The 64,303-nt window shown below is 39.5% G+C and overlaps 1 long non-coding RNA gene across 1 annotated transcript; it reads left to right on the top strand.

Moving 5' to 3' along the window:
- The first annotated feature begins 17,950 nt into the window (after window positions 1-17,950).
- LOC122071637 lies at window positions 17,951-39,056 on the top strand. The gene is made up of 3 exons (XR_006138232.1): window positions 17,951-18,459; window positions 21,238-21,362; window positions 39,007-39,056. It is a non-coding gene; the product is annotated as an uncharacterized LOC122071637 (long non-coding RNA).
- Window positions 39,057-64,303: the final 25,247 nt, after the last annotated feature.

The following is a 64,303-nucleotide window of genomic DNA, read 5'->3' as shown; positions in this document are numbered from 1 at the left end:
CCAAATTCATCCTTGATGATCGACCCCTCAATTTGCTGCCAAGAAGCATCAGCTTCTGACGCCTGTCTTGTTCAAGGAAATAGTCGGCTGTCACGCCGGAGCATCTATTTCTTCAAGCAAATGGCTGCCGATCGTTATCCACTGGAATGTAAATACAACACTGTAATCATCCAATCAAACGGAAACAAGGTTTATCAAACACCCAAAATTCTGTTTCTGTTGCCAGAAACGAAAATTTCTGTTTCTATCGTTTCTTGAAACAGAAACAGCAGAAACGTTATCAAATGGGCCCTAAGTCCTACCAATTTAGTGGGACTTTGTGAAGGAGAGGGGTGGGAGAAACAACTTGCCATGTGGGTTGACAGTAAAGTTGGGCTGCCTGCTCACTTTCCAACCCAAGCAACCAAACAACTTTGGAATGTTTATTTTTCAGAAAAGTGGATCAACACTCCCACCCCAACCATCCCACCCCGTAAAACCCCGCTATTCAAATGGGGCCTTAGGGTTTCTTGGGGATTCAAATCGTAGATCCCAAGGCGAGGTTCACTAATCCGGCGTCAAAATCGAAAGATTCAACCTCAACGACGCACAATGAGTATTTTCTTCTGTTTTTCTTCTTCTTTCTTCCCTTCTCCTCCTTTCTTTTTCTCTCTCTTCTTTACTTTCTCACCCACCATGTAAAATAATAAATAAGGGAAAAGAAAGGTAATAAATGTTATTTATACTTGAGTCAAAATATCTAGTGACCAGAGTGGTAGGTCACACTAGTGGGTCCGACCCACCTATGACCACCCACCAGTCAGCTAAAACTTAGCCGAATCATTGGAATTTTAGATCGGGCTCGACGCCGACACGTATTTCACTCTCGGTAATTGATTAACACGCGTACTTGGTATAAAATATGGCTACGTACTTTTATTGTGCATATATGGCCTTATGGTGCATGCATGTGCACGGCTTGGGCAGGCGGACTTCATTAGGCACTGACTCCAACTCTTCGGGTCAACCTGAGTTCAGAGTCACCCTTGCCTTCATGTTCCATAAGGTACTCGACTCAGCTCGCTCTGATTCAGGTCCTGCAAGACCAAACCGAACCAACCTGGTAATTATATTGGGTTTAGAAAGTAGGGTATCACAAAAATAGTCTTAAGTAAGGAAAGCAATTAACGCCAGGTGTTTACCAAAATGAGCCAGATTCCCAGAGTCAGAAGAAGTCGTTCCATTGGCTTACAAAATTCGCTAGAGTTCCATAGCAACTTTCCTTAAAGAAGCTTGAAGATATGGAGTCACAGTTTTTGCATCAATGGCGACATTTCCATCAACACCTTTAGTCTCTTTGTTGGGTTGCAGACGTGGAAATAAAATCCAGCAATGACTTTTAGAATGGCCGTCTTTATCACAGTGATCACAGTGGTATTTGTTTCCTTGGCTTTTTCCTTTACCTTTCCTAGTGAAAGACCGATCATAGTGTGGGCAGAATTTTGAGAAGCCACTATGTTGATAGTGTGGGAAGATTTTTCAACTGAGTCTCCCCCTATTTTAGAATCAAGTTTCTCACATGGCGATAGGTTTCTTCCAGTTGGATAGTTGCACACACATTGCTAAATGATGGAATGGTCAAACTCAATCAAAATTTGACATTTAAGGTCCTTGTACTCTGGTTTTATGCTTGCAAGCAACTGAAAAATCCGTTCCTGCTCTTCCCATTTAACATAGTCGTCTATGATTGGAGCAGAAGGTCGGTACTGGTGAAGCTCATCCCATTTTTCTTTAAATTTCCAAGGTGTTCGGTAAAGTGTTGATTGAATTGCTGCTCGGCGTGAGCAATTTCCCATTGTAACTCAAATACCCATGATGCATTATCAACATGACCATACATATCACGCAGGGATTTCCAAAGATCTTTTGAGGTTATAGAAGAGGCAAATATTTCATAAATCCTTGGTTCCATTGAATTAAATAAAAAAAAATTGTAACAAGATTGTCATTAGTAAGCCACTCAACATACTAGGGATCAGCAAGGCCAAGGGCCTTGGTTGTCCCATTGATATAACCCAATTTAAAACAGCCTCCTAAATGAACAAATATTGCCCTAGACCAGGAAAGATAGTTTCTCTCATTTAAGAGAATAGAGGTGAGCCGATTATGCACTTTATGAGAGTGTGAAACAACTTTAATGCTATCAAATTTAGACATGATGAAGGGAAGACCGAAAAGAAAAACATAGTCAGTCATAAGGCACTTATCTGATATTAGGTCAGGCTGCCAAAAAGCGTTAGCAACCATAGATCAACTCAGATCCAAAAAGAAACCGTAGATTAACAATTAGATCTTCCCACCGAATGCAAAACCATAACTTCTAATAACAAAACACAAAATCAAACGATGCCTCCGATCATTCAACCGGCTCTAATACCATGTTTCGATATCACCCACACAAGAAATAATGGAAGAATAACAGAAGAAAAGAAGAGAAGAAGGCGAAGGAACACCAAGAAGGCAACAATTAATGTGGTTCAGTTCCATATGGAACCTAGTCCACGGAGCTCCCCCATTCGACTTGTCTTCTTGGGAGAGGATTCATTCACTTTAAATAGAGTAAAAGTAGAGTTGTTGCAATCACTATTTTGATAATTGCAATCACCTCTCAATTATATTCGATTCCCTACCAAATCGGAATTGGAGTTCCCTTAATCTAGCCAACACATTAGAGCTCTAAAAGAATCAAAATTTAATAGAATATAGTTATTTAGATATTAGTTCAGGTGTGGACTTGTAAAAGCATTGCAATGAGAAGAAAGTATTCCAATTTTATGGAATGGAATGGAATGTTAGGTATAGTCAATTAAATATTCTATATTCTTCAAACTTAAGCAATTATAGGTACTGAACTTTCTACCATGTTCGTTATGATTTAAATCAATACTATTTATTGGCTCATCAAAAGACGCACAAGACAATTTATTTGAGCTACTGCCATCTAACTATCCAAAATATTTAAAACCAGAGCTTTCAAGAATTTCACTACTTTTCAGGATCAATGAAAACATAACACATATATTTACAACACGTAAATGTATTTAGATCTTGATATCGGCGAGAAGATATTGCTTTCTAAGGCTATGTTTGGTAGCCAAGAGAAGAAAAGAAAAGAAAAAAGAATCTAGAAATGAAATGAAATGGTGAGAAAATAAAGAGTATGTATGTTTGGTAACCAAGAGAAGAAAAGAAATGAAAAATAAATTCAAAAAATTTTGAATTTTAAGGGAGATATAGACACATAGGAAATCATTGTGTAATCATTCATTTTTTGTCTTATTATGTTTTTCATATTTTCTCATGTTTTCTTGTGTTTTTTGCAAGATATTTTTTTGGGGAGCAAAAGAAACTTCACCATTCCTAAGAGGAATTTTGAATTTCAAAAGCTGAATCTTCTCTTGGGTGAAGACATACTAAGTGCAAAAAGAAATTCTTAACCCAAGAATTCTTTTCTTCTCTTGGCTACCAAACACAGCCTAAACAAGAACACTATGAAAGCATCTAAGAAATATCTAAAGTCAGTGAATCCACTAGATCCAGTTGCCATCCATCTCATACCAATTCTCAAACAACAATTAATTTAGTAAAATCCCGAATCGGCACCAAATCCAAGCAGAAATTTCAAACATTTACCAACTACAAACTTTAGATCGAACCGCATAGGCCCCACAACTGCAAATCACTGCCCAGACTCACAGAACAACAACATAAAACCAAATTGAACCCCATATCACAATGATAGCCTCGACCCACTTTAGGAAATAAAAATCCTCACTGAGATTTCAACAAAGAATTGGGACCCAAAGAAGAATAGAAGCTCCATACAAGTGATTTAAAATGAAAGAACTGTGAAGAAGAAGTGAAAGATGGAAAAGACGTAGGGGATCCCAATAATGGGCAGTGCGATTGGGTTTTCTCTACTTTTATTTAGGCAACACAGATTACCGCCACGGATTGAAACAATGGCTGAGATAGTGGGAAAGAGATGGATTTGCACTTGGAAGGGTTACAATCATGGGAAAAGAGAGAAGAGGAATGTGTTTCGTCCGCCACAGATAAGGCAAGATATGAACAAGGGAGAGGGATGACTTGCAGGCTAGAGCTGTCATGGAAATGGAGTTAGACGATGGAGAGAAGAGATGGAAAAAAAGTGAAAAATGGGTTTCCCAACCCTAGACTCCGGCACCATTTGATAACTTTGATAACGTTTTTAGAAACATGTTTTTTGTTTTTCTGTGCTCAGAAATGGAAAAACACCCCAAAAACTTTTTGATAAATATATTATGTTTCACCTATTATTTTGAAAAACAAATAAAAATTTATGCATATTTTTGTGTCTAGAAACAGATTTGACCAAACAAGTCAGACTTGATTTTCTGTTTATTGGAATAACTTGTAGGCCAAAAAATCGATAAACCGCCGATGAAAAGTTCCATCTTCAAGTAATTGTTTTAAAAGTCTAGACAAGCATAAAGAATAACAAAATGAGATAAAATGACCAATAATTACAAATTTACAGCCTAACCTAGCATGAAAGGGAAAAGGGGGGGGGGGGGGGGATCAAGAACAAATGGGAGGAACTAACCTTGTCATACCCTGTTTGCACTCTTGGACAAAGACCAATTGACATTCTTTGCTTCTTTTTTTTCCTCTTCAAGTAATCCAACCTCTAGTGGGGTGGGGTGGTGTGGTGTGGGGTGCAAGTGTCGGGTATTTTGGGGTAATAGCAAAAAAGGGATTTTCCATTGCCAAACCGACCCTAGTGGTAGATTTGACTAGTTCGATTGGCGGGGGGGGGGGGGGGCTGTCAAATTCTATTTGATGGTCGAAATTGTGAGTGCGATATATTTTCGAAAAGCTAGTTCTGAGGACTTTTAAGTAATGTGATATGCGAGCACGCTCTCAAAAAGGTCTCAAAAGGGAACTGTATCAGAAATTCTCGACAAGTCAAGGGTCAATCCAAGCTGTTCTCGCACCAATGTAAAATATATAGACCAGAATAATAGACAACACTATTCCATAGGCTTGAAGTCAAAAATTGAAAAATACCTTCCATTAAAGTGTACAAAGGCAAAATGGTCATTTTCTACCCTAAATTCAGAATTTGTCCAAGAGTGATCGATCAAGTGTGTAATCATCATTATTGTGGGGGTGACAAAATTATGGTGTCTACACATGTCTAAATTATAGTGAATATATGTCTATATCTTTACTCCAGAATTATTACAGAGAAACCCATACTAAAAATGTACAAGCATGTATCATATCATTGTTGTGTGCCCTTAATTATTGTGTTCCAGATATTTAAATATCATGTCATTGTTGTGTGCACTTTATTATTGTGTTCCAATTATTTAAAAAATATTATTACCTTTTAGTCTATTTAATAGTCGTACATATTCATCCTTGTTTGTTTTGCCCAATCCCATCTTAATAACTACGGTAGGAATCAATATCTTGAGAATTTGTCATGTTTATTAGATGATAATAGCTACATATTGTCTAGATCATAGTTGGTAAGTTTGCATAGTATACTCATATTATTTGCATATCTGAATGTTTTATTGAACAAAAAAAAAAGTTTTACGTATACATATATATATATATATATATATGCCAATACTATTGGTTGAATTATTATATGTGAATAATACGCTATAATCTAGATTTATACTTTTTTCTTAATGAACTTAAAATATTTGTACTTTTTTCTTAGGTTAAGAATTTCTCTTTGCACTTGATATGTTTTCACTCAAGAGAAGATCCAGCTTTTGAAATTCAAAATTCCTCTTGGGAATTGTGAAGTTTTCTTTTGCACCTAAAAAAAATCTTGCAAAAAACACAAGAAAACATGAAAACATAATAAGACAAAAAATGAATAATTATACAATGATTTCCTATGTGTCTATCTCTCTCCTAAAATTGAAAATGTTTTGAATTTTTTTCTTTTCTTTTCTTCTCTTGGTTACCAACATACATACTATTTTTATTTTCTCACCATTTCATTTCTTTTCCTTTCTTCTCTTTTATTTTATTTTCTTTTCTTCTCTTGGCTACCAAACATAGCCTAAAGGGAAAAATTGTTTGGAATTGAGCTGGTTACGACATAAGTTGTAACCTCTCTTTTATTATGTCCATTGATTCATAATCATTGCTCTTGCCACATTAAGGATTAAATTGCCATTCATTGTTAAGATATGACTGAAAAAGATTAAAATTTTCAATTGTATAGGTATTGAGGTAATTTCATCGTTATACATAGAAGGAAAAGAGGGGTGGTAACTTGCCGGAATCATCGGTAATGGCTGAAACTTGCATTTCTGCAACTTACATTATAGAATCTTTAGTTCCTCCAAATTCTTCGAGGATTTTCCTTTATTATCGTTCTCCCCTTCTTCTTCATTTGTTTTCTTGGTAAGCTTTTCCTTCTTCGTTAGTGTCTTTATTACAATCACCTGTTAGCGTCTTTATTACTATTGCTTTTTGTTTTGTTCTTCCTAGTACCTTTGTTATCCATGGATGGTGATTTGGGGGCCGGTTTTGCATATCCACTACAATATATGGGTGTCATTCTTAAGCAGACGATGCATGCCATCTTTTTTAGAGGAGGTGTACTCACAGATTGCGATTTCAAGGATGCACCTACTATCTTAAACATATATGTTTAATCCATTAAGCAAACAACACACCAGTCGGAACCTGAAACAATCTCGACATCTGGAATTTTCGCTGAACTCTTAACGATCGAATCCCGTAACTGCAAATTAGCACAGTAATGGAGCATTCATCAAACACCAAAAAATATGGATGCTAAAACACCTCCAAGGGAGCCAGTATCCTTATTAAAGTCCTAGTTCCCTAACCCATCCTGAACTTATCTTTGTGGAGTTTCTTGATTTTCTTCTTGTTCCATGTAAATGGTGAAATAAATACATAATTAGGAGGAAAAAAAGTTTAGTTTTGTCAATGCTAACTTCCGATAATCAAACGAGACTAATCAAAATTCATCCTTGTTCGTCTCAATCTATTTGTATTGGGGAACAGAAGAGAAAAATTATAGGTGCCAAAAATAAAATAAAATAAGTCAAATATTCAGATTTGATTTGGTGGTTAAAGAAAGAGTACAAAGGCCGAAGGGTGGAGAAGGAGACGCGATTAGAGGGGATACAAAAATAAGGCTATGTTTGGTAGCCAAGAGAAGAGAAGAAAAGAAAAAGAAAAGAAAAATGAAAGTCGAATTAATCGGACCATTAATTCGGTTTGAGTATGTGAGTATGGACCTCGGTTGGGCTTGATTTTGGTTTAGGGTGTAAAAACCATTGGTTCGATTCGAAATCAAATCGAATTACTCTTAAAACAAAAAAAAAAATGAAAAAACCCTAGAATCGTTAAGAGAGATTTTTTAGGTGGTAAGTGTTTTTTGCAATTTATCATCACATATTTATATGCTAAGACAATTTTGGAGATAGCAATGGTCATAATGCCCATAACTTGAGCCCATTATGGCTTTTGCTCTATCACAGTCATGGTCCAAAAGTGAACTGTTTTCATAACCGAATTAAAACCGAAGTACAAAACCAAATTAAAACTGCATATCAGGACCGAATTGGAATCGAAACCGAATCAAGCCGAATTGAATTAGCTTGAGTATCTAAATATGGAATCGAATCAGTTCTCTATTCGTTTCTGGTCTACCATATCATCATTTGAAACCGAACTAAAACCGAATCAATTAACCAGAATTAAGATGATTGACACCCTTATACAAAACCATGGATTCCTTCCAAGTTGGTTTTTCCCGAAGCATAGAGTAGCAGATGGGCCAAAACTAGAGAGTAGAGACTAGATGGGGTGCTTTTTTTATGGTTGATGGGTTTAGTGTCTTTTGCTTTTACAATTTCCTCTTCATCTAACAAAACAATGGGAAATGCTCTCGTTGATAATTAAGTTAGAGACAAAGCTCCCTCTCTCTATAGTCCAAACACCATCTCCTCTTCCAGCGGTGGAAGTAGCGGTTGAGATCAGTATTTACTCATACTCCTCTCCAATATGTTTTCTCCCTCTCAAGTCTCAAGTATGAAATTGATGAGGGTATTTCTTCCCAACCACGGCACGGGCAAGGATCGGTCCTGACCATGTTGCACCTCAGCCTACCATTAAGATGTGCTTCCACCTCGGCCCTCCATCAGGTCGTGCTACCACCTCGGCCCTCCATCAGGCCGTGCTACTACCTCAACCCTCCATCAAGCCGTGCTGCCACCTCGGCCCTTCATTAGACCGTGCTGCCACCTCGGCCCTCCATTAGGCCGTGCTGCCACCTCGGCCCTCCATCAGGTTGTGTTGCCACCGCGACCAACCATCAAGCCATGCTGCCACCTCGGCCGGACATCAACAATAAGATTTTCAAAAATGTGCTTTCGTCCACCCCTACATTCAAGGAACGTAATCCCTATTCAAAAAGATAGGACTCTATCCATTACACGTCACCATAGACGTCTATCCCTCACATGGTTGGCCTTTCCGAGATAAGAGGGGAATATTCCCCTGGAATGCCCTAAGACCCTAAATATTCTCAGAATCACAGAGCCACTCCCCTCAAGGACTCCATGCCTAAACAGGACTCTTCACAATCGTCTCCCACTCTCCCTCCATCAACAGCCTATAAATACCATGGTAAGCCTCCATCAAAGGGGATCGATCACTTACTTCTTCTTCTACTAAAAAAGCTCTCTTGAGCATCTACTGTAGAAAGATCTGACTTAGACATCAGAGAGTCCCTTGTCGGTTCAGCCTGGCTCTCCCCTGTCATTTCTTTTGTGTAGGTTGGCTAAAGCACCAGAAGCTGCAGGGAAGATCATCCGGTCAATTTTTACCGCATCAGATTGGTGCCGTCTGTGGAAAATATGTGATACCCTACTTTTTAAACCCGGTCTAATTACACGGTTGACCCGGTTTAACCATGCAGGACCCGAATCGGAGAGGGTTAAGGCGGGTTCCTTGTGGACCATGATGGCAAGGGTGACTTTGAACACCGGTTGGCCAGACAAGTTCGAGTCAATGCCAGAGGAGACAGGTGTACCCAAGCCGTGTACATACACATATCATAAGGCCATGTACGGATAAAGCTGGTATGTAGCCGTATCCTAAAGAGCCCGAGAGTGAGATTCATGCCTAGAGTCGAATTCCACCAAAATCCCACTTATTGGCCAATTTTTGACCCTCAGGTGGGCGGTCACAGGTGGGCGCATCCGCCCACCTGAGTGACCCACCCATGTGGTTACTTAATTGTTTTAGAAAGTATAAATAGCATTTATGAGTTTTCCATTTTCTCATTTATGACATTTGGGTGTTTGGTGAAAAGAGTAAAGAGGAGAGAGAAAAGGAGGGAGAAAAGAGAATGGAGAAGAAGAAAGGGGAGGAAGAGGAAGAAGGAATGGATTTAAGCGGCGCCAATGCTTGATCTTCCCATTCCGATGCCGGAAGAGTGATCCCCAACACTAGATCTATATTTAGAGGTGAGCGAAGGCTATATTCCCTAAACTTTCACCATACCCAAGTAAAATCCTTGATTTGGGTAGTGTTTCTTGAGGTCTTGTAAATCCCCCTCGAGATGATGAATCTAAGGTTTAATAGATGGTCTATGTGCTGATTTTGAAGGATTTGAAGAAGTATTTACAAGGTTGGAGAAACATTGGTGATTTGAAGTGATTTTTGGGTTTTTGAACGAGTTCTTGAGCAAAGAAGGTAAGATGGCTTTCCATTCCTTAAATCTAACCTAGATCTAGGTTAGAATCATCTTATGAGACTTTGAAGGTGTGGAAAATGGGTTTGAAAAAGCCCCATTTGATTCCCCAAAGGTTGGGGAAGGGTTCAGGAAAAATGGCATTTTCCCGCCAAGACCGGTGGGCCAGATGGCCCACTTGAGGGCACCCACCTGAGAGGATAGGCCCTCGGGGCCAACCGGTGGGCCCCTACCAGCGGGCCGACCGACGAGCTAACCTGTCCGTCGGTCCTAGCTGACCCTCAGCCTCCACCGACGGGCTGACCTGCCCGTCGGTCATGACCGGTGGGTCGACCTGCCCACCTGTGAAGACCGGTGGGCTATGACAGGTGGGCTGTCTAACCCACCCGAGAGGCTCCCAACGTGATTTTTACGTCCGAATGGACCAAAAACGGACGTGCGACCTTCTTTTAGGCTTCTAAACATGATTTTGTCATCAAATATTGTTAGTTTTGACCCCAAAGTGGTGAAATGCTAACCCCATTCACTTATGATAGGTTCACCAATACTTACGCTTCTCGCACCGGATCTCACCCGTACCGGGCGTGAGTCTTTGTACACTGTAAGTAAGTGGGGAGAGAACGTTTGGCCTTATTTTAAGGCTTGTTTGGCATTCATTTAATTGTATCTAGACTAGCCATATCATCATGCAAATTATGTGTAGCTTAGCGATCCTCATATTATTATGACATGTGTGTTGTGTTTATTTTCTCAATGTCAAATGATGATGTGATTATGTGATGAATGATGACATCATTGTGCATAATGCATTAATAGACTAGATGCTGTAGTCGGCTTGGAAACTAGTGCATTGGTGGCCCGTGGAATGAGACGCGGTGGCACTATGCAATCGTACTATGTCATATAGGAGCATGCGGTGTAGGATTATCATCTTCCCGTGCATGACCCTTCCCAACAGGGGTTGAGGTGTTGGGTTACCATCTGGGGGAAGCAGTGATCGCGGTTGTCGGATCACTGTGGCGGTTAGACATACGCCCGACTAGTCATTAGGACAGTCAGCAACCCCGGTTGTATATTCAAGAGGGCCAATCGTACTGCTTTTAAATTACTGGAGTCAGTACCTTTATTTTCTGTCATTTACTTTTATGTTGAGAGCCGGTGGTCGGCATGCTTTACTTTTTCGAGTACTCACGGTGGGCCTTCTCTGACAGCCCTATGGGCGTATCGCGGGATGGAGTTCGCGGCTCGTACCCGGAGTATATGCGCACTGTGGTTGTAGTAGAACTAAACCAAAGACTTAGTAATGTTGTTTAGGTGGATGTGATGAAAACTGAATTGCATAGCATATAGTGCATATGGTTGTGATTGTTGTGTGGACTATTGTGTGGTCCTCCTTTTCACTTACTGAGCTAGTGAGATCATCCCACGTGTGCACCTCTTTTAGATGATTTTGCAGGTTATCAGCTTGAGGATCAAGGGTCGGGCCCCACAGTGGAATTCCCTGAGGAGGATTGGTGGGTCCCCGAGGACTATGAGCACGACACAGATTGCATGTACGAGGGTTGTGCTGTGGGACCACAGCAGTGACACAGCAGTGACTCCATACAGGGTTACTTTTTTATTCTTTTGATGATCCGTTTCGTGTACTTGATACGTGAATTGTTATTCTTTTTGTGTAAATATCATGCCTGTGGGCCCATATGTATTTATCTATGTACTGCAATTTGGGTATCAAGTATATATATTGGGGATATTTACAGGTAAATTAAGTCTTCCGCTGAACTGTTGAACATTATCTTAGTTGTGGGTATGCTATGGTTGGATACTGTATCAGATGATCCTGGCAGGTTTGGGTTAACCGGAGTTAACCCTGTCACCGGTCCGATTCTGTGTGAACGGGGTGTGACCCTTAACACCTAAGGCATGAAGAACTAGCTTTGGTTCGGCACCTTTAATCCCAAATCTGGATTAGGCATACTTATACGGTGGTCCAGGTCCAGGCATGATGCTTCTCCATACAAAGACACACAGGACCGAATCAAGTTCAATTGAAAAATATAACTACCTTATAGAAACTGAAGAAGCACAATGAGGGAAGAAAAAAAAATTCATTAATGGAGGGAAGAAACCCTCAAAATTTACATCAACTCCCAAATGGGATTTTTACAAAAGAAGAGAAGCAAGAAGATTACATCACTCCCACGATGGGAAAAAGGAAAAAAAGAAAGAAACAAGACAAAAAGGAGAAGCACAACATCAGTACTACAGAAGCTGGGGGGCTGGATCAGGAAGGAGCGAGTTGGATCACTTGGTAGCTTTAGGGTCAGCTTGGGTCACCTCCTCACCGACCTCAGCCTGAACAATGAGCTGTACAGAGGGAGCTGGGGCAGGAGCGCACTGGTCATACTCAGAGAAACCATAATTAGGCGTCTTGCCAAGGACGAACTGAATGATGTCTTCTGAGCCAACCTGAAATGAGGAGACGTTGACGTCAACTAGCCATTTCTGACCTCATCGTTAAAAGCCAACTCAGATTGATGTTTCTTCTCCAGCTCAGAAATCCGAGCTGAGTGTTCAACTTCTTTCTTTTTGATGGCCTCCTGAGCTTCGGCCAGCTCGCTTTGGAGTGTGTCTTTCTCTTTGACAAGGCCGCTATTGATCTTGAGCTGCTTAGCCACCTCGCGGTCCAGCTCGCCAGCCCTCTCCTCGGGCCTTTCTCTTCCCATTCTCCAACTGGCTCATGGCCATATGAAGATCCCCCTGCAGGTGCTTTACCTCATCATCCAACTTCTCGCAGGCAACGGCCATGTTCTCGAACTGACTGGTGGCCTCCACCGCATAAGTGAAAACCTGCATTTATCCAACAGAGCTATGAATACTAGAAAATCAAATAAATACAAAGGGTAAGAAGTGAGAAATACTTACCTCCCCCATCCGGGCGTAGACTTGTTCCGCGAAGTCAATGTTAGGCAGCTTCCTCAGGCGGATAACATCCTTCTTAGGATGGCTACGATAGCACCATGTTTGAGCTGCTGAGGGGTCCAGAACGGTGTTGTTCTCCGGTAGGTCCACCCAGGGGTCTGCAGGCTACTTCCCCATTCGAGCCACCTTTGAAGGGTTTTCGTGCTGCCCCTCGTCAACTGGCGAACGCCTCCTTTTTTGGCCATCGGACGCTGCCCCAGCTCGGTCAGGTGTGCTAGTCTGCCCTGGCGCCTTCTCTACCACGCTAGCTGGTTACTTCGCCTTCACAGAGCCCGGAGCCTAGTGTCGAGCTGAATATTGTACTGGAGGGGGCATCTCCTTCCCTTGCTTGCCCCCAATAATAAGGGGTGAGGACTTGTTGCCCGCACCAGCGGGAGGGGTGACCTTCACACAGGGGTTGGGGCTTGCCACGACCTTAGCCTTGTCACCGACCTTCTTGGTAGCCTGCTCGGCCGCATCTTTCTTCCTCACCTCTGTTGTCGCCATAGCACGGGGCCTTATTGTCTACCTTCACATTAACCACTACAAGACGAGAAAGAACCGAGCTTTGTCAATACTGGGAACAGGCTAAAACATCAAAAAACTGAGCTGAACCACAATAAACAGACTCGATTGGACCCTCACCAGGGACTTCACTCACCTCAAACTCCCGGAGGAAGTCTTCATCCTGCAACATGCGAACATCCACAGCCTCCCCACCCAAACACATTTGATATGTTTGGAGGTCAGCTGGGGAGAGCTTGGGTGCTGGGATCAGCACAGAGAGGGTGGGCTTGACCAAGCTGCTCTTGAAGGGGTTCCCTTCCATCGCCACGTAGAAGTACCTCTCCTTCCACTTCTTCACCGAGGAGGGTATGTAGAAGAACATCTTCAGGTCACTATAAGGACCGTCCCTCTCCCTCATGGTGAAGTATTACCACCCTGAGGTGTGCCTCTTCACTAAGAACATCTTCTTGAATAGATCCAGCATTGCGGTCCAACCCAGCTTCGAGACAAACACCTTAAAGCCAAGAACAGTCCGCCATGAGTTAGGAGTCAGCTAGTTGGGAGCGAGGCACCAGTGTTCCAGGGTCGAGCTGACCAGCTCAGGCACAGGAATCCTCAGGCCGCTCTAGAAGGCCACATAGTAAAGGGCAACCTCATCCCCAGAGGCGTCCACTCGTTCCTTCTCGTTTGGGACGCGCATCACCACATAATCTGGGATGCTGTATCGACTCCGGATCAGGTTGAGCACCTTGGGGGTCAAGATGCTTGGGGTATTCACCGTGGTCTTCTTCTCTCCAGAGGAGGAGGCAGAGCCTTCCCCCTCAGACTCTGCCTAGTCGGCCTCAGGGACTTCGACATCTGAGGGGCCCGCACCCAGAGTACCTACTACCACAGCACTGGGGGGCTGAGCTGAGGTAGTCGAGCCAACCCCAGCCCTGCTCGGGACGGTCTCTGGTGAGACCACCTCCACAGACTCAAAGGCTGAGCTACTGCCCGAGCCAGAGCTGCCGTTAGAGCCAGAGCTGTCGTCATAGCCCTGACTGCTGGAAGTGTCATCACTAAAGGACGAAGGATTGGAATGAAATGAGGCACTCAGGGTGATTTTCCCTAGGCCTCACGGTAGTCAAGGGGGTCTGGTTGGGCGAGTTCGGATCACGCACGGACGCCATGTTGGGATCTCCGGGGCTAGTGCTAGGGTATGTGGAAGGCTGAGCAGAGGACCGATGAGTCACAACCATAATCGTACTTACTTGTTGCAGGACGAACTTGGAAGGACGAGCGAGAAGGAGCGTTGTTCACGACACCGTGCTGCTCTGAAACTCTTTGATAGTCTGCGCTGAGGATGAGAGTGAGCTGAGCTGACTTTATCACAAGATCGAACGACAAGATTTCTGGGAAAGATGTACACTATTTATAGGAGAAGGCAGTGGAGAATGAACAGCTGGATCTTGTCAAAATCAATAGCGGATAAGAGGGGTCTCTTCGTCTGCCCGAGGTGAGGTAACGGCTCCGAGACACATGGCATAATAGCGCATTTCGTGCTGAGTGGACGGTGCATAATCAGAAATGTCAACGAGATTTAATGCTCTAGCTGTCTGAGTCGAACCGCTAGAGCGGGGGGCTGGTGATGAGGGTATTTCTTCCCAACCACGTCACGGGCAAGGATCGATCATGACCATGCTGCACCTCGGCCCTCCATCAGGCCGTGCTGCCACCTCAGCCCTCCATCAGGCCGTGCTGCCACCTCGGCCCTCCATTAGGTCGTGCTGCTACCTCGGGTTGATGTCAACAACAAGGTTTTAAAAAACGTGCTTTCGTCCACCCCTACATTCAAGGAATGTAATCCCTATTCAGAAGGACAGGATTCCATCCACTACACGTCACTATAGACGTCTATCCCTCACACGGTTGGCCTTTCCGAGATAAGAGGGGAATATTCCCCTGGAATACCCTAAGACCCGGAATATTCTCAGAATCATAGAGCCACTCCCCTCAAGGACTCCATGCCTAAACAGGACTCTTCACAATCGTCTCCCACTCTCCCTCCATCAGCAGCTTATAAATACCATGATAAGCCTCCATCAAAGGGGATCGATCACTCACTTCTTCTTTTATTGAAAAAGTTCTCTTGAGCATCTGTTGTGGAAAGATTTGACTTAGGCATCGGAGAGTCCCCTGTCAGGTCAGTCCGACTCTCCCCTGTCATCTCTTCTGTGCAGGTCGACTAAAGCACCAAGAGCTGCAGGGATGATCATCTGATCAATTTTTGCCGCATCAAAAATCATCTCTAATTTTCGATATCTCCCATATTTGGAATAAAATGTTGTTTATGGAATGTTCTCTCAAATCTGACTTATTGCAATCTTGCGAAATTGAGATTTTTTCCTACTTTTATGGGGTTCATCGCCCATGCTTAAGATCATAGAACAATGCCGACCAACGGGCATGGTTGATCATGATGCCTCTTGTCCACGACAGTGGGAATGACTCTCATTCACAATTTTCATTGGACGAGGTTATTCCATCAAACAAATAAGGCCCCGTTTGTTTTGAGGGGATGTTGGGGTGGGAGAGTTGCTGAGGTGGGACCCATGTGTTAGTGGGGTGACCAACCGGAGTGGTAAAGTAGTGGACAAGTGAAAGAATACCTCACATTCCCAATTCATCTCACCGTTTGATTACCCGGGGTGGGAACATTCTAGATAAGAGAAGGTGGAGAAAGAGAGGGAGGATCCTCATCTTTCCCATCTGCTACGCTTGCATGCGACAAAGCAAGGGAGGGAGGGAAGACATGGAAGATCAATGGCAGCCAACCCTGTTTAAGGAGCTCTATGTTGATCTTTTCCTCTGAGGAGAAGGTGATTCATGCTTCCGCTTTGTGGTGATTGGCCATGGAATTGAGGATCGATTGTAGGCGACTTAGTATTGTTTTCTCCTTGTAGCCCTCATCGTGTTTAGTTATGTGAGGAAGAATTCTCACATGGAGGAGCCTGTGAGAGGGAAACAAATCTTGAGCAAGCCCTGCGGTGAAAATCATTGGAGAAAGCGAGACCCTTCACATAATGCCATGCACTTGCATTTTGCGGCATCTAATTTATAGTTTTTTTTTTTTTTTTTTTTATTTCAAGCTTATTATGAAAAATTAGACTTTTGCAGAGGCGGATTTCAAGAATCAAGTTGCGGCATGTTAATTTCTCATAGCCATTGGACTTTTGCAGAGCGTATGGATCTGCAGAAATAGTTGCAAATGGGTGGAGAGGCTTCTGAAGGGTGAGTTGCAGGCGTTGATTATTCATGGGGTTTCAGTTGGATGAGTTACAGGTGGACAAAGGGATTTTTAGGCGTCGCTCGCTGGTGGCAGTTCAGGGATTGCGAAGAAGGTTGCAACGGATCTGATTAGGCGGAGGTTTGTCCATTTTCATAGATGTAGGGGGTGATCCCGAGATTTCTCCCCTGGATTTTGGTCGAAGTTCACAAATTCGGTGCGATGGTTGTCTAGGGATCTCTAGTTAAGTAATCCAACAGATAAATTAGTCCTTTAGAGAGGGTCCGAACGTGAGTTAATGAGTTAGTTTTAGTGTCGGTTTGGGTCAGTTTGGGATTCAGCTCAAATTATCGGTTTTATTGGTGGCCCAACGGTCTAACCCGAATCGAACAGAAACCGGATTGCTTTTAAAGTACAAATCGAAACCGGCCCAATAAGGCACCAGTTCGGTTTGGTCCGGGCATAATTGGTTTGGTCTGGGTCGGTTTTATCAGTGCGATTTAGGTATTGACACCCCTAATGTGGCTAAAACTTTCAATGGCATATCATTTTATAGACACAGAGAAGAAAAAAAAAAGAAGTTGAAGATCCTCGAAAGTAACTAGTCATTGTTAGTTGATGTCTTCAACTTCAATGTTCCCAAAAGAATGAGAATTGTTTCTAAATTGGAAAGTTAGATTGGATTTAATTGTTCATAAAAGCATGGGAGATTTGAATTTAATTGTAAACAATCAGTTTTAGTTCATTATTAATATCATGATAAACCCATATTTTTGCTCTCGGATTTTTATAGAGCAATCATATTAAACACGTAGCATATCATGTGATACGCATTTTATTGTCTTGGGTTTTTAAGAAGTATTATTACTAGATGATTCGTTTAATTACCGTAAATATCCGTTCTTGTATTATTGTCGTTCCTGAATTTATTAACTATGCTATATATGGTAAAGCACCAAAAACTAAGTGCATCAAAAACAAATCGAAACCGAATCAACCCATTTACATTAAAATTGTGAAAACGTTTAATAAATGGTTTGGTTTTGATTTAAAAAATTGAGACTGTTTAATCAAATCATTTAAATCAAATCAAACTATTTAAACTAATGATAAACCGTTTAATATAACCCAAAGCTGACCCATGTGGGCCCTTAGTGATCCCCTTTGGCTCTTCTCCTTGCCTCAATGGGGTCCTGTGACCCACTAGTGGGGACGTTGCACCCCGAACGAAGAAAAAATGGGCTCTATAGAGCCCAAAACTAGTTAGCACGTTGAGAGCAGAGATTAGTAATTGGATATTGATTTGAATTGGCTTGAATCAATCTGATTGAACATATTTACCTCTATTTTCTTTTAGAATATCAGATTTTTTTTTTTTTTAATTTTTTCCCCTTTATCTCTATGTATTAATCCACCGATATGGCATTGGCTAGAAATCAATATGGAGCTCTTCTCAATATCAATACAAATCGGTCAATTTGCCGATCCCATACCGATTCCTCAAATCATCGTCATGGCCAGGGGCACGCTCCCGGCGAAAAAAAGAAAAGAAAAAACGCATTACCATTCCAGATATATCATAAAACAAGAAAAACCCCCATCGCTTAAGGTTTTTCACTTTCAGTTAACCATCGAGGCAGTGAGGAGCGAGACCGACCTGCGACACCCCACTCCGAATCCCAACTCCCAACTCCCCCGCCCCTCCCTCTACACCTCTACACCTCTCGCCTCTCGCCTCTCACCTCCCGCCTTCTTTGCTCATTCTTACAAAAACCCACTTCGCTGCTTCTCCTCACATCGTATTTTCATTCACAGAAACACCTTCTCCTGTTACCCATCTCGAAGAAGACGGAAAAGCCGTAGACGAAATCAGCGCAGAAAACCCAATTGAGAGAGAGAGAGAGATTCTAACAATGCAACATTCATGAAAGAATAATACACTGCTGTAAGTCACTCTTACCTGTTTCCTTTGCTTTGTCTTCTTTTGCGCTGATTGTTATCTCAGTGTTTCATTCTGTTTTTGCTCTGAGGATTAGGTCTGTGGGTATCTGACCGAGTAACTGAACGTTATTGCAGCAGTTTGCCTTTATTGTTTTAGATTCAAATTGCCTATTGTTCACTTATATTTCTATGTTTCTCGCTTTGTCAAACTGTTTCACTTGCTGTGGCATTCTGCATACTAACTGCTTCTCTCATGATATTATTATCCGGGTCAGTAATCCAAATTTGCCTTCTTGCAACCAGAGTTTATTTTTGGGCTTTGATCAAAATGACCAGCTGGTTTTAAGGACTTGATTTATGCTTTTGTCTTCTAACAGTGAACGAGAAACTACTTTATTCTACTGTTTGAATGGTTTACATTATTCTATTGCTATAATTCTTCGAGGTTCCTGCCTGGTCATTTCGTGATTTATCTGTTGGATTACTTAACTAGAGATCCAATGTTTGGTTGTCTATCAAATTAATTTAGTTCCATTCGTCAATAAACCAGTGTGGAGACCCGCCAACTAGTTATGTGCTCTGTTATTTGATGTGAAAAATATTCTCAGGTGGAAGTGCTTTTGGTGTTTGAAAATGATTCTCCTATGATTTTGACTGATATATATTTTTCAGCAAAACGCAAGAAGCAATTCTATATGAAGGAATTGCAATAGTGGGGGTCATTGTGACATTCCTCGTTTTCTTTTGAAATGCCTATGGTTTGTATATTATGCATACAATAATTGAATAACGATTGATAATGCTTCACATGTATACTACAAATACTGAAAATAACATCCTATTTTTTTGGGGGGTTGGGGTAAACGAATAGTTCCCAAATCTGAATCTGAATCTGAATTTTATTTTGCCCTTTTTTGACTGATTTATTAAATTGAAAATGAATCGTTCCGAATAATTCTTCATACGAATAATTCCTGAATCCGAATTAAATAACAATGAGCACAACTCGCTCATGCGCTCTCTCTCTATTGCTTCAATATAAAAGTAACTGAAAAAGAGTGCCATCTGTAACACTGCAAGATGAGTAGTGACATTATTGACATAGGTCCTATCTGTAACATTGCTAGATGAGTAATGCAACAATTACTTATAAGCAAGCTTTTCGTCACAGCTTTTGTAACAGTCAGAAACAGAAAGGTGAGATTTCCAGCGTTGCATACCTTCCGAACAGCCAAAGGAGAACCATTAACAAGCATGTAGACCATTACTGAGCGCTGAAGGTAATTGCTGAAAGAAGGGGCTCTCCAATCAAGGCAAAAATTAACCAGATGAGAGACTGACAAAGAGTGGCGGCGAGTCACTCAGATTGTCCAAGAGAGATGTTCGAGAGATGTAGAAAATTCTATAGTTAACACTGTTATATTTAAATTCGAGGACGTCCTTTTTCATCTCTATGTTCAGGATGAAGAAGAGAGAGTGGAGGAAAACTAGAAAAGAAATCGCCAAAGTCTTGGGAAATTTACAGTGTTAGATGGCTCTTGTTGCTTACATTGCTAATTTTAAAATTTAAAACCCAAATGACATATTTACCTTAATTTTGGGTTACAATTCTATTATAATTATGGGAAAAAGATTGCCATGCTGCCAGAGTGCAATTTCCTTCTCACTTGTTTTTTTCTCTCTCTCTCTTTCTCATGCTCTGAATATGGGTCCCATATGAATGATAACTTTTTGAAGACAACAAGTGATGTGGCGTGCAGATTCCTTCCTACATGGGAAGTGTGGGAAACCCTCTCCTTATAAGCATAGAAATATTTAAGAGATCATAAATTAAGTTAGAGATTTAATTGTGGGAGAGGGTGATGTAGATATAGTTGCACTTACCTGGTTGGACCAGCAGGATCGACTGTGGAAGCGAAGGGCCAAGAAGAACCGGTTTAGCCCAAGTTTTTGGTCCAACAAGGGCTGGTAGTAGTTAGTCTTATATTATGTCTTTTATTTCTCACGTTTGTCTTTGGGTAGGATACGTAGGATTTTCTCATGTTTGTCTTTAGGTAGGATAAGTAGGAGTTTATTTCAGTTTTAGAGTCTAAGTAGGAGTAGTCTTATTATTTCCCTTTAAATACTTGCACAAATTCAATGTTTAATTTTTAGAGTGATTTTAATTTTAGAATTAGTGAATTTGTACGTGGTGTGTGATCCCTTCCCCCTCTTGTACGATTTTCCCTCTTCTCTCTAAGGCTACTCCATCAGAGTGTTTCCCATGCGATGAGTGTAAGAAGGAATCTGCACTCATGCTACCAATGTAAGAAAAGATCTTGCACGCCAAACCAATGAGAGGATCTGGAGAATGGTATCACCCATTGGGAGTCTAGTTTGTTACTTTTAGATGGACCCATTTAATGCCGTAGAAATTCCTAAGTATTTGCCGACTTTACCTCAGCCGACCTTGAATCAATTCCCGCAGGGTATGCCATCTCTGCTTCTACTTGATGAGTTTCACTTCTTACACTCGTATCGCACTGTCAACTCAAAAAACTAATTACTAGCTAACAACAAGAATAGAGGAATAACAAAAGAGCAGAGGACCAGTTTCAGAGACTTCACTTTCATTGCATTGCCGCTGTTGGAGTTAAAGCGGTTGCAGCTGGTTTTCATTTCTTATCTCTCTCTCCCTCTATATATATATATATATATAACTATGCATTAAATATGAACGTTTATTTTTGAATATGTTTTTTTGGTTGATTGTTTCTTAAATTCGATCGACTTGAATGAGTAGGATTTGAAGGTGGGCTAGGAATGACAACTCGAATCGCTCCGGGCGTTGGAGCGAACCTCCTAGGTCAACACTCGGCTGAGAGGAATCAAGATGCCACTGCTTATGTTGGCAACCTCGACCCCCAGGTTTTGCTTCTTGCAATCCTAACCCTTGTTCATTATTCCCCCCCCCCCCCCCCCCCTTTCCATTCTTTTATAAGTCCAATTCACTCAGTGACTATCTGTTTAATATCTATGTGTTTTACTATCTTTTCGATGTTATTGGGTATATCTGAATGCTGAATCTTCATTTATTATGTGGAGGTAATCCCAAGTTTGGTCTTGAAGATTGTGGCTCTGATGCCAAAACTAGGGTTTTTGTACTACAGTGGGGGGGGGCACGGGATTTGAGTCGGTACTTGGAGATTTGTACTTGAGTTCTTTTATGTCTTCAGGAGAACTAGCTATTGGTCTAATTCAAGCTTTGCATTGTGCTTCTATAATTACCTTCTTTACCATTTATTCTGAACTTCTTGGAGGATTCATATTTAAGCAAGAATTGAAGGAAATGGAGCAGAAAATGTTCTAAAATCATTTGATCAGAATTCATGCTTGTCAAATACATGTCTAGCTGGCCAGAAGTCCACACTGTTGTACTGTAGAAGGTTTTTAGGGGCTTTTATTGTTTGCCCATTTTAGGCATATATGCTGGACAACAATCCATTTATCTGCATTGTTTTCCTTGTTCATCAGAAGAGGGTTTGATGTCTACTTGTTTTGATTCAATCTGCTGTGAACTCCTCCATGATCAAACCTCCATATCTTTTTTCTCTTTGTTTTTCTAAATTTGTTACAAATGAGCTTGTTAAGAAATGAGGAAAGAGGTCTACAATGGCAACCCTACAGGCTCGATAAGAATCTTAGGGGTTTGAGATAAAACATAGTTTCAGAAAACATGAAATGCTCTGTGTCACTGTCTGAAAACCAAGGTTCTAGATTTTGGCAGGGGGCCCCATTTCATCCCCTGTGGAAACCAAAATATTTCAATGAAATGGGGGTGAAATCTGGTAAAAAAATGCCTTTTTGGTGGCCTAAACAGTGGAATTTTCCCTTGAAACTTCAGGGAGTCCTTATTTAAGCATGAATACACATGTTTGAATCATTAGATGCTCTAAAAGGAAAAAAAAGGTAGTAATTTGGCTTTGGACCCGATTTTTCTAATGTATAACATAGCCTCTTGTATACTTTCCCTTAGGATAAGACCATACGACATTCAATCAAACTAATAGAAATATGCGGTAGGATTGAAGAACGAATAAAATTAGCAAGTATATATCAAAGTATGAAACAGTTTAACATTACAATCATATATAAATTGCTTCACAGACATGTGTCGTTGTAGACAATAAGTAGTAATTGCGAAATGTTTATGACATTCATTATTCCAAGTTAGACAACCTCAATGTCAATACCACATAGACTTCCTGGGAGTAAGGATGTAAAAACCAAACCGAAACCATTTACTGAAATTGAACCAATCCGTTAACAACGAAACTGTGAAACCGTTTAATAAATGGTTCTGGTTTCAAAATCGAGATCGTTTAGTTAAACAATTTAAACCGAATTGAACCTGTTAAACTAATACCGTTAAACCGTTTAACATATACATGATAAGTTTAAGCCATTTAATGTTAAGTTTGTAGACTTTTAAATAAAAAATTAAGTTTATGTCAAACTATTATTAAAAGAAAGCATATAATAATAAATAATTCGATTCAATGTTAAGTTTACGTCCATTTCAATAAAAAAAATTAAAAGTAAAGAAGCCCTTTCGAATAAAAAAATTAGAAACCCTAAGAACCCGTTTAAACCGAAACCATTTATAAATGATTTTGATTTTAATATTCAAACCATTTGTTAAACATTTTCGTTTTGGTTTTGGTTTTGCCTAAAAGTTCTTGTGCTGAACCAAACTGAACCGTTGATACCAAAATCGAACCGATTAACACCCGTACCGAGGAGAGTCAAAACTTAAAAGCATCACTAGTAGCTTTGGACCAAAGGAATGAATGTTTGGACTATGTGAAGAATCTCTCATATTCTATCACAATAGCCCTATTGATGGAATCATCAACATTTGTGAGCTAACCCAACCTAAGTTATGGATCATCGGGTTGTAAAGATGATAGTTCATATATGGATCCACTGTAACTGCTTGGCAGAGTGGGATATATGGTTGGGCCTCGGGTATAAGAAGATACTCTTCACAAAGGATTACCCAGTTTGTGACTGAGCCTCATATTCAATGGGGAATGAAGAGCCACAATTATACTGGCCATATCACCATAGTTGTCAAGGCGTCACCTAGGCAACGACTAGGCATCCAGGCAGTTTGCTTGGGGCCTAGGCGACAACCGCCTTGTTGCACTGCATGTCGCCTTGTGTTTCGGCACTTATTTATCCAAATATCATTCAAGTAAATGTTTTTTTATATTATTTATTTATTTAAGATATTATTCATAAATAAGCAAATACCCCCTATTTGAATCCAATAAAAATAGTTTAAAAATCAAATTCTAAAAGGATAAAAAGTCAACCCCCAAGTCCAAGAGCAAAAAGTTGGATTTTGGTTATAGGGGCGATTTTCAACTTTTAAATGCTTGGGTTTTTCTCAATTATGAAAATTTTATAAATTCTATCATGTTAAAACATTGCTAAAAGCCAAAAGTTTAGTAAAATAATATTTTGTTTTGATATTCATAAAATTATTTTTATTCAGGCGATTTTAACAGTATTCGCGCACTTAAAAATAAGTTTGACGAGAGCATAACTTTGTCATTGCAACTCAGATTTAAGTAATCTTAGACTTGTTAGAAAGCTAGTTTTATGTTATAACTAATACAAAAAGTCTCATGTAAAAATAAAATCATTTGGCCAGTCAAACTTATTATAGAATAAGAGCATTTCTCTAAATGTTGATTTTTTATAACTTAATATGACTTAATGTTAATTTTTTATGATTTGATGTGGCTAAATGTTGATTTTTAATGACTTGATATGGCTTAATTTTGATTTTTATGATACAAGGTATATATAACTCACTAAATAATGTTAGAAAACAGGAAAAATAAAAAATAACACTTGTTCGCCTTGTTCGCCTTAGGGCGCGTGCCTTCTCGCTTAAGCGCTTAGATAACTCTCCACCGCCTTGGTTCGCCTTGGCGCCGTGACAACTATGCATATCACTATACCCACCATATCCACGATCGTCAGAATTGGAGCTACGGTGGGCAAAGGAGGGTTCAGGCCATTGCCCATACCCTCTATATCTACTACCCTCCACAAGACTAGTCTCCAAGAGTGTGATACAGGCTTGTAATTGGAGAGTCTAGATCCATCCTATCTTCCTCTTCCTTTGGTTTGAATTTACAGTGCAGACCTCTCAGGTAGCCTCCAACAAAGGGCATGTGCACTTTGTTCGGCATATTGTGTGGTGTGGTCAAACTGAGTCTCCCCTCCTTAAAGAATTGGTGGCAATGTGGCTTGAATCAAATGTCTTCCAGCAAGGCTTAAAATGAGTCATCTTTGAGAATCTGTCCACCACTGTAGACATCACCCCCTCCCCCTCCCCCCCCCCCCACCCCCACCCCACCCCCCACCCCCCACCCCCTCCTTTTTTTTCTCCTTTAAAGGCTATGCAGCCTCTTTGAGGGATGGTTGAATCTTGGACTAACAGAAAAGGATTCTGAATCTTGTTCTTCCCCTCCTATTGGGTTTCTCTCTCTTTAATTCTTCTTCTGTAATTCCCAAACTCTGCTACTACATTTTCTGTCTTTTTTGTTCTTTCCCCTATTCTTGTGGTTTTCCCTTCCCCACAATTTCTCCACCCTATCATTTTGGTATCAGAGCCCAAACCTGGTGAATCTCTCTCTCTGCTTCTTCTTTCCCTGCGTGACTGAAGCTTTCCTCCCCACCCTCTTGCGAGAACTCTCCCTCTCAGTCTCTCTTCCCTTCCTCTCATCTTTCTTCTCCCATCTAACTTCTCTTATCTTGTTCCCTTCCCTGTTCTGGAAACTCCAAGCTAAAATTCCAAAATAACCATATACAACTACCTTATCCTCGGTAATTAACATCCATTGAACCCCTTTATCCACACGATTGCAACAACCAATCGTTCCATCTTATCCCGAATTGGATTGGAGAACAACTCTGGAGATGCTGCAACAGTAATGTCATATGACTTTGACATTCCACTCAACCTTATTGAAGAGGAGGACGTGCGGTTTCAAGATTTCATCCTTTCCTCTCGTGAATTACCGAAGCTTTTGTACGGCATGGATGAGCATCACATGGACTGGGTTCCCGGGTTTATCCAAACTCGAGCTCGAGTTCTTTTTCAAGCAGGGGAGAGTTTATGCAGGACATTTGGGGGGCTGCTCCTACTAGCACTAGCCCTAGCCCTAGCCCTAGTCCAGGCCCTATTAGATGCCCCAGGAGATACCATCTCAGGCACATGCCCAGGCCGGAGACCTACCAGCACTGCATTTATTTTTTTAGTTCAGTTATTGCGGTGTAAGTTTTATTTCAGTTTATTTTACAGGAGCAGTTTCTTTTTTTCTTGCATGTAATTCAGCTTTCATTTTTGTGGTTGTGTGGTGGCCAGTTATAACCATCCCACAACAAGTATGTAGACATTCCCCCCCAAACCCACCCACATGGTTGTAATCCCCTCCTTTTGTTCTTCTGTTTGTTTTCATTAAAAAGGCTACTGCAGCCTCTTCGGCTTTTGAGGGATTGTTGAATTATGGAATGAAAAAAGGATTCTGAATCTTCTTCTCCCTGCCTCCCTTATACCTGGTTTCTCTCTAATTCTTCTTTAATTCCCAAATTCTGCTACTACATTTTCTGTCATTTTTGTTCTTTCCCCTATTCTTGTAGTTTTCCCTTCCCCACGATTTCTCCACCCTGTCAGTTTCTTTGTTCTCTCTTTCTCCCTTCCTTTCCCTCCCCTGCAATACCCAATTCTGTACAGATCAGTTCCTTCCTGCCATAGACATTGCTGAAGGCCATCTATCATCTGGGTTTTCTTTCCTACAGGTAACTGATATTAATTATATTCTGTTAGTTGAAAATCAACTTCTGATCTGTGTCTGTTATTCTGTTCTGGTTATGTCTCTCAGATTTCTGATTTGTTAACTAACCTGTTCTTCCGTTATGTTCTCTGTAAAACTTTAGATCAGTTTATGAATTTCTTATCTTAAAACTCAATTTCTGGTTTCATTCCTTTCGTTTCACAAATCTGTAATATTAGTTATTGTTTAATCTGTTATGTAAATCAGATCTGACTATTTTAATTTCATGTTTTGTTTTGACTTATACAAACCTTTTTCTGTTTATTTATTTATTTATCATTATTAGGATCTGCTAACAGTATAGCATATTACATTACATCCTTGGGCCTTTTTTGCATCTAAAATCATATCTTTTTGGATATTAGACATTATAAGCCATACAAGTCCAGTTTTAACTGTCCATGAGGTAACCATTTTGTTTGACCAACCTAAAATTTACCAGAGTGAGCTGCTCCCTACCATGCCCCATTTTCTTAACTGATAATTGCAAAACAATTTTATGCTAGAAAGCAAAGTTAATATGAATATTGTCCAAATTAGCTTAAAAAATTTCTTCATTGGGTGGACATTCATTCTCTCAGTGAATGCCTCGAGGTTGAAATGGTATAAATATAAATGTTATTCACTTAGTTTCTTCTTTTAAGTCAAAGAACCAAAAGGATGGTCAAAGGGTTCATAGTTGTCATGGTGTGATGGGGTAGCCTTAGGGAAGAAAGGGGAAATCGCATAAAGAGGGGGAAGGGGATCATACACAATGCACAAATTCAACTAATTCTAAAATAAAATCCACTCCATCTAAAACATTGAGTATATGCAAGTATTTAAAAGAAAATAATAAGACTCCTACTTTGACTCTTAACACTGAAATAGACTCCTACTTCTCTATCTCATACGTATCCTACCCAAAACAATCTAGAGAAAATAAAGAACTTAATATTAAACTAAACTACTTCCAACCCGTGTTGGACCAAAAACCTGGGTTGGACCGGTTCTTCTTGGCTCTTAGCTTCTAAAGCCGATCATGTTGGTCCAACCAAGTAAGTGCAACTGTATTTTCATCGACTCTTCTTTGAAAAGAACTCGACTTCGTCGAGTTTGGATGAGGTCCAAGAATGCCATCAAAGTCGATGCGCTTGATGAGAAAAGTACCAACTGTCCTCTTGAGTTTGAGAGTGGGAAGATCCTTTGCTGAAAGGAACTTCATCTCAACGCCACCATGCTGAAAAGAGTATGTATTCTCATATTCACAGTGCTTGGCTTTCTTGTTGAACAACCATGGGCACCCCCATAAGAATGTGACAAAATTTCAGAGAGAGAACATCACACTGAACCTGATCAATCAACCCACCAGTGGAATACGTGAGCAAACACCTTTCATGATTTTTCAAGTCATTGTTGTTCACCCATCCAACCTTGTAGGGATTCGAATAAGGCTCAGTTTTCAGACCCAACTTGCAAACATCTTCAGCAACAACATTGGTACAATTACCGGGGTCAATCACCATATTACACAAGCTATCGTTTCATCGCACCCTGGTCTGAAAGGTACTGTTACAGCTCCAATCGTCCTACTCGGGAATCTTTTGTGTAATCAAAAGAGGACGGATCACATAGAATGGTTGAGGCTCTCCATGACTATCACCATCATTAATTGTATTAGTCTCACGATCACATTCAGCCTCCAAATTTGCTGTTCCTGTTTTTGATTGTTCTTCTGGTAAATAGGGTATAAAATTGTCCTTGTCAATGTATGCTAACAACCGGTTAGGACATTGATTAGCTCGATGCCCGTGTCCCTTGTATTGAAAACATTGAATAGCCTCATTTGGAAATACTAAGTTCCTGTCATAACCACACTGAGGTGAGGAGTATGGATGATTAGACTGTGACAATGACATGTCTAAATCGCGTTAAGGTGGAGAATACGGCCAATTGGGTCGTGAAGATGCCATAGATGAAGCACTAAACTGTGGTCTGCTGATTGACTTTTCCTGTGGATATCACTGTGGCTGAACAAGGGCCTCTAGGAAAGCATCTGTAAATGGCATCGGATTGTATGGGCATATCAGACTTTTCTCAAGCTGATATGCTACTTGTACAACATCTTCCATTGTAGGCAGTCGGCTATAGGCATGGGCAACACTAAGTTGAGGGTGCAAACCATTGCAAAATTGTGCCACCAATACTTTTTCATCCCACTCAAAATCAGAACGAGTGGCCAAAGAATAAAATCTAGCAACATACTCTTCAACGGTTAAATTCTCCTGTTTCAATTGTGCAAACCTGAGATGCATGCGTTGCTTGTAATCAGAGGGCAAGAATCTCTGGTTCATGAATTTATGCCTTTCTACTCAAGTAGTGACTAAAACAATGCCTTGGGCTTGGTTCTATTGCTGTTGCTTGATCCACCAGACTCGGGCTGTGCCTTTTAGTTTGACCTCTACAAATAGGATCTTTCGGGCCTCAGTCAACCCGTACCATCTAAAGAACGTCTCTAAACTATGAATCCAATCAATGTACAATTCTGGATTGTTGTCTTTATAAAAATCAAGGACATCCAATCTTGCTGCTCTTTCTGTTCCATCATCATATCTACCAGTTCCATATGGTGGTGGAGGTGGTGGTGGTGGTGGTGGTGGTGGTGGTGGTGGCGGTGGCGGTGGCGGTGGTGGTGGTGGTAGTGGTAGTGATGGATCCTGTGGAGTGGTATTAGAAGAATCCCCAGATTGAATGTGACTCTTTCCTCTATCTGCTGCCACCAAAGGATCAATAGAAGTTTGCATGGATCTTATAGAAACTTGCATAGATTCCATCATTGTCTTAAGGGAAGTAACATTGGTAGTGAGAGCTTCAAATTTTCCATCATTTTCTCCCTTGTAGGAGTTCAGCTATTGAAGAACTTCACTATTGGCTATCATGGTGGAGATAAGCAAGATTACATTCAAGTATGAATGCAAAATAGTAAATAATAGAGTTTCAAAGAGCAATGGCATGAGGGAAAATAACCCTGGTCTTCTTTTTTTTTTTTTACAGGGATGGCAGAATTGCAAGTACTTGAAATTCAATTAAACCACAAAGGGGTATCATGTGTGGGGCAGGGGTATAATTGGGAACAATGAAAAATTTATGGGATAAAGGAATTAAAGGATAAAGACAGGGCAAAGTCAGAAAATAAAAAAACTAGAGAAAGTAAAAAAGAGAAAAGGCTGGCCGTGGGGTTTGTGTTACCGACAAAAAGAGAAGAGTCCTTCTGGAGATGGAAGCCTTAGTAAGGAGGAATCGAAGGGGAAACAGCAGTGACCAGTCGGCTTCAACTGAGGGAAGATGTCGAGAACATGTATGTCTCTGCCTCTCTTCTTCTCGTCTTCCTGCTTCTTCTTCTTCTTCTTCCGATTTTTGTTCTTTCTTTTGTTTTTGCTTCTTCTGTCTTCTTTTTGTTTTTGCTTCTTCTGTCTTTTTTTTTTTTTTTCTTCTTCGATTTAGACATGTCTTCACGGCCTAATCATTTATACTCCTCACCTCAGCGTGGTTATGATAGGAACTTAATATTTCTAAAGGAGGTTATTTAATGTTTTCAATGCAAGGGATACGGGCATCGAGCTAATCAATTTCCTAACCGGTTTTTAGCATACATTGAAAAGGACAATTTTATATCCTATGTACCAGAAGAGTAATAAAAAACAGGAACAGTAAATCTGGAGGCTGAATGTGATCGTGAGCCTAATGAGATTAATGATGGTGATAGTCATGGTGAGCCTCAACCATACTATGTGATCTTTCCTATTTTGACTACATAGAAGATTCTCGACGAGGACGATTGGAGCTATAACAATATCTTTCAGACCAGGGTGCGATGCAATGATAGCTTGTGTAATATGGTGATTGACCCCGGCAGTTGTACTAATGTTGTTTCTGAAGATGTTTGCAAATTGGGTATGAAAACTGAGCCACATTCGAACCCCCACAAGGTTGGGTGGGTGAACAACAATAATTTGGAAATTCATGAAAGGTGTTTGCTCGCGTATTCCATTGGTAGACTAATTGATCAGGTTCAGTGTGATGTTCTCCCTCTGAAAGTTTGTCACATTCTTCTGGGAGCGCCCAAGGTTGTTCGACAAGAAAGCCAAGCACTGTGGATATGAGAATACATATTCTTTTCAGCATGGTGGTGTTGAGATAAAGTTCCTTCCAACAAAGGATCTTTCCCCCTCTCAAACTCAAGAGGACATTTGGTACTTTTCTCATCAAGCCATCAACTCTGATGGCATTCTTTGACCTCATCCAAACTCGACGGAATCGAGTTCTTTTCAGAGGTGGAGAGTTGATGCAGATACAGTTTGCACTCACTTGGTTGGACCAGCATGACCGGCTTTGGAAGCCAAGAGCCAAGAAGAACTGATCCAGCCCAGGTTTTTGGTCCAACAAGGGTTGGAAGTAGTTTAGTTTAATATTAAGTATTTTATTTTCTCAGGTTTGTTTTGGGTAGGACACGTATGAGATAGAGAAGTAGGAGTCTGTTTCAGTGTTAGAGTCTAAGTAGGAGTCTTATTATTTTCTTTTAAATACTTGCATATACTTAATGTTTTAGACTGAGTGAATTTTATTTTAGAATTAGTTGAATTTGTGCATTGTGTATGATCCCCTTCCCCCTCTTTATGCGATTTCTCCTTTCTTCCCTAAGGCTACCCCATCAATTTGGTATCAGAGCACTTAGGCCCTTCCATCAATTTGGTATCAGTTCCCTACTTTTCTGATTTCTCCTCTTCCCCAAGGCCTTCCCATCAATTTGGTATCAGAGCCGAAGGATCCCTTGCTTTACTGAAACACAACTCCCTTTACCTCCCACGTTTGTTAATAGAGAAGCTCGATGAAGCTCAACGACATTGCACGGATATCAAATCCCTAGCACACTCTACCTTCAACTATATGATTTCAGCCGTTGAACAACATGTATACGAACTGAAAGATGAACTATTAGTGGTAGAAGATGAGAAGACACTGTTAGAAGTTGAAGATCAACTTGTGGAAAAATTTAAATTGGTTGATCTCTTCAGTGAACCGATTGATTTTATTTTTTTGAGTCACTACACTTATGAACTTCGCGTCGTGGATTTCATAGCATTCGATCATGGTTTTGATGGTGACTTCATACAGGCAAAGATGGATATTGATCAATTGGTGTTGATTCTCCCATTTTACTCTTTATATAATGGAGCTAATGTACTTTAATTGGACAGATTTGAAGAATGATGAATTGAGTTAATGTTTGGGAGCCTTCGGGCTGTGAGTGATTCTTCTCCTCCCCCTTCTTTGTGCGATTTCTCTCCCTCCCTGGTTGGATTTGCAATATCTAATTGTGTGATCCCTACCTCTCCTGCTATTCTGATTTCCCCTCTCTTTCCTATGACTTGGGTTAGGTTATGTATGTGTTGGGTCTTTGATCCCATGGGTTTTCTTTGTTAGTTACCTACTCCATGTTGGAGTTCTAGCATAGTCTTATTTGGAGTCCAACCCTTATTATGTAATGTCTAGTCCTACTTGGAGTCTACCTCCTAGTTTGGTTATGACTGCTAGTCTGCCCTCTTTATATAGAGGATTTAATGTACTTTAACTGAACATATTTAAAGAATAATGAATTGAGTTAATGTTTGAGAGCCTTAGGGCTGTGTGTGATTCCCCTTCCCCATTTCTTTTATGTGATTTTTCCCTCTTTGGTTGGATTTATGCAATATCTAATTGTGTGATCTTTTTCTTTCCATTCTCTCCCTTGCAACTTTGAGAACCATATCAGGGAATTCTTCCCTACCCATAAGGCTTTCTCCATTAAATTTAGGAATTTGAGAAGGGAAAGGAAGGGATCACAATTACATATTACACAAATCTAACCAAGGTGGGCGAAATTTCATAAAGAAAGGGGGAAGGAGAATCACATCATGCAACACCACTCGAAGACGAGCACTTTGAAAATTAGCCGAACGACGCTTCAAGCTCCCCACATCTGTCTTGGCTAAAATTCCCAACAGATATGTTTCTTACCTATTGCCTATACAATTTCAACACATTTAAATTTAAGTTTGCGTATCGGCTTCTAGTGTTTTGTGGCTCTTAGTCATCAGGAATCATATACCTACATGCACTTGATCAATATGAGAGTGATTTGACCAAAATTCACAAATATTGAGGTTTATACAAGGAGGACGGAGGAGATATCTCCCCCCTCCTTGTTGCCTTCTAACCAGCCACCTTCCTCCTTGTTGCCTCATCTTCTTGCTCCTTACCACCTTCTAACCAGCCACCTTCCCCTACTACCTCATCGCTTGCATCGAATTTCTTTGTATTTTTGCTCCACTCAACATTGTTTAGCTAGTGTTAATTCGTAGACCCTAGTTTATTGTGTGGTTTGTACCATTATTTTTCTTTGTATTTCTGCTTCACAACATTGTTTAGCTATTTGTTTATGGTGGTTGACTCTAACTGAATTTAACATTATAATTCCTTTGCTACATCATTGGTAGACTTAAAGTGTGCGATATTTATTTCGCTCGTTTAGGGGTGAGAATATTTGTTCTATTATGCTAGTAGCCCTATTCCCATGCTATAATATTCTGTCTATACTTACCCCTCTCTTGCGTATTTCTTATCAGAGATAGTTTGGAACAAACATGTTCTTCAAATTGCCTATCGGACGGACCAAGATAAGAAATAAGTAAGAGAGGGTTAAGTATAGACAGAATATTATAGTTTAAATAGAACAAATATTCTCACCCCTAAACGAGCGAAGTAAATATCACACACTTTAAGTCTACCATGATGTAGCAAAGGAATTATAATGTTAATTCAGTTAGAGTCAACCACTATAAACAAATAACTAAACAATGTTGTGAAGCAAAAATACAAAGAAAAATAATGGTTCAAACCACACAATCTGGGTAAAAGGTGGCAAGGAGCAAGGAGCAAGGAGCAAGGAGCAAGGAGCAAGGAGATGAGGCAACAAGGAGGAAGGTGGCTGGTTAGAAGGCAACAAGGAGGGAGGAGATACTGGTTAGAAGGTGGCAAGGGCAAGGAGCAAGGAGCAAGGAGCAAGGAGCAAGGAGATGAGGCAACAAGGAGGAAGCTGGCTGGTTAGAAGGCAACAAGGAGGGAGGAGATATCTCCTCCGTCTTTGTATAAACTTCAATATTTGTGAATTTTGGCCGAATCACTCTCATATTGATCAAGTGCGTGTAAGTATATGATTCCTGTCGACTAAGAGCCACAAAACACTAGAAGCCGATATGCAAACTTAAATTTAAATGTGTTAAAATTGTATAGGCAATAGATAAGAGACATATCTATTGGGATTTTTAACTAAGATAGATGTGGGGAGCTTGAAGCATCGTTCGACTAATTTTCAAAGTGCTCGTCTTCGGGTAGTGTTGCAGGGTGTGATTCTCCTTCCCCTTTATGAAATTTCTCCCACTCTGGTTAGATTTGTGCAATATCTAATTGTGTGATCCCTTCCTTTCCCTTCTCAAATTCCTAAATCTGATGGAGAAAGCCTTAGGGGTAGGGAAGAATTCCTTGAGATGGGTCTCAAAGTTGTAGGGGAGAGAAGGGAAAGGAAGGGATCACACAATTAGGTATTGCACAAATCCTACTAGGGAGGGAAAAATCACATAAAAGAAAGGGGGAAGGGGAATCACACACTGCCATAAGGCTCTTAAACATTAACTCAATTCATCATTCTTTAAATATGTTCAATTAAAGTACATTAAATCCTCTATATAAAGAGGACAGACTAGCAGTCATAATCTAACTAAGAGGTAGACTCCAAGTAGGACTAGAGATTACATAATTAAGGGTTGGACTCCAAATAGGACTATGCTAGAACTCCAACATGGAGTAGGTAACTAACAAAGAAAACCCATGGGATCAAAGGCCCAACACATACATAACCCAACCCAAACCTTAGGAAAGAGGGGAAATCAGAATAGCAGGGGAGGAAGGGATCACACAATTAGATATTGCACAAATCCAACCAGGGAGGGAGAGAAATCGCATAAAGAAGGGGGAGGGGAAGAATCACTCACAGCTCGAAGGCTCCCAAACATTAACTCAATTCATCATTTTTCAAATCTGTCCAATTAAAGTACATTAGCTCCTTTATATAAAGAGTAGAACGGGAGAATCAACACCAATTGATCAATATCCATCTTTGCCTGTATGAAGTCACCATCAAAACCATGATCGAATGCTATAAAATCCAAGATGCGAAGTTCATAGGTGAAGTAGTGGTTTGGAAAAGTAAAATCGATCGGTTCACTGAAGAGATCAACTGATTTAAATTTTTCTACAAGTTGATCTTTAACTTCTAATAGTGTTATGTCATCTTATACCATTGGTTGTTCATCTTTTGGTTGAGATCACATAGTTGAAGGTAGAGTGTGCTAGGGATTTGATGTCCATGCAATGTCGTTGAGTTTCATCGAGCTTCTCTATTATCAACCATGGGAGGTGAAAGGAGTTGTGTTTTAGTAGAGTATCCTTCGGCTCTGATACTAAATTGATGGGAGGGCCTTAGGGAAGAGGGGAAATTAGAATAGCAGGGAACTAATACCAAATTGATGGAAGGGCCTAAGTGCTCATTTTGTATCTCATACGTATCCTACCCGAAACAAACTTGAGAAAATAAAAGACTTAATATTAAACTAAACTACTTCCAACCCTTGTTGGACTAAAAACATGGGCTGGACCGGTTCTTCTTGGCTCTTGGCTTCCAAAGCCAGTCATGTTGGTCCAACCAGGTAAATGCAGCTGTATCTACATCATGGTGTCTAGGCGACACAAGGCGTTGGAGGGGACCTAGACGCAAGGTGACATCAACAAGGTGCCTAGATGCCTAGATGTCACCTTGTCAACTATGAAAGGGATAATATATTTTTGTTAGTGATAACTTGAGGCCATTTTAGTGTCTAAAAGTGGTAATAGAAGGTTTCCTTTGTTATTTTTTGTGTGAAATGATCTTCTTTACCTTACACTAGGGGTGTCAATCCTGAGCCCGCACAGGTAGGCTTGACCGAGCCCAAATCGCTTAAGGCCCGATTTGAACCGGCCCGTTTAATTAACATGTTTATTAAACGGGCATTTACGGCTACTAGCCCGTCGGGCGCCCGATTGGCCCGACTCACTTAAGAAGCCTGCTTAAACAGAGCCATTTAGCCTGATTGACCCGACCCCCTTCAAAACGGCCTAAATACCTATTTTACCACTACAATATGATTAGGACAGTAGATCTGTGGTGGTTGTTGATACATGAGACGATAGAATTGTCAGCTTCTGCAATTGAGTAGATGAGAAGGCTTTGAACTTGGAAAATATTTTTGTAGTGGCGGAGCATGGTCATGGCTCTCTCGCTAACACAGGAATCAGGTGTACAGGTTCACAGGTGAAGCCTTTATTGGATGGAGATGGGTCTGCATTCTTCTGTTGGTCCTCTATTTCTGTCGTAACTATCAATGAACACCACACAACCATGGCTGAACCTGGATCATAGCTACCATCATAGATAATGAGATGTTCTACCTTTTTTTTTTTTTTTTTTTAAAGGATGTTCTACCCCTTAATTAGTGATTTTGAGCTATAACTTGATTAGGACAGTAGGCTAAAAGGTTCATATCCGATACCCACTTGTAAAGAAATTGTAAACAACAAACTGGATTGGGTTTACTTTTCAGTTTCTTCTATCCTCAATTGATGGCCTCATTTCTGACCTTCATTTCGATAAATATGAGCAAGGTTATTAAAATCAGAACCGGGTGGAATCGAGCTCTTCCGTGCAAAATCAGTCCCAAAATCCTTAGAATGGGTTTTTACTATGTTCAAATGGAAGGTTTTTGGATATTTAATCCACTTAAACAAGGATTTTAAGATAGACACGTTTAGAACCCGATTATAGCTTGTTTAGACTTAGGTAGTTCTGTAGCCCGTTTAAGGCCCATTTAAGGTAGCCCGATTAAAGCCCGACATTGACCGTCCAGATTACAAACAGCACCATGCCCCCCAAACCTAGGCCCGTTTAGCTAAATGGACGTTCACAATGCAAGGGTTTCAAATGTGCAAGCCCGATTTGGCCCGGCCCGACCGGTTGACACCCCTACCTTACACGCATACACATGGGGGCACGCTCACTTGCTCACACGTGTGCATGTGGGGTGTCCTTTCATTCACTTTCTGTAATCTTGAACACCATCGACTGGTCTCGATGGAGGTTTAGTACTATAACCGCTTTTGGGTTGGGTCTTGATGGAGCTTATGCTCCCCAAGTAGGGTTGGATGAAGCTAGTAAAGTACAATTTTGGGAAGATATGGATGGGCTAGTGCAAAGCTTTCGACATGATGAAAAGATTATCTTAGGAGGGGATTTCAACGGACATGTTGGGAAGGATCGACGAGGATGTGAAGATGTACATGGAGGATTTGGTGTTGGAGAGAGGAACAAGGAGGGGATTTCAGTTTTAGACTTTGTGGTAGCCTATGATTAACCTATTTTGAACACATTTTTTGAAAAGCGAGAGGAACACCTTGAGTACCTATAGAAGTGGACATCATTACAGCCAAATTGATCTCTTTCTTACCAGAAGGTCCTATAAATTGTTGTGTAAAGATTGTAAGGGTATCTTGGGGGAGAGCTTAACATCGCAGCATAGATTGGTGGCCTTGGATATGCAGTTTTGCTCATAGATTTGTAAGACAAAGAAACCGGTCTACCCTAAGATTAGTGAGAAAGGCGCTCGTAAGGGTAAGATCCACTCGGGTTGTCTCCATTTAAAAGCTTGGAAAAATAATCACCCCATCTCGTTATGATGTCTTCATCCCTATCAAACACTATACCACCTTTATCCTTGATACACTTGACATGCTCAGGATCTTTGCTCTTCATGTCTCGCAACGTAGCTGTCTTATATATAGCTTTTTCCCCAGCTTTAGTGTTGTCCCTTCTCACTGGGACAACACTAGACATAGATATATAAGAAGGATTGGAGTTTCTGAGGTTAAAGATGCTTTAAGAAAGATGAAGTCTGGAAAGACTCCAGGCCTAGATGACGTCCCTATAGAAGTTTGGAAGAGTTTAGGACTTGGTGGCATATCTTGGCTAACTAACCTTCTTAACAACATTATGAGTACAAGGAAGATGCCTGATGAGTGGAGAAGAAGCTTTGTAACACCCATTTACAAAAATAAAGGTGATATCCAGGATTGCAATAACTACAGAGGTATAAAACTTATTAGCCACATGATGAAGCTTTGGAAGAAAGTTATTGAAGTGCACTTAAGAAGAGAATCGGGTGTCTCGGATAACCAATTTGGTTTTATGCCAAGGAGATCATCAACTGAAGCTATATCCCTTCTTAGAAGACTCCTGGAAACCTTTAGAGCTAGTGATAAGGACCTCCATATGGTCTTTATCGACTTGGAAAAGGCCTACGACAATTTCCTAGAGATTTAATATGGCATGTCCTAGATAAGAGAAAGGTGTCGATCAAATATGTGGAAATAATTAAAGATATGTATAATGACGTGGTAACAAATGTGAGAACGAAAGGTGGCCAAGGCTACGAGTTCTCTATTTCTATTGGGCTATAGCAAGGGTCAGCCCTGAGCCCCTATCTGTTTGTGCTTGTTTTGGATGAGTTGAAAAAAGATATACAAGGTGAGGTCCTTTGGTTTATGCTTTTTGTGGATGATATTGTTTTATTGGATGACACAAAATCATGACTCAATGCTAAACTAGAGCGATGGAGATCTACCTTGGAAACAAGAGGCCTTAAGATAAGCAAATCAAAGACAGAATATGTGATGTGTAACTTTAGCCACTCCATGAGAGATAATAACGAGGTGACTATTGAAGGAAGAGAGGTTAAACAAAGTAACTATTTTAGATATTTGGGATCCATCACTAATAAAGAAGGCAATATAGAGGATGATGTATCTCATAGGATTAAAGTGGGATAGACGAAGTGGAGGAATGCGTCTGGAGTCTTGTGTGACAAACGCGTGCTGGTAAAACTTAAGGAAAAATTCTATTGGACAGTCGTGCCCCCAACTATGATGTACAGGTCGGAATGTTGGGCCGTTAAGAAGCATCATATTGATAAGCTAGGGATAGCAGAAATGAGAATGCTAAGATGGATGTGTGGGAAAACTAGAAAGGATAAAGTTAGGAATGAACAAATTAGAGCGGATCTGGGGGTTGCCCCAATTCCTGACAAGCTTCGAGAATGTCGTTTGAGGTGGTTCGGACATGTTCAGCGAAGGCCATTGATGCACCGGTAAGGAGGAGTGACTTGATTCAGATAGAAGGATCAAATGACCATAGGAGAGGTTGTAAGGAAAGACATGCACAAATTAGGCCTTATCCCAAGTATGGTTTTGAATAGAGCAGATTGGAGGGCTAGGATCCAGGTAGCGGACCTGCTTTAATTGTGTTCTACTTTGTTTGTGATTACTAATCTGTCTCCTTTAATGCCTTTTATTTTCTCTTTTTTTGGTTTTGCTTAGATCCATGTAGCTGACCCCGTTAAGTTGGGACAAGGCTTTGTTGTTGTTGTATTACTCTATTGAACTTCTTCTTTTAAAGTTGATTTCTAATTTGCTTCTTATTTGATGTTGTCCTTTTTCAGGTCACTGAGGAATTACTATGGGAATTGTTTGTTCAAGCAGGCCCTGTTGGTAGGTTTCATTGTTACATTATTATAACTTACATGCTTACCTATTTGAGTAGTCGCTCGATAACTATTATGAATGATTTTATAACTGCTTATCCCAAAAGCTCGAGCAATGTACATCAGCACCCCCTTGCGCACGTGCAATTGCGTGTGACAACAACACATGACACAATGGGAACAAGGCTTAGGGAGATAACAACACGCTACCACGTGCAAAGCTCGAGCTGTTAGGAAGGGCTTACAATAATGTATATCAACACCCCTGCATGTGAAAAACCTAAACATGGAGCTTTGCACGTGACACCAACACATGATACTAAGGGAATAGGGTGTAGGGACACAACAACACGCTCCCAAACTCCCACGCACCTCTGCACGTGCTAGGGATCAAACACCCAACCTCCTGACTTTGATACCATGTAGTTGATCTGAACAAAGAATAAGTTAAGAGTAGAGAAAAGCAATGAAGAAAAGAGAAGATATAGAAGAGGGAAGAAAAGTGATTGATTAGGGAGAAAACCCTCTACTGATCTGATATATTAGCTAGTGTATACCCTGTAATGACAATAATACCCTCTCTTAATGGACTACTGATCCAATACTCTGCGCAATTTGATTCGGTACATCACCAATATGGTTCAATACAACTCTACTAAATAGGTTAATGATCTAGTACTTCTCACCAACACTCCCCCCCTGAGGTGGAGCATAGACATCTCCCATGCCTAGCTTGAAACACATAATTTAGTATGAACCACGACTGATAGCCTTAATGAAAATATCACCCAACTGATCTGAAGGACGAACATAAAGAGTAGATATAACTTTCTTCATATCTACATCCCTCACGAAAATGAAAATCTACTTCAATAGTTCAATATGTTTGGTTCACTCATGAAATTACTAGCAATATATAAACTTGGTTATCATAAACATAGTTGTCGAGGCAAGTAGATGACGCAAGGCGTTGGTGATGTAGAATGATTCTAGGGGCAGCATTACACCAGCTGCAAGAATCGAGACAAGGATGGTCCATCATGATGTAGATCCGCACTTTGGGAGGGCCTATCATAGGAAGAAAGGCCCAACGAAGAGAGGCCTATATCCACACTTAAATCCACTTGAGTGGCTGAATTAGTGGTTAGAAATAAGGGCCTATCGATTCTAGCTTTAGTTGTTTAATTGTTTAATAAGTGAGGCCCATTGAGTCCATTGGTTGTAATATGTCCTTTATGGGCTTTTAGTCAAGTAGCTTACTCCATGTTGGAGTTATAGTTCTAGTCCTAGTCCTAGTTCTACTAAGAGTCCAAGTCCTACTAGGTATTGTGTAGTCCTATTTGGAAACTAGTTCCTAGTCATGTTATGATTGTAATTCTGCCATCTTTAAATAGAGGAGCCTATGTATTGTTATTTCTGAGATTTGAATAAAGAAAATTGCAATCAATTACTTAGAACAGCCGGGATAGCTGTGGATGAGAAGCTTAGGCCGAGATAACCAATCCCACCCACACTTGTCTTGTTTCTTTTCTCTCTTATTCTCTGTTTGCTGCTATTGTTAGTGCTTGTTGTTAATGCTTACTAACATTGAAGAATCCTAAGAAAATCAGATCTGTTTAGAACTTCAAAAGACAGAACCGACCATAGTTTTTAAGGCGGTAAGGCGACGAAGGCTTTTGAGAGTCTTTCGGAGCGCCTTAGCGATAAGGCGGGCATAAAGTGTCGCCTTATTGACTAAAGCGTTCCTGTGTAATTTTTTTTTTTTTTATAAAATCAATCTATTTGGCTCAAATCCTAGTTGAATCCTATTACTCATATGTTAAATAAATATTAAAAGTTCATATTCATACCAATGTAAGATATTCATCAAGAAAACAAATAAATAAAGTGAATGAACTAAGTTCATCAATCATCAATCATGAATCATCATAACATATTAACATATAGTATAAATACATAATTATGAAACCAAATTGTAAATATAAAGAAAAGAAGACATAAAAATGCAAGTATTTATTATACTTACCTCTATGATGCCAAAATGAGTGCCTAAGCCTTATGGTCAGCCACTATATTTTTACTCCTGTCAAAGAAGAATGAAGTTCACCGCTGCCGGAGCAAAATGGTTGCCTGGATCAGTGGTTCTTCCTTGTTCTTTGATTCCTTCTCAAACCCTTTTCTTAAAACCCTTGACAAAATCCAAACCCTATTTGTGAATCGTGTTTTTGTTTTGTTTGTTTTGGTTAGTTTTGGTGGAGTAAAGCTGATCCCATACATCTCAAGTGTTAACAAAACCATACACCTACCAATAAAAAATCTATATTTGGAATCTCCATCAAGTGATTTTAAAATGTGTTTAAAAAAAAAAAAAANCTCCCAGTCCGGTTCCTCTTTTTCTCCCTCTCCGACTCCCACGATTCCTCTTCTTCTCCCACTCTGACTCCCACTCCCACTCCCACTCCCACAAAATTTATCAATTTGATTCAGTCTCACATGCCAAGGAACTCTGCTAGTTTGGCTTCAGCTTGAGTGATTTATCAGCTAATTCAGTGGCGTTGTCATTCTTCTTCTTTGCACACTTCCTCGCCCATAATTCTGTCATAACCTCTGTAATAAGCCCAACAAGGGAAGAAAAAGAGAAATGGAAGATGAGTAAAAGAACAGGGATAGTAGTATTAGAATTAAAAACACATCAATGATTGGATTGGGATTGTAACGCAACAAACGACTAATAAATGTGATTATTTATATAGAGCGTAACAGAGAAGAAGGGAAGGAAAGGAGGAGGATGATGAGTATTTGTAGGTCCTTTTCGCCTGTTAGGGGCTTTCTTTCTTTAATCTTCTTTTTTGTGCTTTAAAATTACTTATTCTGGTATAGAAATGGTTAGTCTAATGAAAATCTTGTGACCCAATTAGATTTTGTACTCAGAACACTTGCTTGGTTTGCAATTGCATCTTACTTGCATTTCCAATTTCATTCACATGAACTGAGGTTTCCCAACCTATTAAGAATTTGGTGGATTTTCTTGTTTGAGATTTTAAATGTAACTGCAAGCGTACGGATCAGTATAGTTATGGGTCGAACTCAGGGAAAGCAGCCACTTTATTTTTTTTCTTTTAATAATGTGAAGGTGGTCCTATTAATGGTTGTGATCTAATTCTAACTATGGTCATAAACATATGTATCTAAAATAACGTCCAAACCATTCGTCATCTAAGAATTTAAAGATTCAAACCACGCAATTAAAATTAAATAAATAAATAACTGAAAATAAACAATCCACGCGATTAAGAAAAAAACAATAAAGGAAAAAAATGCTGAAATAAAAATAAAGTAAAAGAAAGGGGATAAAGCTAGAGAGAGACTCACAAGTAAGTTTCTCTACTTAGCCCAAGGAATGCATCATAATATAAGCTTCCCTACTTGAACAGATAGTCATTCTTACAAGAGTTACTCTACTTGGCTTTAGGGAAAGAGAGACAATTAAAATAAAAGCAATAAATTGATAGTTCTATGGCTAGGAGGGGCAAAGCCAACACATACACTAGCCATGAACGTTGGGGGAAATGGATAGCAATAATGTAACGACTGAAATTAAAATCTTAAATTAAGAAAGAAAGGGTAGTCAGAAGAGGGAATGAGAGGGGGGAAAGAAGATTATTGAAGGAGCCTACTTACTTGAATCAATGCTTGAACTTGAAAGCTTGGGTGATTTGAGATACTACCAGTACTAAAAACTAGATCTGGAATAAGCCAAATCTGAAATTTCTAGTACTAGAGAAAACAAATCTTGAAAAAAAAATACTGACCTTGAAAAAAAAAAAATGCTCTACGACTCGTGATCTTGTCACCTAGATCTAAGCCTAGAACTATAACTTTAAAAATTACAACTCAATTGCATAAATTATAAATATAAAATACTGAATAAAAATAAAAGAGTGCATGCATTAATTGACATAAAAAACTATTATAAAAGTGATTAAAGCAAAAATAAAGAATAACTAAAACTAAAGAGAGGGAGAGAGGGAGAGAGAGAAGAAAACTAAGCATAAACTAAAAAATAAACTAAGGGGAATAACAATAAATAAGAGGGGGGAGGAAGGGGCTTTTATAGAGCTTTTGTCTTGCCTCCTTTCTTCTACAAGTCTTCTTTAAGAAAATAAAGAAAATAAAATTAAATTAAATCTTGGTAAAAATCCTCATTCTCTGAAATATTATGTGAGGAAAGAGAGAATCCGATTCTAAAATTAACAAATTCTATTCACTCCTTGCAATATTAACCCATATCTTGCAATCTTGATTAAATCAGAAAGGAATCTCTGTATAGCATCTTCAAGATCTTGTGAGGTCGCAAGGAGAGAGAATAATATTCAGGATTTTGCAAGAGAGAGGATGCGGTACCAATGAGTGGGTCCCACCTTTGGACTGGTTCTTGATTCACTTTAAGCACTTTCTCTTGTAGACTTGGAAACTAAAAATAAAAAACAAGAAAAATAAAAGTAGTACTATCCAAAGTGGGGCAAAATGTACACTTATATCCTTAAGATTTCACACATTATTGTGCTTATCAAATTCCCCCATACTTGACTTTTGCTTATCCTCGAGCAAGACAAATAAATAAATAAATGAAAGAAAAAGCCTAATTTACTTTCGTAGGAATCACGGTTGCATTTAGCACGTGCAACAAGCCTTTAAACCCCTAAGTTACCCTAGTGGACGAGTTGTGTCTCATGGGTATTTGCAGTGAATATACACCCAAAATTCAAATTAACTTGAAAAATTATCATTTAAAGTTTTCAATAACTACAAAACACACCCTCTTTCAATTATAGCACATCAACCGAGGAACCCCCTACACTTGAACTTTAATAGTCCATCTAAATTTAAGAAAAATCACACATCTCAAATAGGGACGACCCTTGTATCTTCTCAAGCACGACCAATCCTAAGGCAAACCACATTGTAAGGTACGGACCATGAACTAGGGTTTTGGAGCGTTAACCAATCATAAACAACAAGGCATAATGGTATCTTTTTTTTTTTTTTTAGAGAACTCATTCTACTCCACTACATTTGGCCTGAATAACATGGTGGAGCAGACACCAGAAACCCAAGTTACTAAGTAGCTTCGCTTTATGCATATGCCAACAAAGACAGTGATGCTAAGTTCTTTTCGGAAGTGTTCCTTTCTAAGAGGTTCGATCAAAACACCCCGCTTCTTAAGGCATAGTATTCTATCTACCTCCTAGAAATTCTATACTTACTTTCTACTTTTTGACCAATTTTCACTTTCTTTGCATATCCATATCATATATTTTTATACCATGCCAAGAATATGGTCTCAACTCCTAACCTAAGAACAAGGACACCAACTAACAAATGGTCCTACACCTTAAGACAAGTATCTCTAAATCATTTAAGTGAAGTCCCACTTCAAGACATATATTCATTACCATCCTCCCAATAGGGATTATAGTACCAAGATGGGTCCTAGATCTTTTTTTTTTTTTTTTGTAGGGTGTGTATAAAGTACCGGAAAACTTTTAAAAGTAACCTCAAGTTCTAAACAGTCAAACCCTCCCCCATACTTAAATTGTGCAATGTCCTCAATGCAGAAAAAAAAAAATGATAAGACAATAGAACAAGAAGGACAAAGGATAGAAAATTATTAAATGGAATCAACTATCATCATAAAGAGGCTTATGGAGAATCATGACCTCTCCATCATGCATTGAAGGCAATTCAAGGAATGGCTTCAAACGGTGCCCATTAACTTTAAAAATTTCTCGAGTGGATGGATTCATAACCTCTACGGCACCATGGGGGAATTTTATTTGCATAAGGTAAGGACCTTCCCACCGAGAATGAAGTTTTCCTGGAAAGATATGCAATCTAGAATTATACAACAAAACTTTAACACCAGGCATAAAAGATTTTCTATCAAGGTGCCTATCATGAAAAGCTTTAGTTTTTTCCTTAAAAATTTTTACACTATCATAGGCATCATTTCGCAATTCCTCCAACTCAGATATTTGGAGATCTCTATGAGCTCCTGCGGTAGACAAATCAAAATTAAATTTCTTAATCGCCCAAAAGGCACGATGTTCTAACTCAACAGGAAGGTGGCAAGCTTTCCCGTATACCAAACGGTATGGGGATTGACCAAATATGGTCTTGTAAGCAGTCCTATAAGCCCACAAAGCATCCAACAGACGACTAGACCAATCCTTTCGATTTGGGTTAACTGTCTTCTCTAGAATTTGCTTGATCTATCTGTTGAACACTTCTACCTACCCACTGGTTTGGGAGTGGTATAGGATAGCCAACTTGTGGGTAATCCCATACTTCTTCACTAAGGCCTCAAAAGGCTTATTACAGAAGTGTTTTCCCCTATCACTAATGATAGCTCTAGGGGTACCAAATCGAGAAAAAATATTTTTCCTTAAGAATTGAATGACCACCTTATGGTCATTGGTCTTACAAGCACGAGCCTCCATCCATTTGGACATATAGTCCACAGCCAACAAAATATATTCATATCCATATGATTTAGGGACAGGACCCATAAAATCTATTCCCCAAATATCAAAAACCTTAACCACGAGGATTGAGTTGAGAGGCATCATGTTCCTTCTACTGATTTTTCCTAAAGACTGACAAGAAGGACAAACCTTACAATAAGCAAAGGTGTCTTTGAAGAGACTGTGCCAATAAAATCTACATTGCAATACCTTAGCTGCAGTCTTAGTAGGCCCAAAATGGCCGCCACAAGCCTGATCATGTCAAAAGGAAAGAATAGAATGGTGCTCATGATCAGGGATACATCTCTGGATAATTTGATCAGGGCATGATTTAATAAAGTAAGGATCATCTCAAAAGAAATACTTAACCTGTGAGTGAAAACGGTACTTTTCTTGGGAAGACCAATGATCCGGAGTCTTGTTTGTAACTAAAAAATTTACAATATCTGCAAATCAAGGTTCACTAGATGCTGTAAATAGTTACTCATCGAGAAAATACTCGTTAACTGGAGTATTCACAGTCAAAGAATTGGGTAACCTAGATAAATGGTGTGCAACCAAATTTTCACTGCTTTCTTATCCTTAATTTCTAAGTCAAATTCCTACAAAAGCAAAAACCATCAGATAAGACGTGCTTTGGCATCATTTTTCTGAATAAGGTATCTGATAGCTGCATGGTCAATGTAAATAATTACATGAGAACCTATCAGATATGCACGAAACTTTTCTAATACAAATACAACATTTAAAAATCCTTTTTTAGTTGTGGTGTAGTTCAGCTGTGCATCATTGAGAGTTCTACTGGCATAATAGATAACACGAGGAAGTTTATCAACTCTCTGCCCTAATACTGCCCCTATAGCAAAATCAGACGCTTCACACATTAATTCAAAGAGCTCAGTACATAAGGGAGCTTGAATAATGGAGACTGTAGTCAACACCTTCTTTAATTGCTCAAAGCATATGAGGCATTCACTAGAAAATTTGAAGGGTTGCTCTTTAGTCAAAAGATTGGTGAGATCTCTAACCATATGACTGAAGTTCTTGATGAACCGATAATAGAACCCTGTATGACCTAAGAAGGAAAAAACGTCCTTAACTGACTTGGGAGGTGGTAAATTAGAAATTAAGTCCACCTTAGCTCTATCGACTTTGATCCCTTCTTTAGAAATGACATGACCCAACACTATACCATGTGTGACCATGAAATGACATTTCTCCCAATTGAGGACTAAATTAGTCGTTTTGCATCGTTTGAGTACTAAAGAAAGATGATGCAAATAATTAGAAAATGAGGATCCATGAATAGAAAAATCATCCATAAATACTTCTCAAAAATGCTCCACCATATCAGAGAAAATGCTCATCATGCATCTTTGGAACATGGTAGGGGCATGACGAAAGCCCAAAAGGCATACGCCAATAAGCAAAGGTTCCATAGGAGCATATAAAGGTGGTCTTGTGTTAGTCATCTAAGACAATGGGAATCTGGTTATAACCGAAATAACCATCAAGGAAACAATAATACTCATGTCCAGCTAACCGCTCTAACATTTGATCAATGAAAGGCAAAGGAAAGTGGTCTTTCCAAGTTACCGCATTTAACTTTCTATAGTTAATGCATACACGCCATCCTATTTGGACACAGGTAGGGATCAACTCATTTTCAATATTTTGGACTACTGTGACCCCTGACTTCTTTGGCATCACTTGCACTGGACTTACCCACTCGCTATCAGAAATAGGGTAGATGATACCATGATCCAAGCACTTTAGGATCTCTTTCTTGATAGCTTCTTGGATCATAGGATTAGCCCTTCTTTGTGGTTCCCTAGAAGGTTTTGAATCCTCCATGAGGTGAATATGATGTTGAACGATTGAGGGGCAAATTCCTATAATGTCTGACATAGTCCAACCTAAGGCTTTCTTGTTTTCTTTTTAAACTTTGATCAACTCTTCCTCTTGACTTGAAGTTAAATTTGAGGTGATAATAACTGGTAGAGTTTGATCTTCTCCTAAGAAGGCATACCTTAAGTTAGAGGGGAACTCTTTCAAATCAAGCTTAGGGGGCTCAACAATTGAGGGTTTAGGAAGAGAATTTGATAGAGGACCAATAGGCTCCATGGGTGTATGAAGGCTCCAAACATCAGAGAAGAAATTTTCAGTATCATCCTCTAATTCTTCCATACACTCTTGGAATTATGAATCAAAGTCAATGTCAAAAGTTTTAACAATATCATTAGAAAAATCCTCAAGTATATTGACCTCTTCATCAATATCATCAGAAGAAATTATGGATTGCTTGCTCAACCTATACATGTTGAACTCCATAGTGTGGTTGCCAAAAGATATCCTTAATAGACCATTCCGGCAATTGATTAATGCATTGCTGGTAGCCAGAAATGGTCTTCTAAGAATGATAGGGATCTTATCCCTAGTGGTGAAGGGTTTGGTGTCCAAAATAATAAAATCGACTGGAAAAATAAATTCTCCTACCTTACGTAGGACATCTTCGACCATCCCGTCTGAAATCTTGATAGAGTGGTCGACCAACTGGAGAGTTGTCCTTGTAGCTTTCAAATCTCCTAATCTAAGTTTTTGATAAACATAATAAGGTAGAAGGTTCACACTTTCACCAAGATCAAGTAAGGCATGATCAATACGAGTGTTGCCAATGACACAAGAGATGGTGGGACACCCGGGATCCTTATACTTGGCTGCTATAAGTTGTGTGATCATTGAATTGATATTAGCTACCAAAAAAACCTTTTTGGGCACACTTATGGTATGCTTGTGAGTGCAGAAGTCTTTGAGAACTTTGGCATAGGCTGGGATTTGAGTTATGACATCCAAAAGAGGGATGTTTACCTCTACCTTCTTGAAGACTTCTAAAATTTTTTCTATTGAAGTTGTCTTCTTCTTATTCATCAAACGGTTAGGATAGGGGACAAGAGGAACATAAATACTGTCATAAGTTCTCTCATTAATAGAATCATTTTTTATGGCTTCCTCCAAATCATCCTTAATCTCTTCAGGTCCATCTAACTAACCTAAAATGAGAGGCACAGTAGTAGCCTCGATAGTCGGAGTGTCAACAGAAAGGTCAGATGGTGGAGAATGAGTGGTACCATTTCGTAGATACTCTTGGCCATTCCGTATGGCATATACCACATTGCATTGGTTAGAGGGCCCTTGGTGTTGTTGACTCTGTACAACATTGAGCTAAGGAGCAGGTAGCCCTTGTGGAGTCAGCACCTGATGTCTAGGATACGGCTCTGGTTGACTAGGAAATTTTTCTTTCTCATTCTCATGCATGATTGTGACAAGTTGGGTGAGTTGCCTCTCCACATTATTATGGCTTGTCGTGAGAAGGGTCATGCTTTTCTCTAGCTCACTAATTCTTATAGCCTCTCCAGTGGATGTAAAGCTTGGGGGTTGTTGATAAGGTGCATAGAGAGGGGGCCTAGCAAAATTTGACTGAAGACCTAGATTAGGCCATGGGAAAGAATTAGGTAGTGGTGCAAAATTGGGCCTCTGGGGACTAGGCTGCCCTTGGTTGTGAAAGTTGGATGGACCTCCTTGATTCCCTTGGCTCCATGAAAAATTAGGGTGATTTCTCCACCCTGGATTGTAAGTGTTGTTAAACGGGTTGTTCGGGTAAAGAGCATTAACACTTTCATTGCCCCCAAAACTGTCGGGGCATTCTTCCATTAGATGTCCAGGGGAGTGACACCAATTGCACATAGAAACCTGATTTTGGATTTGGTGGACTGCGGCATGTGCTTTAGGAACAAGGGCTTCTATCCTCTTAATGAGGCTATCTAAATGAGCCTCTTTGGCTACTATCCCATCGACATAGTACCATTTACCTCCTATAGTTCTCTTACTTTCCTGAGTAGAATCCCATTCTCTTATCTTTTTAGCTAGGTCAACAAAAAAGTTCCAAGCTTTGTTTTCGTCCGCATAAGCTATGAAGACTGTACGACACATAGACTCTAACATCTGCTTGTTATGGTAGTCTAGCCCTTCATAAATTATTTGGCAAAGATGCCATTTGTCAATCCCATGATGGGGACACTCTTAGAGAAGGTCTTGGAACCTTTCCATGAGTCTAGAAAATGATTCTTGAGGTTTTTGTTGGAACTACATGATCTCGCTCTTAAGTTTGATTCTTTTATGCAAGGAAATTTTTTTTCTTAAGAACACTACCATAAACTGATCCCATGTGGTAATGAAATTAGTTGGCAACCCATATAACCATCTTTTTGCTCCATTCTTGAGCGAAAAGGCAATGCATCTAAGTTTAACAGCATCATCACTGAGCTGTTATATCTTAATGAGGACACAAAACTCCTCAAATTCTCTTAAGAACAAATAAGCATTTTCGGAGGATAGCTCATGGAAGTGGGGTAATATAGTGATGAATTGAGTTTTAATCTCATAATTGTTCCCTGTGGCAGTTGGTAATCTAATGCAAGAAGGATGGGCTGCCTTGGCTGGGTAGAATCTATCCTTTAAAGTAGGCTTAGGTTGTTCTGTTATTCTTAAAATAGGTACTCTTACTAAACGATTGGTAGAATCACGGGTCCACACACTTATGCAACAGCAAACTACCCACAACTAGAGTAAGACAAGCACAAAAGAATGGAAAGAAAACTTTTTTTTTATTTTTTTTTTTTGGCTTTTTGGGAGCTTACTGGAAGGGATCCAAGGTTGCTCAGGTCAATTCTTGAGGTACTGCTACAGGGCGAAACCTGTCTTTATCATACTGTGAGGCATGGCAACCTCCACTCATACAACTATTATTGCAAGTTGATCTTCTCAGGAATTCAATAAAAGAAAAAAAAAAACAAAACAAAACAAAGCAAATAAAGCACTTTGATTTACTAAAAGAAAGCAAAAAATAATATGGAGTTGTCTCTCCGACAATAGCGCCAAAAACTTGTTTGAGATTTTAAATGTAACCACAAGCGTACGGATCAGTGTAGCTACGGGTCGAACTCAGGGAGAGCAATCACTTTATTTTTTTTCTTTTAATAATGTGAAAGTGAACCTATTAATGGTTGTGATCTAATTCTAACTACCGTCATAAATATATGTATTTAAAATAACATCCTAACCATTCGTCATCTAAAAATTTAAAGACGCAAGCCAAGCAATTAAAATTAAATAAATAAATAACTAAAAATAAACAACCCACGTAATTAAAAAAAATAATAAAAAAAAAATACTGAAATAAAAATAAAGCAAAAGAAAGGGGATAAAGCTAGAGAGAGACTCACAAGTAGGTTTCTCTACTTAGCCCGAGGAATGCATCATAATATAAGCTTCCCTACTTGACCAGAGAGTCACTCTTACAAGGATTACTCTACTTGGCTTTAGGGAAAGAGAGACAATTAAAATAAAATTAATAAATTGATGGTTCTATGGCTAGGAGGGGCAAAGCTAACACATACACTAGCCATGAACCTTGGGAGAAAGGGATAGCAATAATATAACGACTGAAATTAAAATCCTAAATTAAGAAAGAAAAGGTAGTCAAAAGAGGGAATGGGAGGGGGGAGAGAAGATTACTGAAGGAACCTGCTTACTTGAATCAATCCTTGAACTTGAAAGCTCAGGTGATTTGAGATACTACCAGTACTAAAAATCAGATATGGAATAAACTAAATCTGAAATTTCTAGTACTAAAGAAAAAAAAAATCTTGAAAAAAACTGAACTTGAAAAAAAAAAAAAAAAAAAGATGCTCCACGGCTCGTGATCTTGTCACCTAGATCTAAGCATAGAACTATAACTTTAAAAATTACAACTCAATTACATAAATCATAAACATAAAAGGCTGAATAAGAATAAAAGAGTGCTTGCATTAATTGACATAAAAAACTATTACAAAAGTGATTAAAGAAAAAATAAAGAATAACTAAAACTAAAGAGAGTGAGAGAGGGAGAGAGAGAAGAAAACTAAGCATAAACTAGAAAATAAACTAAGGGGAATAATAATAAATAGGAGGGGGAGGAAGGGGCTTTTATAGGGCTTTTGTCTTGCCTCCTTCCTTCTACAAGTCTTCTTTAAGAAAAGAAAGAAAATAAAATAAAATAAAATCTTGGTAAAAATCCTCATTCTCTGAGATATTGTGTGAGGAAAGAGAGAATCTGTTTCTAAAATTAATAAATTATATTCTTTCCTTGCAATATTAACCAATATCTTGCAATCTTGATTAAATCAGAAAGGAATCTCTACATAGCATCTTCAAGATCTTATGAGGTGACAAGGAGAGAGAATAATATTCAGGATTTTGTAGGAGAGAGGATGTGGTACCAATGAGTGGGTTCCACCTTTGGACTGGTTCTTGATTCACTTTAAGCACTTTCTCTTGTAGACTTGGAAACTAAAATAAAAATAGTACTATCCAAAGTGGGGCAAAATGTACACTTATATCTCTAAGATTTCACACATTATTGTGCTCATCATTTCTACTTCCTGTGTTTCTTGTTCCTGTATTGCCATCCACGCTGTTTCGTTTGAGAAACATAAGTTCTTACCAACCCAGTCTTGGATTTCCGATGTTGTCTCTGTTCTTGCTGGCTTGTTCTTCTGTTATGCTGGATTCTTTAGGAAGCAAAGAGGAAATGCCCATCTTCGGGAGCCTTTTCTGAATGATAATAAAAATAGAGAAAATGGTGTGGAGGGATCACAAAGGGAAGGAGAGGAGGAGGACGAGGCGGTAAGCTTGGGCGAGAACGAGAGTATCTGTAGGTCTTAAAGCATCGATTTTTGACCGACATGGTAGAGTTTCAACATGGCTTGAGTGGAGATATCTGAAACCTTATGAACGTCGACATGGCTGAGTTTCAGCATGGCTTGAATCCTTAGACCGAGGGTGGAGATAGAATTAGCAGGGGAGAGATAATGTGTAGCAATGATGGATGAACAAATCTAACGGCTAATATCCCGCTAGAATTCCTAATTCCTAGGTACTACACTAGCATACTTGTCATTTTCCCTAAATAAATATTAGTTTTCATATTAGAAAATAATTTCATAAACAATTTATAATAATGACACTGGTACCAGATTTTTGTCCGATCAAGTACAGACATTCTCTCTCCTTGATATTCCACAATTAAGGGCAGTGGATCCCATGTTGTCGATCTCTTTCATTAACAATGCAAGACCACATGTCCAGTGTATTGATATATAGTCCGTTGGTCGTCAACCATTGGTTTACCAAAACACATGATGCAACATTACAACAAATAGAATCTCTCAGGTCAAAGGTCAAGTGACGGGTATGAATCTTATCCTCACACAACTGATAGTATTGCCTCGAGATTCTTACCAAATTATTTTCTACACACACAGTATGTATACTTACATTTATACATCGGGATCACATCCTTGGTGACATACAATGTAACGACTATGTGAATAGGGTATCTAGTCCTATCCCTAGCTGAAAAAAAATTTGGGTGAAAACCCATGGAACAACTTACAAGCCCAATAAATAAATGTCATGCATAAATGAAAATAACAGTCTTATTAATAATCGGGTTTGATGGACATACATATCCAACAAAAAACTGGAAAAAAGGGTTTGAGAATGACTTTGAAATACCCTCCTCCAAAGATTGGGGTTTTAAGGTAATATCAAGAAATGCCTAACGGATGGGATTTGGAGGAGATGATATTCAGAACTAAACTTCAAACCAACACACAAACCAGACTAGGATTGTACAACCTCACAAATGCTTGAACGACGAGAAAACCCAAAGAGAGAGAGAGAGAGAGAGAGACTATGGATGATTAGAACAAAGAACAGGGAACAGAAGAACCCTGCTTCACGTGTACAGTGGCTAATTTGCACTATCGGTTATTTGGACCATATGTTTTAAATATTACATGTGTTGCCTCTCAGTGCCACACTACACGATATGTAGTGCATCTCCGAGCTACTAAGGATCCGGATCCTGAATTTACCCCAGTGGTGCTCTAGGAAATGAATGAATTTTAGCTGCTGTCTAGGCCTGTGGCAGTTAAAGAAATAGAATTTTAAAAAGGCATTTTGGAAACTATTAAAATATAGAAAAATATTTGTGAAGCTAGGGGGAAGTGAATTATTCTATCTCTTTGGATACCAGTAAGGGTTCTAATTGCAATATGTGTAGTAGTCAATTCTTCCCCTATGATATTAGATAGGGTGTAAGTTTGGTCCTGATGGCTCATCCTGAGCCCAAACAGGGCTTGGGTTAAGATTTCTGACCCTGAGGGTGGATTAGGGTTAGGCCTGGGTTGAGGTCTAGGCCCAACCTGGCCCTAATTTTAACCCTGATTAATATAATATAATTTAGGATTGTCATCCTATCCTTCTATTTAGAATAATGATTTATTATTGTGTTGCACTTCATGATTTTAATTGTTTTTTTTTTTAAATGCTAGAACATAAATGGAAAAAACAAGGTTAGCCCTACTTTAGCAAAAATTAGAGTCAACCAATCGGGGTCAATTAGGGCCAGGTTGGATTGGGGTTAGGTTGAGTTTTGGGGATTTAGGATTGAGCTAGGGTTTCAAGAAACCCGGCCGTGTTTCACCCTAAAATAAGGTATGTTAAATTTTTAACAAATTCATTAGGGCTGCGCCTTGAGTTGTCCCATGTTAGATATATACGGGTTTGAATGTTAAATACATTGGGTATAAGGGTGTCAATTCTAGGCCTGCACCGATTAGTTGGACCTAGCCCACACCAGAAAAATCCAAGACCAATGATAAATGAATAGCCATTGATCAGGCAATCACTCTAGTAGCCGATTATAATTTTGTTAGTCTTTCGACTCTATCTCAACAAAGGAAGAATCACTTGTCACCGAAAGAATGAAACTTGAGTGAATCGTACGTGCAAGGTTTGGAGCTATCACACCAAAAAGGCAATAGGAAGCACCTCTGCTGCCCATTTTCACACAAATTACTAATTGGAAGTGTATCATCTTGGGTATATTACTATATTAGATGGGCCTACGCTTTGGAGCACGACCTTAGAAAGAAGCAAGGTGTATTTCGCTATTTCCATAAAAAGGAAGAAAAAGAAGGATTGGGATCCTCTCCAACACCAACGACCCTCCAACGACCTATCCAAAGGTTGGAAAGGCTTGGACACACATCCCAAAGTGTTGGCAGGTGTTGGGATGTGTGACCAAGCCCCTGCAGCCCTTGGATGATCGTTGGAGGGGCGTTAGAGGGTGCAGTCATTGGAGAGGAGCCTGATCTGAACAAGAAACCCCTGCTAAAGAAAAGAAAAGTGATGTACCTTAACTAGAAATGGTAAAGACATCTTCGAATAAGTTCCCATCACGCTGTTTTAAGTCTATGGGTTTTTTGCTTGGAATTGATTTATAATGAGAAGTTAAATAAGGTCCCAAATATTCAGGTACATCAATACCTGAATTCATATACGATTACCATGAAATATGCCAACACAATCTGAATTCTTATCTAATATCAAATTATCTTGGTAAATATCTGAATAAATGATTAAAGCAAAATGCTGAGAATTTTATGATTAGAGATTCAGATTCAAATAGATGTATTTTACCTTTTTTCTATTGCTACAGAAGATGTACGGAAACATTATAAAAGGGCTCATGCACCTACATTCACAATGCTTGAAGGTCAAGCCTGAGGATCCTTTAAATTATTTTGTCATAACATAATGTGGCTGCTTAAAATTTTTCTGTTGCATCTTATGAAAGTGGAAGATCAAAGCCTGATTTAGAAGGAGAGAACATGTTTCTGCTTGAATGATAGAAAAATATTTTCTATTTTTTTATGGATTTACCTTGTTTCATTCATTTATGCCGGACAATGACAAGAGATGACAATAGAGTACTGCAACTCATCTTCTTCACCAGTATTGCCTGGTGATATCCACTATGATATATATTAAGTTTGTCTCGAATTCTTGACCCGTTATGAAGATTGACTTGCTTCAATATATTTTAGTGGTGAACAGAATGGGATTTTTTTTCTGAGGTCGTATGGGGGTGCGGGCGGTACGATACGGTATGACTCAACCATTTACGACTTGATGGATCGACTCGACTTGGAAGAACATATATGTAATATCATTTTGTTGAGCAAGCATTGTGAGATTTAAGTTTTTTTCGTTTCAGGGTTTCTGGATGAGTGTTCTTTTCGTGAGTTCAGTTAGTCTTAAGAGATCTCCATCGTAATCTTTTTCCAATAGTGATTCACCTTTTTCTTCTCTCGAGAATGTAGCATGCCATATCGGTGTGTGAACCTTATTAAATTTCTATGTTTTACGTGAATCTATTTTATTTATCTTTATGTTTTCTTTGGTGTACTTGTTCTAACAATATCTTAAGTCATGTGACTATTGATGATCTTCCTGGCGATGTAGATGGGTTTGTACATATTGGAATACCCTCACATATGCCTTCGCATTCAAACACTTTCATTAGCAAAGAACACAATCAGTCTATGGTTAATTCATTTGGAATCTTAAAAGAATGGATAAAATACCAGTTTCCATCTCCATTACATCATCCCGCTAGTTAATCTCTCTTGAATTTATGCCAACGACAGATGTTAGGAATGAAGCAACTTCTAATGAAGCACAAGGTTTCATTTGGTACGTGAGTGAAGCTTATCACACACCACCCGAGGTATTGCTACCTTTTCTTATTTAATGTTTGGAAGGAATAATTTTGGTTTAATACTAACAATTGGTACTAGAGTCAAGGTCACACGTTTAAGTCACTCGAAAAACTTTAAATGGGATTATTGGTCCTAAAAGGGTAATGTCTCCTCGCGACTATAGGACTGACCACCAATCCTAATTAAGTAAATTGGTGAATCAATACACTCAACATTTAGATGATAGTTGATATTGATTTCACATATACATTGATGTGACAAAATTTTTTGTTATGAAACCTATCATATATATACATTTGTTTGTTCATCATGTTTATAATTTGACATTTGAAAATGAAGGAATTTGAGGGCTTTTTGTGTTAGAACAAGATAGTGAAAATTTAGTTATTAAAATGCCGTTTGATAACACTCTGCAAGAATACTTTTGGTGTTCTTCTATTCTATGGGAATACAAATAGAATAAAAATGTGTTTAGCACGTTCGATTTATTTTTGTATTCCCACATAATGTATCAGTTAAAAGGAATAACCTAAAAATAGAATGTAAGAACAGCAAAAAGTTACTTTATCTGTTCTTCTGATAACTTAGAACAAAAGCCTTCCTTTTATTCCAGTTACTCCGGATCAAAACGCCAAAACCCCAACCACTTCCCTTGCAAGAAGCCCTAGAAAAGAGGTCCTGGTATCCATGTCTCACGCGGCTCTCTCTCTCTCTCATATGATGGTTGTATTCAGCTATTAGCTTGCACGCCTTTTGTTGAAGATCTTAAACAAAAGGCCTTTTGTTCAAAATATCACTTAAACTCTGGAATAAAGATTTTTAATAATCATCCAAAATACAGTGATCACTACGTTTTTTTCCCCGTCCTATCTTTTGCCCTTTTGTAACATTAGTGAGCCTAAAGCTTGGTTCACTGTTTCAATAAAAAAGCAAGAGGGGTTATTTTTTTGGCATTGTTTGGCTTTGATTGGTGTTGGCTGGGGAAAGCTTGGGAATTGACTGTTTGTGTTTATTTTTGGGTAATTTACAGCGTCACCCCCTGGAGAATGCCAATATTAAAAGAACACCCCCTCACTTTCACCAAATTAGACTCAGACCCCCTACAGTCAGTCACAGTTAAGTGAAGAGTTAAAATGACTGTTATACCCTCTTGACTAAAACTCAGTTTCCCTCTTCACCCATACCTCTACTCACTGGAGTTGAGAAGCCTTTTTGCACAGGGGCAAGCACATCGTGAGTCTGTGACATGGGTTTCTTAAGCCTCTTCTTCTTGTTCTATTTCTTGCAAAGAAATTTGGGAAATGGGGTTTTATGTTGAGACAGAGAGTGGGGAGAGAAGAATGGTCAGATTTGAATATGACCTTTTAGGATTGTTCAATTTGACTTATTTACTTTTTGTTGCAGGTTCAGTGAACTGAAAGAAGGCAAGTCATTAGGTTGAAGAATTGAGAGGGAAACAGCTGAAAGTGGAGCATGATATGTGATTGTTAATAGACATTCACCCGCAGGAATCCCATGACTTCGAGTTCTTTTAAAATAGTCTCAGATTGTCAGATAGAAGAAGCTTTGCCTTTCCTTCTATCCTCCTACTCTTACATCTTTTTTTTTTCTGAAAAAAAAGAAAAAAAAACCCTTTTTGGAGCCTGCAAAGCAGAGGCATGGAAGTAAAAGTCACCACGACCTGTTTACATTGGTCGCAATCGGTAGCTTCTCACTTCCCTTCGTCAGCTCAGACGCTAGCCTCTGCAATTTCATCTCCTTCGACGGAAAAACAGAGACGAGCAGATCGAGCTCTAGTTTGCCGATTTGTCCACAAATTAGCTTCTCAGGAACAACGTAAGCAACAAAACTATTGAGATCTCGATCTTGCCATAACCCCATGTCTTTAGAAGCTCCGCCGCGATTCCTTCCATGTTGCCATCTATCACCGCTTCCGCTGCTCTTCACGGAGATTGATCGCCGATGCTCCGAACGTGAAGGTATCGATTTGGGAATGGGTATATTAGGTCTCAATTTGTGGTCAGAGTATAATATCTATTGATTTGGGGATGGAGACTTGTTAAATGGGTATTTTAGGTAGTTCACATTTAGTAAGGGCATTTTGGTATTAAAAGAAAAATATAATAACTGACATCAGCATATAAGGTATATTCCATAACAGTGAGTGACGGTAGGGGGTCTGAGTCTAATTTGGTGAAAGTGAGGGGGTGTTCCTATAATACTGGCATTCTCCAGGGGGTGGCGCTGTAAATTACCCTAATAAATAAATGAACAGCATCATGAGCATCATGGACTATGAGTTTAATTTCTGCAATCATGCATCATAAATTATTACTGCAATAGTCTTGCTTGGATGTGCTTGACCCCACCCCTCACTGCGTGAGTTGGAAAGCTCACCCCACGTATACACACTTTTTAGATGATGATACAGGTTCAACCAAGCCTGTGGCTAGTGACACTTTTTCCTCCAGACCTGAGTATGTAGTGAGCAACTGGTGGATGTCAAAAGTGGAGGAGCATGGTCAAGATTGTGCTTGTGACTTTTGTGCATATGCGGTGCCATGAGGTGTTCGGCATATTTTTTATTATGTTGATACAAGTCTGTGAATATTATATTTTAAACTTGATTATGTAAGTCTTGAAGGATTGTAAATAGAATAACTTGGTTAACGATATTATGTTTGTCATTATACAATTTCCCCATTTATATCTGATGATTTCGCTATTATACTCTAATTCTGCTGCTTTTGGTTGGTTGTGATATGAAATTGTGAAATGTTAAGGTACTGCTATCAGAGATCCTGGTAGGTTTGTAAGATAGGCACATGTCTTACTCACACCGCCGGTATTCCTAATGGTAAGTTGGGTCTGCTGGAATTGGGGTGTGACACTTCTCCTATAAACTTTCTCTTTGTCCTTTCAGCCATATTTTCCAAAATTACAAGAAGCCCCATAAAGTTTTCCAAATTGTAAGAAGCCCCATAAAGTTTTCCAAATTGTAAGAAGCCCTTAAAATTTTCCTAATTTGCATAAAAGCCCACAAGAATATCAAATTCTCCAAATAACTCCTCTCGCAAGAACATGATGAAAATCTTCAAGAACTTCAATAGCAAGGTGAAAAACTAAAACTCCAAGAACAATAAATAAATCTTCAGGAAAAACCAGAGAGTTCCAGGAACTCACTTCACTCAGAAAAGATAAAATGAAGAATGAACAAGAGAGAGGGCCCATTTTATATATATAAAAAAATTATTCTAGGATTCCAATTCAGAAGTCCAAATTTGATTCAAAGAGTAAACAAAGGATTCCAAATCAAGCATCAAAATTCCAACCAAATCAATGAACAAAATTCCAAATCAAAAGCAAGAATTAAAAGATTCCAAATCAAGCATCAAAATTCAAATAAAAAATACAAATCAATTGTTATTGTCTTTTACAGGGTGGAAAGAGCAGTGAGTTTCTTTCATGTAATTTACAAGACCAGATAGCCCAGGCCGGTTCGAAAGAACCCACCTGCAAGACCAGATAGCCCATATCGGTTCAAAAGAACCCACTTGGAAGGCTAGATAGCCCAGCCCAGTTCAAAGGAACCCGCCTAGAAGACCAAATAGCTTAGCCTAATTTGAAAGAACCTGCCTAGAAGACTAGATAGCCCATCCCGATTCGAAAGAATCCTCCTGGAGACCATATTCCCTGAACTAGCACATGTGAAGCCCAGCTAAGAAAAATCAAAGAATCAAGTGTTTTACCTGTTATAGGATTGGAAAAGCAATGAATTCCTCTCTTATAACCTTCGGTCCCAGATACTTGAGATTGGGTCAAAGGACCCAGCATGGAGACCATATTCCCTGAACCGGCACATGTGAAGCCTAGCTAAGAAAAATCAAAGATCAAAGTACTAACATCTTTTACAGGATTAGAAGAGCAGCGAATTTCTTTCCTACAAATCGATGGCTCAAGTAACTCCTAAACTTCAAAGTAGTTAAGAGATATTACCTGTTGCATTTTCAACTCCGTCATTAATGAGAAAAATGATGGCAGTACATGCTCTGGGTGATAAAATGTGGTCGTGCTTTCTTTGCCCATCGGCCGTTGGCACAAGCCTCGGCCAAAGAGGGGCATTCTGTAGACACCCAATTTTGTCACCCTTCTCTACCTATGATGAAATATGGATCTTAGACCCGACTTTTGGCTTCTGACCAACAAGATGCTGATAGAAACATTTCCCTACCCAAAACCCTGGAAACATTCATGTGTTGATTATGCACATTAGATTTAGTTGTAGTCGTGGGTTATACTTTGTGGCTAAGTTCTCGCTAGTATCGTGTAATCTGAGACTGCATTTGGAAGTTGTTACGCTTCATGGCCGATGATTGGTACTAGTGTCGCGTAGTCCATACTCAACTGTGATATGTATGCTAAATTAGGTAAACGGTCTTAGGTTTCACTTTGTGACCAAGGTCTCGTTGGTATCGTGTGCCTGAGATTGTATTTGGATATGGATTATATTTTGTGGTTGAGGTATTGTCGGTATCATGTAATTCATACTAACTATATCACTATGAAGTCATGTAGGATATATGTGGTTAGATATCACTTCCTATGCTACGAACCCTTGCCAACAGGGGTTGAGGTGTTGGATAATCCATTGTGGTATGTTCGATGTGCCTTTCGAGACTGCCACACCCATGGTACGATGTGATTATTGCCAGAGGCAGGAACTTATCTGGCATGGCCGATGATGTACCGATGTTGTGATTGCTAGGAGGGGGTTATCAAGGTTTTACTGGCTGACCCATGGACTCATACGGGGACCAACAGGCTTCTATTCATGGCTAGGGTTTGTATCATTTTGTAGTCGACGGTGGTTTCGAGACGAAGGATACAGCCTAATGTGCCATAGTGGCATTTACCAGACTTAGTTTGTATTGTTAGGTGGATAATAAATAAATGAACAGCATCATGAGCATCATGGACTATGAGTTTAATTTCTGCAATCATGCATCATAAATTATTACTGCAATAGTCTTGCTTGGATGTGCTTGACCCCACCCCTCACTGCGTGAGTTGAAAAGCTCACCCCACGTATACACACTTTTTAGATGATGATACAGGTTCAATCAAGCCTGTGGCTAGTGACACTTTTTCCTCCAGACCTGAGTATGGAGTGAGCAACTGGTGGATGTCAAAAGTGGAGGAGCATGGTCAAGATTGTGCTTGTGACTTTTGTGCATATGCGGTGCCATGAGGTGTTCGGCATATTTTTTATTATGTTGATACAGGTTTGTGAATATTATATTTTAAACTTGATTATGTAAGTCTTGAAGGATTGTAAATAGAATAACTTGGTTAACGATATTATGTTTGTCATTATACAATTTCCCCATTTATATCTGATGATTTCACTATTATACTCTAATTCTGCTGCTTTTGGTTGGTTGTGATGTGAAATTGTGAAATGTTAAGGTACTGCTATCAGAGATCCTGGTAGGTTTGTAAGATAGGCATATGTCTTACTCACACCGCCGATATTCCTAATGGTAAGTTGGGTCTGCTGGAATTGGGGTGTGACACTTCTCCTATAAACTTTCTCTTTGTCCTTTCAGCCATATTTTCCAAAATTACAAGAAGCCCCATAAAGTTTTCCAAATTGTAAGAAGCCCCATAAAGTTTTCCAAATTGTAAGAAGCCCCACAAAGTTTTCCAAATTGTAAGAAGCCCTTAAAATTTTCCTAATTTGCATAAAAGCCCACAAGAATATCAAATTCTCCAAATAACTCCTCTCGCAAGAACAGGATGAAAATCTTCAAGAACTTCAATAGCAAGGTGAAAAACTAAAACTCCAAGAACAAGAAAGAAATCTTCAGGAAAAACCAGAGTGTTCCAGGAACTCACTTCACTCAGAAAAGATAAAATGAAGAATGAACAGGAGAGAGGGCCCATTTTATATATATATAAAAATTATTCTAGGATTCCAATTCAGAAGTCCAAATTTGATTCAAAGAATAATCAAAGGATTCCAAATCAAGCATCAAAATTTCAACCAAATCAATGAACAAAATTCCAAATCAAAAGCAAGAATTAAAAGATTCCAAATCAAGCATCAAAATTCAAATAAAAAATATAAATCAATTGTTATTGTCTTTTACAGGGTGGAAAGAGCAGTGAGTTTCTTTCATGTAATTTACAAGACCAGATAGCCCAGGCCGGTTCGAAAGAACCCACCTGCAAGACCAGATAGCCCATATCGGTTCAAAAGAACCCACCTGGAAGGCTAGATAGCCCAGCCCGGTTCAAAGGAACCCGCCTAGAAGACCAAATAGCTTAGCCCAATTTGAAAGAACCCGCCTAGAAGACTAGATAGCCCATCCCGATTCGAAAGAACCCTCCTGGAGACCATATTCCCTGAACTGGCACATGTGAAGCCCAGCTAAGAAAAATCAAAGAATCAAGTGTTTTACCTGTTATAGGATTGGAAAAGCAGTGAATTCCTCTCTTATAACCTTCGGTCCTAGATACTTGAGATTGGGTCAAAGGACCCAGCATGGAGACCATATTCCCTGAACCGGCACATGTGAAGCCTAGCTAAGAAAAATCAAAGATCAAAGTACTAACATCTTTTACAGGATTAGAAGAGCAGCGAATTTCTTTCCTACAAATCGATGGCTCAAGTAACTCCTAAACTTCAAAGTAGTTAAGAGATATTACCTGTTGCATTTTCAACTCCGTCATTAATGAACAAAATGATGTCAATACATGCTCTGGGTGACAAAATGTGGTCGTTCTTTCTTTGCCCATCGGCCGTTGGCACAAGCCTCGGCCAAAGAGGGGCATTCTGTAGACACCCAATTTTATCACCCTTCTCTACCTATGATGAAATATGGATCTTAGACCCGACTTTTGGCTTCTGACCAACAAGATGTTGATGGAAACATTCCCCTACCCAAAACCCTGGAAACATTCATGTGTTGATTATGCACATTAGATTTAGTTGTAGTCGTGGGTTATACTTTGTGGCTAAGTTCTCGCTAGTATCGTGTAATCTGAGACTGCATTTGGAAGTTGTTACGCTTCATGGCCGATGATTGGTACTAGTGTCGCGTAGTCCATACTCAACTGTGATATGTATGCTAAATTAGGTAAACGGTCTTAGGTTTCACTTTGTGACCAAGGTCTCGTTGGTATTGTGTACCCGAGACTGTATTTGGATATGGATTATATTTTGTGGCCGAGGTATTGTCGGTATCATGTAATTCATACTAACTATATCACTATAAAGTCATGTAGGATATATGTGGTTAGATATCACTTCCTATGCTAAGAACCCTTGCCAACAGGGGTTGAGCTGTTGGATAATCCATTGTGGTATGTTCGATGTGCCTTTCCAGACTGCCACACCCATGGTACGATGTGATTGTTGCCAGAGGCAGGAACTTATCTGGCATGGCCGATGATGTACCGATGTTGTGACTGCTAGGAGGGGGTTATCAAGGGTTTACTGGCTGACCCATGGACTCATACGGGGACCAACAGGCTTCTATTCATGGCTGGGGTTTGTATTGTTTTGTTGTCGATGGTGGTTTCGAGACGAAGGATACAGCCTAATGTGTCGTAGTGGCATTTACCAGACTTAGTTTGTATTGTTATGTGGATAATAAATAAATGAACTGCATCACTAGCATTATGGGCTATGTGTTTAATTTTTACAATCATGCATCATAAATTATTACTGCTATTATCTTGTTTGGATGTGTTTGACCCCACCCCTCACTGAACGAGTTGGAAAGCTCACCCCACGCATACACCTTTTTTTAAATGATGATGCAGGTACTATGGTGCCAATGGCAGGTGACCCAGTATCTTCTGGGTTAGAGTATGGTGTTAGCGATTAGTGGATGTTAGAAGTAGGATAGCATGATCAGGACTGTGCTTGCAACCACTATGCTTTTGCCACACCGTGAGATTGTACATCATACTTTGATACTTTTGGGTATGTCATGGAAGAATGCAACAGAATAACTCAATTGTTGCTATTATATTATCATTAGACGTTTCCCATTT

The sequence above is a fragment of the Macadamia integrifolia genome, unplaced genomic scaffold, assembly GCF_013358625.1.
Source record: "Macadamia integrifolia cultivar HAES 741 unplaced genomic scaffold, SCU_Mint_v3 scaffold_3A, whole genome shotgun sequence".
Classification (NCBI taxonomy): Eukaryota; Viridiplantae; Streptophyta; class Magnoliopsida; order Proteales; family Proteaceae; genus Macadamia; species Macadamia integrifolia.
This window is presented reverse-complemented; position numbering and strand designations above follow the sequence as displayed.